Raw genomic sequence first — 72089 nt, 5'->3', positions numbered from 1 at the left:
ATTGTCGTGAGACATTACCAAGGATGTAGTCTGTTCTTCCTGACCCAGGGAGGTGTGCGGGACTGCATTGACAGAGCACATCACCTGTTCTATCAACCAGAGTGGCATTCAGCAGCAGTGGTTAGGAAAATACAAGGTCAAAAGCCTGAAGTATACGTCTGTTGACAAGCTCTTTTAGTTTCATTTCCTGTGCAACCATGATTTTACAGAATAAACACAGAATACGGTTAGCTACTGTTTTCAAATTTGGTCACGAAGTTCCAGCCATATGAAGTTATTTCTGAATATATCTTTATAGCTATGCTTTATAGATTTACTTGTTTTTCTGAAGTGGAGTGTTGACAAGGTACACAAGTGTTGATCCTGTGGCATTAAAACATGGAACTAAATGGGAAATAAACAAAATGCATGTGGAAAATAGAATGCTTTGTGCATATTGACAACACATATTATCATTATCATAAAGGTTTATTTATGTAATTATGATTAATAGATGGTGTTTAAAAAGATGATCTTTTGTGATGCTCTGTTGAAAGTCTGTACAGCTGAAAAGCTTGCCATGGTTAAGTTAAAAATAAGTCAAGTAAAACATGATAAAAAAAAAATATATATAAGGGGACATTGATTTGTCCAAGAAGCAGTGTGTGGGAGCTGGTTATTTATGGCAGTCAATAAAATAAACCGATTGTCTGGCAGGCTGAGCTTGAACACCAAGCATCCAGCTAAAAGCCGTGGCCTGGACTAAAGTCCATCTACATTTCCGAATGCTGCCTTCTGAATCATACCTCCAGTGGACACTGTTGTGATGGTGCCAGCATGCACAGCTAACTGCCAGCTAAGTAAATCAGCTGTTCTTTGCTTGGTTCGTTTGGTCATACGAATTTATTTCATTCCCTCTTTATCTGAACAGTAAGGCTAATTGACACAAAAACGAACAAAAACTACCACACTCAAAATTAAAATCAGCATTCCATAAATGAGAGAGGGTAGCTAGGGGAGCACCACATACACACAGCCTCAATATCCAAGGCCTCTCTCTAAAAGTGCCATTGGCTGTGCCTTTGTATCAGGCCTAATGGGTGTAAAGTGCTGCTGTCCTAGGCAGTAAAGCCTCTCAGGTCATGGGAGACAGCAGAAATTGGCCAATTTGGCCAAAAAATGTGGGCCATATTCTCTATTCCTGCACACCTGCTCCTGCATCAGAATGATATCATTCATTGAAATACAACAGTAAGTTATCATTGCAAGCTATCATATTCCTAGCCATTACCCCTTCCATTTCACCATCTATTTTTGGCCATTATTACTATAAAATATTAAACTCTTCCTGAATGGAGAAAGCAGCTATTTTAATTTTCATTAATTTGACTTTAAATGATATTAATCATAAATGATGCAAAAAAGCACAGGGTAGAGTAAATGTGTTTTTTGTCCCATATGGCACCCCGTAAAGCATTGACTGTTTATATGTGGCTGGCTTTGTATGACACAGACTTGAGACGAAGATTGTGAGTGAACATTTGAAAATGAGCCTCATTTTATTGGTATTTTTAACAAAAATGAAGAATCCTTGTCAGAGTTTTTGTTATAATAAAAAAGAGAAATATCCTTTATGACTTTGGATTACTTGGGTTGCAACTAATTAACAGTTATGCCTGAATAACTTTGAACATGTTGAAAGAAGTGAAATCTTGTGAAGGAACGTGTCAAACTAGACTCCCTCTCTCTCTTATTGTTCCTGTTGCGACTTGCAGAGAAGTCTGCCACTGAATTTTTTCACGTGAACAGAAGCAAGATCGTTAGAAGTTCAGAAGATCAAAGAAACTGCGTAATAATTGTACAGAATTTCAGAGCTGGATTCAGCTTAGCCTTGACCTATTTAACACTGATACAAATGTAATTGTGACACATTTTAACACGTAAAACAGGACTAAATATTTTAGAATGAATGCCCTGGACATGTTGTTCTACCACTTCTTGCCTCTCTTCAGATGCTTGAGTGAATAGCTTACTTACAAAATGCTTACATTGTAAATAGAAAGTATAACTGTGAACACACTGTCATAAACAATTTGGTCTTGCTACTGTACTGTTTTCCAGCACTTTCCACGGCTGTGGTTTCTCTGACTGCTCTGAACCTTTGAAAGACTCAGTCAAATTCACAGCATGCTGCTTTGACCTGGTTTGATATGACAGGTTTTAAAGTGCATCACACAAGTTACATTCAAACGAATCACTGTTATTATTTTTCAATGTGGCAATAACAGTGCAATAATAGCACAGCAAAAAGAAAGGCTCGATCTTGGCGCTATCTTGACTATACATACTCATGGCAAGCACAAAGCAGGCTCCAAAGATTCCTATTTCAGTGGGTCAGTGAGCAGCCTATGGTGTAATCTGCAGAGATAGTGTACCCACTGATCTCATGTGGAAACTGAATGGGTGAATCTTGGAAAACTTAGAGGCAGTTAATTACGTTTCTCAAGAGACACACTTATCTGTGACAAAGTGCAGTTTTCAAATTCAAGCGAAGTACAGTGCCTTGATGAAGGGGGAAGAAAATAAGGTGCCAGGCACATCTGCCTGACGTTCCAGGCCTTTGAAAAGTCATCCTCAATATTTATCATCACCATTACATATTTTAGAACAATGCCTGGAATTTCCAATTTTTTTATCTTTTAAATAGTTTGTTACAATAGAATGTTTTTGTGACATTTCAGAATTATTTTAGATTATTGTTTTAAGATACTGAAATCAGGCAGCTGGTATTTATCAGTGACACAGCTTTTCTTTTGCTGGTCAAAGTCTGTTCATCTGTATGGTTTCAAGAGCTTCAGTGCACTCTTTGCCTGTGCATCTATTATATCGCAAAAACTGAAAAAACAGAAACTTCACCTGATAGACAAAACATTTTCACAATAATCCTGTAGCACTGTTTCAACATTGTTACAACACTAAGGAAATGTTGTGCAAAACCCTTATGCACCATAAGTATATATGTTTAACTCAGTCACTGGCCATACACTCCGATTTCATTCTAGCTGGGAGAAAAGGTGTGTCCTCTTGGTTCTGTCTCAGTGCTGAATCCTTGCGTGTGTTTGCTGAGGGGTTGTGGTTGAGGCTTCTACTCTCTCTATACCGCCTAAACCTTGTGGTCTAGGAAAACACATCTTGAAAATATGACAAAAGGAAATGCAATGGTGTGAATGTAAGCGCTGAGCTCTCTCAGTGTTTCATTTCTTTTCTGCTTTAAGGAAAAAGGCATATCTCAAAGTGGTTTGCTTTTTTTTTTTTTTTTGACAGAACCGCTGTATTTCTGGTCAGAAGCGCAGGGCAATTTTAAATAGTTTTACTGCAACTGGTGATAAAATGTTCACAAAACACACCAAATAACTGTTTGGGGCCTGGCAGACATACAAGTTTTGTTTTCAATTCTCAGGCTAGATTTTAACACTTCAAGCGGATGGAATTGGAACATATGGAATGAAATGATATAGTTACACAATACAATAACAGCAAATAATTTTGTGTCAGTAATACAGTGCCATGTTTATACTTGTCAATTTTATTCTCCTGTTCAATTCTATTTTACTTCATTTGCAGGCTCATTTTGTGATAGAATACTCAACATGGCCAAAGCATCTTAAGTGGAAAGGGTTTTTTTGTGTTCCATTTTTGTGGAATGGAGAAACACACTTTTCTTTTAAACGATCAGAGCATCAAGGAAAAACAGTTACATGTCTTTACCATATTACCATGAGAAACACAAAAGGGGAAAAGTCTCTCAAAATTAATTTGATAACCCAGATTATTTGTTCTTCCATAGCTGGATTTTTGCGAAGGTTCTTCCTTGACAATGTCCCTGACCATTATAAAGGGCTCCATACCAAAATGGTAGTGACCAGGTAAACGTGCACACAGCTATTCATGACAGTACAAATGCAAGGAACAGCAGAGATTTCCATCCCTCAAAACTACACAGCTGTGAGAAAGAGGGCAGTTTACCAATTTTCTCAGACAAAGTGGAAGAAACAACCTTCATTTTACTCACAGTGCCTCAGGCACGCAGTAGCTAGTTGGAAGAGTAACTCTTGTGTTTTCTCTTCACTTTATTTACAAGTGTACAAGGCTTAACATTGTGGTATGGAAACCTTATCGCATGATTCATTTAAATGGAATGAACAGTTTCACTGGTCAGATGTAAAATTCATTCCTACAGGATACAACAGTAGCAGAAGACATTTTGCAGTGCAACAAAAGCTTCAGAAATACATTTGAGCTCAGTGCACAGACTGTCAGTAAAGTTGTGTTTGCTGGTGCTATGAAATACAAACACACTGATGGGCATTTCCCCTTAGCAAACGTAAATGTTTTGTGAGCCACATCTATCAGCTTAACATCAGACCTTCTTGGCCAGTCCTCACATACCCATGCCTCTTGTGTTACTCTGATGTAGGTCTCTTGACATTTCAATGCCTATCAAGCTGTAAGAAGCATAGAAGGTCAGCGACCCTAGTGTGACTCTTGGTTGGACATGCCGTTGGCTTTTGTGAAAACTGAGGACAGTTTTTGACCAGTATACACGAGGTACACTGTATGAGCATGCTGAGGTACATGTGCGTGTGTGTGTGTGTGTGTGTGTGTGTTTGTGTGTGTGTTTGTGGGGAGGGGGTTGGTGGCTGATTAGAGAACAATGGTAGTGTGCTCTTTTCTATTAATAGGTGCATGCATTCGGCTGCTCCCTGGCTTGTGGTAGCGAAGAAAATGAGGAGGGCTAAGTTCAGACCAGAGGCATGCAAGTGCTGAAACTTTCAAATGCAGTGTGGCTGAAACGTGACCCTATGCTTTTGAAGACAGGATGGGCGGATTCTTTGAGCACTCGCACTTCTGTGCAAGGTTCAGCTTTGGGTTAGCAGCGCAAGTTGGTTGAGATGGTGGTGGTGGTGGTGGTGGTGGTGGTGGTGTGGGGGATTCTTGAGCAGGTGATATAATTTGAAAAGGTGAAACAATACATTTCCTACATCCATGTTCAGTGTTTGCATTCACCTTTTGCAGTCACGCACATTCTCTGGTGACAAACAGCCATTTTCACTTTTCTTGGTTTGTTCAGTTGTTACGGGACAAACCTTGTGTCTTTGGTCACCTTCCGTTTAACATTATTCCATTTAACATTATTGTGCTCATTGCTCTTACTTCTACACTGGAATCCATTTGCAGTCTCTTTGGGAGAAAGCAGGAAAAGCAAAATGTCCACAGATATTGGTGTAAAAAAGATGAGTGAATTACTGGTCTCAGATTTTAACCCATGGTTACGCATGGTTCCTCACAGCTTTTGAGCACTGCCATCCAACATTAAGTGCATTGTAGGTGTTGTGCCACTTGTTTTCTGACAAAAAGGATGGCGTGGAGATTCTGTGTAACAAGTTGTGGGGAAAAAGGAATATTTTATGAGGAATGTTTAATTAATTAATGGAGGTAATAATGGTCCATGCCAGACATCTCTCACCATATAAATTTTAAAAAAACTGTGCATTAAAAATTGTGGATTATTTGGTATTCATAAAGGAAGTAGGTATACGTAGTTTTTAAGAAGAAGTAGTAACAATCAGTATAGTTTTACTATCATCAAAGCACTTCGCTTTCCACCTGAACAAGGGTAGAGTCTTCTGTTCTCAGTTTTCAAAATAATTTCCAAGTTAGGAAAAATGTGCATGCACTCACAGGCACATGTGCATGCATACATACATACGCAAATACACAGATACACACACAGACATGCACACAAGCATGCGTGCACACACACACACGCACACACACACACACACACACACACAATTCAAAAACAGTTGAAACAGAAGTAAAGAAGCACACAGTCATACTCTGTGTGGGAGGTGTTTGGCTGAGGGCGCAGGCAGAATTGAGTCCCCCCCACCCCCGAAACCCCCCACACACACATTCACAAATGTACAGAGGTCATGTGATTTAAAAAAATCAGTCACCTCTAATGGCATCAGAACTAGGCTTGAAACTATTTTGCCAAAACACCCACTGTTTGAGAACACCACACTTTGATTTGTTGCAAACAAGCTGTAGAGAATTGGAAAAAGACAAAAAAAGACGACTGAAGTCTTTATATGAAATTTGCAGAATCTTAAACTGAGAAAAAAATTCAAAGCAAAAATGTGTAATACTTTATCATTTAGCCGCAAACACCTATACCTTGTTCCTCCTTCCTGTGCTGATTTCATACGTGCTTGCCACTTCAAAGAGACAATTCTTTACCCAATAAGCCAGTGCAAAAATCATCAGAACAGAGTTCAACAGATAATTCCTTTGAATATGTGCTAATATACCATGGATTGTTATTAAAAAAGTAAAAAGACATTTAAAACTTCATCCTGTTTTGAGGGCACGGGGTTGTGATATGACACGACCACACAGTACTGGGCTTCATGCATGAAGAAAAACATGCACAAAGCAAACCTGCTCTGTCTTTTCACTACTTTTGGGATATTGCAGTCCTGATTTTCAAAAAACAAACAATTTCCTTTGATGAGCTGAATACTTGTACGAATTTTGCAGTTTGGAACAGTGTATATGCCTAGTGGGAACTGTAGTTCAATATAAAAAGTATATGTCAAGGGTTAGCAGACAGATAGCATGCCACAATTGTGAAACCAGGCAAATTTGTCATGCCTTTCTTTGCACCTTAATATCAGATTGTCAGAAGGCAATCGGCTAGAATTTTAACGCCATATGCAGCCAGGCCTCTGACACTCTGAGAGGTATTATTAATGTAAACTGACCTGAGTTGTGGTGATTCTGAATGCATTTGTCAGAGCTTGTAAGAGAACATCATACTGCCATCACTGGTTGTGCTATATTCTCAGCTGTAAACCAAATCATGTTTGGAACCAGCCATGTGCTGTTCTGAGCATAACATAACTTCCCTAAATCAATTTCCTCAAAGTAGGCTTCCTGTTATACATTTATCTTGCACAAACTACATTAATGAAAAAAGTAGAAACACACAAAATTCACATCCAATATTTCACTACTTACTAGTTACATCAGTCAAGTTATTGGACAGGCTATTCAGCAATTTTCTCAATCTATGTCTATTGCTTCTGAATATTTGACTACAACTAGATGATTATACTGAAATAATAGATTTAAATGACACATTCTCCTTTGATACGACATTCTTCATGCACTAATCTGTCACTGGATATAAGTGGTATTTTATTGCGTGGGGTTGTTTCATAAGTAAAGAAGTATAGGTTAATGGACATGCGTGATGTAATTTCATAACCTCAGGCTGAGGGTTGAAAGAATATACATTGCATTGAGCTTTTGGGCCGGCTTGCAGCACAATCTATTAGCCTGCCTGAGCCTTCATGACCATACCTAGTGAGGTCACTGATTTTTTGTTGGCATAGCACCGATTCTTTGTGATGAAACCTGTGCTCTGCCACACCAAAATGTGTGATAGGATGAATTAACCATGTAAAGACATCATAACATTATGCCAGCTGTTATAGCTCTCATGATCGTGCAAGATGAAGAAGCAAAGTAAACCACAGCAGTTTGGTTAAAATAAATTTGAATAAATTTGATAATTCACGCTGGACAAAGGCCTCTTTGTTATTAGTGACTGTAAGGTTGTTGCGGTTTTGTATTAACAGGACAGCGCTGCATAACACCCCAAGTAACTGAAGCGAGAAACCAAGGTCCCCAAGTTACCAGTGAGCTCATTCATTTCCTACATTCAGCATTCTGATGGTGCTGGAAAGGAATAGATAACGTGTCTGAATCCAAGATTCAGAACCCACTAGCTTACCCATGTCGACTGTTTTCTACCTTCTCTTCTCTCCTCAATCCTCCCTGTCCCCCCACCCCCTCTGATCTTTCTGTAGATGAGTTTGGAGATCACTTCAACCAGAAGATTACTGACATTCGAAACTCTCTCCAGTCACCACAGCCCTCATATCTCTCCTATTCCTCTTTTCCCTCCTTCCCACTCTCCTCCCCTCTTGTCTCTAAATTCTCTCCACTTTCAGATGTTGATGTCTGTCAACTCTTGACATCACACCGACCTGCCACCCGTGCCCTGTATCCCATTCCCTCACCTCTCCTGCAGATCATCATTCCCATTCTAACCAACTATCCTCATTTCTTTCCCAGAACAATCTTCTTGACCCCTTCAGGGGTGGTCATTCCACAGAGACTGCCCTTTTCTCCATCACAGAAGCTCTTCAATCAGCCAGAGGATCCCCCCCCCCCCACCTCATTATATATGCTACGCAGATCCTAGTTCAGGCCCTGATCCTCTCATGTCTGGACTACTGTAACTCCCTTTTTTGCTTGCCTTCCTGCCTGTATCAAACCCTTGCAACCTCTCTAAACATAGTGAAGTCACAGCCCTCCTCACCACACTTCACTGGCTTCCTGTTATCACTCATATCAAGTTCAAAACCTTGGTGCTGGCATACAGGACAGTGGATGGGACAGCCCCTACAATCATACCTACAGTCAGTCTTCAAACAATATGTACCACCCAGATGAATAGGCTCTGCAACCATGGGACAACTGACTGTCCCATCTCAACAGGGTCGCTCCTCTCAGACTTGCCTGTCTGTACTGGTTCCCCACTGGCGGAATGAACTTCGCGCGGGGGTCAAGACAGCAGCATCCCTGGCCATCTTCTAACGCAGACTGAAGAACCACCACTTTAGACTGCATCTCGGCTTCTTCTCAGTCCCCACCCCCTAACACCTGCTACTGTATTACTGCCTATTTATTTTACGTGTAGTATCGCAATGTGTAATGAATTCTGTGATCTAGTGACTGTGATGTATGGTAGTGTGTGTACTTGGCTTCCATTAGTTTCTAGCCTGTTAGAACAAAATTCTATCCCAAATTTATAAAAATCTACCAAAATCTTCATAAACATCAATTAATACCTTATTTATTGGGGGAGAAAAAAGAATATGCTGAATTAGCTGCAAACTTGTAACCACTTGCCACAAAAGGAGTTGATAAGTATACTGACACATACACAAGTTGCCTCATACACACCCATACGCACACAAACACACACACACACACACACACACACACACAATGCCCTATACATGCCCATACACACACATATTCATGTTCATGTTTGTAAGGCTATCTTCTTTTCTTTTGTTGAATTTGTATTATGCCTTTTTTGTTTTTGAGCATGCTTCGGCAATGCAAGAACAAACTTCTCATCCCAATAAAGCACTTTGAATTGATTTGAAAATTGAGAGAGAGAGATAGAGATAGAGTGAGGAAGAGAGAGAAAGAGAAAGAAAGAATGAGAGAGCCAGAGAGAAACAAGAACAAAGGAGAGTGATTATTTTCTAAATTATTTAATACATGTTGATGGTACATTTATGACACACTAATTCCTGAAACCATATTCATATTAAAGGAGGCAAAATCCAATGGAGGTCAGTTTATTCGGTGCATGGGTCCAGCATCTAATGTCGTTTCCCTTGGCCAATAACATCGCTCCTGCACAGCTTGGCCTCAAGGAGTGTTTATGTCAACCAATGCCGTGGTAACAACACTACATGTGTGCCAGCCCATAGTGTCAAAGAAGTGCTCTGTTTGGTTCATGCTGGGTTGAAATGGTGACCAGTCCACCACATGCATTACTCCATACCAGAAAAGTCTGAGAGACATGGCTGCATGTAATCCTGTGTAAAACACGGTGCACTGTGCAGGACCATCTCTGCGGTGTCGTGCAGTAAAGGAGCCATGAATAAAGCATAACTGTTATCTTCATTCATGTGCAACCCATATGATTACATCTCTGGTCCAGCTACATAATGCATGATGATGATACCTTTCCACACGCTACATTCTTCGCTTGCCAGCATGCCCTAGCCTGACTATACTGTGACTGAACATAATATTGCACAAATGTGCATTTGCTTAGTATCTACTGGAATGTGTGTTCCCAGGCACAATGTGTCACATTAGCTGCCCATTGATTTGGAGCTGGGTTGAATGTATTGTAACTACAGAGGAGATTTTTGACCTGCAAAATGTCTGGTGACCCTGGATATTGATGATCCTTCCCTTTCTGCCATAATTAGTGGATATACAGAAAGTGCAGAAATGCTAGGCCCTATATTACAATCATGTCCATATTTGTATCTCAGCAAACCATTGTACCATATATTTGCGTGGTTTAAATTTGCCATATGCTCAAAGGTGAGACTTGGGAGAGACTGGGAAGACTTGTTTCAGTTAATAGTGCGCACCAGATATGGATGATTTAACAAGAGCCTGCCCTCCATCTAGTTTTGCTGAACAGGCAAGAGAAACAGGCATAGGGCAGCGAGTATGACAGATAGATGTGACTGTGGACCCACCCATTACAGCTGATAAAAGCTGCGATTAGAAACTATGCGAGTCTGTGTTTTGTTCCATGTTTTCATGCACAAAACAAGACAGAAATGAAAGAATCGTTCCAGTGAGACTGCCCTCTACTCAAAGTGTATGTATGTGTGTGTGTGTGTGTGTGTGTGCGTGTGCGGTGCGCGTGTGTCTGTGTGTGTATGTGTGTGTGTGCTTGTGTGCATGTCTGTGTGTGCATGTATCTGTGGTGTTTTCCACCTTCTTAAAAACTCCCACCTTGACTGGCCAGTTGAGCATCTTGTACCATGAGAGGGAGCTGGTGCTTGTCATTCATGCAGCAAGACCTGGAACAGGACAGGACTGGTTTGGAGCAGTGCTGCTGGGACCAAGGTACTTTGATTATCATTTTGGTGATGTCATTCTCAACTTAGTGTAGCTATTGGAGAGGCCAAGAACATACCCCTAGCATTGTGTGTCTTATGCAATGACACCAAAAGAATATGAAAGGCTAGACAGCTAGCATGAGAAGCATTTTACGTTCTCAAACTTCCCCTTCACCTCAGTATTGTCATCTTTCAAGTGAAATGCCTGTGTCGAACTAGTGAACAAGTACTTTGACACATGTTAGGCTTGAGAAGGGCACATATCAGCTGACCATTACTGTCTGTAATGACCAGCACCTCATGGTCAAAGCCGCAGCAGGATACAGAAATCAACCAGGCAAGGCTTCTCAGTGCAAGTTGCAGTTTATTTTTTCACAGTATTTACAAAAACAAAAAATTACAGCTTTATACAATATCTTTTTTTAACTTTTCTTTTTGAAGTCCTCAAACTGACCAGTGGTATTACAAAATAGTTCTATTGTTAATCCTCCACAGTATTACTTCAGCTCTTTGACAGCTTTGGCAAGTCATCATGTATTCCCTGTGGGGGTTTTGAGGTGCCCAAGAAAGGAGCCATATTCACAAAGCTTTGTCCCCTGAGTTATTTAATAAGATGATTTATTATAGGATATTCATGAGCCTGCTGCAGCCTGAGAGAAACAGCAGGCAGCTCTAGAGTGGCTTTGTCAATCTCACTGATTGATCAGCTTTTGGAAAGTACAGTTAGTAATAGAAACACAAGCAAGTGATCTTTAAATAACTCCTGAGTAAACTCTTTGTGAATCATGGCTGGAGTTTCATACTGTTTGTGCACTGTGGAGTTGGTGGTTGCTGATGATGCACTAACAACACATTACTATATATGCATATATATGTATATTATATATATATATATTACATACATTACACTGTGTATATATGTGTGTATGAATGAATTGTTGTCTATTCAGCTGCTGGTCTACTGATTTTGGTCATTTACATTAAAGTTCCTTGAAGAGTATCTCTACCTTTTACCTCAGTCCTTTACCATACCACCATTTGAAGATGAGGTACTAAATTTGTACTAGGCTTGAAAAAGCCAACATTTACCATTACCACAAAGATCTAAACCAGGGTCTGTCTTTGGTTGACCACAAGGTAAATGCTAGCATAGACAAGTTATCCAGTTATAGCATTAGTCAGCATAAAAAACTGCCTTCAATCTCTCATCACATATTTTCATAAGCTCAGTTTGAGGGCTCTGACACAGCCATATACAAAACTGCTCTCATTATCTTCATATGACTGTGATGGAGGATGTTCATCTTGATAGTTCCTGTGACTTCATTGGTTTGACATATTTCCTGTCATATTCTGAAACCATGACTGTTAAGCACCAGCTGATAACTACTTCTTCAGTTCTAGCATCTGTTCATTACACAAGTAAATAGTTAACAGTGTGACTGTTATTCCTGCTCCAAAGGTGAACTTTTATTCATCATTCTAGCAACATTAAGTCTCAGGAAATCAACTGCTTTGGACTGTAGATAAACCGGTGGGTAATAGGACACAAGCAACACATCCAAGCATATCTTTTTCATTTCTTTCTAGTCCTGTTGTAGTCTGACACCCTTGAGTGATACTTCGTTTCTGTGCATAACATGATACAAATGCTGAGGTTTTCATTGCACAGATGTCCACCATAATTTTCTTTTCTACAGAATGCTTTGTTTTTGCAGTAGAAGCAGTGGAAAAGTCACAGATGCATAATGGGAGCTCATTTATTCTCATGAGATGACACCTTTTCCCTGTGACCAAAAAAGGATGTAGTCTAGGTCAAAAATAGTCATAAACACATACCCTAATGAGCAATGATGGTGAACTGAAGTTTTGTTTTTTCATTCAGTATTTTCTTTCTGGAGAGCTAAAAGCCAAGATATTATCTACTTCTAATTCAAAATGAAGTCAAAAGAGGCATAAGTTAGAGCACAGCTGTGAACAAGCCACCGGATCACTATATGCTCGTGTGCTCACTCACTGACCATACAAAATCGTCACTTGTGTTACCCCTTCTCCTAGGTTCTTGTACATAGCATGTACCAGATGCTTCTGGTGGCCAACCAAAGATTGACACTGCAGATCAAGCAGCAACTGCCGAAAGCACATCCAAATATGTTTCTCCCAAAAATACACTTTCATCGTCAGCATTGTTGGCAGTGATGGCCACTCCGAGTCCGAGCAACACTCTGCAGTTCTGCAGGTTTTAGAAATAGATGAATAATTCCTCCTCCAGTGAGTGATTCTAATTCAGCGGCCTGAGGCCAACAAGCAAAACTGGTGAGGACCACTGGAGCCCACCACTGCCCTGTACAGAGCTGTAAAAATCTTGCTGGGCTTTAATCCACATCTCTGTACATCGTATCTGTCCAGCAGGGACTGGGCATCAAAGCAATGAATTCAAAAGCTGACTGTGTCCCTTCTCCAACCTTTACATGTGTGTCTGGAGCAAGGAAACATTCAAAGACCACACACACGCACACATTCACACACAGCGCTTATTTGCTATTGGTCATTGACCCCCTAGAAACAAGAAAGGGCATGCCCTTCTCAAAAAAGATGCAAGAATGAATAAATATCAACACTAGCCCACCAGACAGTGGTGTCTGTAAGACCTATGCACACTCTGAAATAAAGGCTCTCTTCATGTGGTAAAATCATCAGGAAGACTTACTCCCAGAAAGCAGCTTCTTTTAAATTACACAAAATAAAGGCCTTTTGTATTTTCCGTGTTTAACAATGCCTTTGTTGTTTCATTTTCCCATAATACATCATCATTTTGGACATTACACACTTTGAACTGAGTTAAATTAAAAGTCAGTAACAATATAAATGTTTTTTTTTTAGGAAAGGAGGGGTTCATTTCTTGAGAAGATTCAAAGAGAAATAACTAAAAGAACTCCTAAATATGCTGTCAGTGTTAGTACTTAGAATGTTGTTTAAAGAAATGTTAGATTGTGTGGTTGATATAAAGTGCTAAACAGCCAACAATGGTCAGACCTGGTCAGATCATCGTGTTGAAGCATGCAGAACGGCAGACTCTGTTCTTCCTTTCTGGCTGCAGTGCCTACACACAGTCAGTTTGTTATTCAATCAACCCAGCTGTCTGTGAAACAGTACCCCCATCACTGTTCTGTAATATACACTGGATATAGGGGTCATTGTATCAATCACAAGTGGCACTAAAGCCACTTTGAGGCTCAGGGCATATGGGTAATATCACCATAGACAGGATGCAAGAAGAGCAACTGAAAATAATTGCTGTGAACAACACTCACAGCAGCATTACAGGGTTGATGCAAGTAGCTTGCTTACATAAATAAATAAAAGTCTGTGTTGCCAGGGTCAGATTTGTTGGTTACAGACAGCTAGCAAAACAAACCTAGTTTTTGTAGTCATATATACAACTACCTGTAATATACTCAATCTTTACAATAAGCAAGCAAGCAGGTCAGCTGTTTTTCATTAATTATGTATATTTCATTTACTACAATTAACAAAATCATGTTTGCAAACAAGCTACCAATTTTTTGCAATCTAGCTAGCTGGCAAAATGTTTTTCTCAATATGTCATTTCAAGATTTTTGGAGGGTTTCATGCCATTTTGCTATTAATAATAATAGTTTAAGGGATTGTACGACTCATGACAATCCTTACACAGTTACTTTTGTGGGCAAGAATGGATGCCATCAATAGTTTTGAGCCTCAAACGACAGTGACCTGTGGCATCAATTTTAGATGCCAACCCTTGATGCAGTATATACATAAAAACCAGTGGATCTACCCCAAAATTTGCCATGGAGAGCATCACATTATAGGGCACATCGGCTATGCAAGAGTCTGTGGTACCTGCAGTGAAACTCCTGGTGTACTCTGCAAGTTACGAGATATCACCAGTTTTCAGGAAAGGCCGGGGGGGGGGGGGGGGGGGGGGGGCATGGGGGTTGGGGGGCTGGGTATGTTGGTATTTTATGCATTTTTAAATCAATTTACTTTCTCCTCACAGAAAGAAATTGGGATCCTGTGTGATTCAGCAGCTCCTATGCTGACAGCAATGGTTCAAAGCAGAATGAGATACTGTCACCACAGAATAAATGAAGGTGTGCAGGACATCTATTGGAATAGAGAGAGTGCAGGTCACCCTTAAAGTTCCCAGATGGAAATAGCCCTAATCGTTCATCAGTTAAAACACTGTGACACAGGTCAACGATGATCTTACTTGGTTGCAGGCCAATGAGGTGGCTCATTGACCATATAGTGTCATCTGTCATAATCTGAGTCTCACTCTTCTTCTCTAACTCGTCCATAATGGCACATACTCACTAATCACACAATTTTCTTTTTAGGTTCCATAAGCATTGGCCATAATGAGACTTGCTTGTCCCACTGCAGCTGTCAAATCTTGCTGTTCTCCAGGTGTGTGTCAATGTGTTTTATCAAAGCATCGTCAGGGTATCCAATGGGGAAGATAAGCTGACACAATGGGCAGCTCCTGATGTCATTCTCCTCCGTCTCCATCCACAGCTGAAAACAATTAAAAACCCCAGGGGTAATTAAACATACGGGTTGTTTTCCACACAGTGGAACACAGTCATTTAAAAAGGGTATCTTGGACTGTTTAGTGTCCATATGTAAGCATCTACATGAAAAACTACTGTTACCTTCCAAGTATGTCAGGTCATTTTTCATACAATACTGTTTGTTAATGTATATGATTTATCTAAGAACTCACAAATATACATAATGATTGTAATTTATGAGTTATTACTGATGAAGTGTTTGTCATTTAAAAATTGAATGGGGGACACTAATAACAGAAACACTTTACAGTTGAATCAGCATTAGGCCATATCCTGGTTAATTATCATTAAACTGAAAAAGCAGCAGAATTGCTCCGTTACTTTTGCTTGCCCAGTTCTTAACTTGCCTGATTTGGCCTGCCAAGTACTCACATTGATAGACGGCCAGGACTGAGCATGGTCGGCATGCATGTAGCCAGGTGGGTGGCAGCTGAGAGTGCTGGGCCCGGCTGGGGCGGGGAAGGCAGAACAGGAGGCTGGGCCCCGAATTATGGAGGCGGCAGCAGCGGCGGCAGAGGCCCCCAGTGTGTGTGGGGGGCTTGTGGGGTGGGGGCAGACCCACTCCTCCTCGTCCTCCGAGGACTGTGGCGGCTGTGGCGGGGGCAGGGGACTGGGGGTGGGTGGTACTGGCTCGAAGCACAGGTGGGGCACCTCTGTGAGGGGGAAGGGCAGCTCCCGGGTGTGCCGCGGGCTCCCGGCCAGGCTGCCCCCACCACCGCCACCTCCACCCTGCACACCAGGTGCTGCCTCCCCATGCTGCTGTTTGAGGTAGCCCTCCACGTAGGGCCGTGGCTTGGGCAGGGTAGAGACAGGGTCCAGTGTGAAGCGGGGTGGCCTCTGGTATGCAGACGGGTCAGCCACCTCTGAGTAACTGCGGCGGCCCTGGAAGCTTGCCCGCAAGTGGTGGCTGGGAGGCCGGCAAGAGTAGGAAGCTGGCCCATCACTGATCTCAGGCAGGGGCGAACGGCGGTGCATGTCTGGGGAGAGTCGCTGCAGCACCGGAGAGCGACGCTGGGGGACTGGAGAGTGCCTCTGGGGAATGGGTGAGTGGCGTTGGGGGACGGGCGAGTGGCGCTGATGGGGGATCGGAGAATGGTGCTGAACTGAGGAAACATGGACCAGTGGCACAGATTGGTACACATTCAAACCATAGAATGAAGCACTCTGTGGTACAAGGTAGTAGAATGAGGTACAAGTTGCTATGAGGTAGAGACTAGTCATGTCTGGGCCGGGGGCCCTCAGTGTCTCTGATTTCACCAACTTTATCATCTTTATAAGTTGACATTTGATTTGAACAATTATGACTGCATGTCTTCAGTCTCTTTGAAGCACAAATGCAATCATTTACAGATTAACAGTAAACATTCTTGCTGTGTGCCCACCAAGAGTGCAGCTGTTAAACCCTTTAACCTTAACCTTTAACTGTACAATATATCACTGCAATTACAGATTTGTGTGAAGGAATATTTGAGATTCACAGTAAATGCTGGGATAACTGTGCACTCTACTGAGTAACACAGTTCTGATAACTTCAGCAAAAAAGGCTTTTGTAGTTTATGTGAGCTGTAGTTCATTTCCTGAGTACTGCACACACAATCTGACTTCTCTTGTGATATATGATAAAAATGAATTGAATTGTTCACTTGCTGTCCATTCACATTCAGTTTGATGTGCTCTTTCCACCCCTACCCATAGGTAGTTGCAAACTAAATGTAAAAGTCTGTCAAATTTTGATTAGAGGGCATTTTTTTTTGCTCTCCTTTGTTCTTATCAAATTTTACAAGCCCTCTTCTGAAAAACTGCATCAATAAAAATATGTTCAAGAGGGCTGCCTTCTTTCATGCCCCAGGGACAATGATCATATAGATAGAGCATACAGTATGTTGTGCTTCCTGCAATCAGAAGATAGCGATCAGTAATTTAGAGAAAAAAGACTTCTGCATCAACCAATCAGCTGTGCACCTCTGTCTCTGGTTCTGCATTTTGCAGTCTTTCCAATATCAAAGGGGAAACATTGTTTGCGGTTGTGTGGTCGAGTGCGTAAGTGTTAAGAGATAGGGGTTAGGTTGTTTATGCTACCTTCAAGCAGAAAATGTGAGTACATGAAAAAAATCACACAAAAGATACAAACTTACAAAAGATACAACTTAAGTTGCAATGTCATGAAATCTCTAAATGTTTGTTTGTTTTTTCTTTGGTTCTTGTTCTACATTTACATTTTTTTCTTCCTGCATTTTTGAAGGATTTAGAGCATGCTCAGCTGCAGGTTCAAATTTTTTGTTTCAGTATTTTTTCAGATTTTTTGCCTGAGACTGTGGGTTTGCTGGTGTTTAGGGTCGCTGCTGTTGCTGTCGCTGCTTTGTCCATGCATGCGAATGGTGGTGTTTTCCCATGGCAGACCACCCAATGGCGCCTGACCCACTGACACACCCCAACTCCCATGTGCTCGGTCTTTATTTTTGCACACGCACACGACTTGTATCAGGGTGACTCTGTCCGCAAGAGTGTGGTAGTGAACGTCCAGCCCAGTGCATCTGCACCCTTTTAAACAACATCAGCATATCCACATATTACAAAAATATGTAAATCTGATTGATCCATAAAATGAGACTGATGTGTCTAGGCCTGTGAGTGAGAAACGTGTGTAGCTGTATGTGTTTTTGCACTGCACTGCCTTTTGTGTGCATTGAAAAACAAACTTGGGATGAGAAAGCTGCACCCAGAGGATCCCACAGCAGTGACGTCCCTGAGGAAAGCGTTCAGTAAACACTGAACTACACAAGCAAATACCATGCCAAACATAACAAATGGAAGTGCTCCTGGAAAAGGCAGCCTGTTAATTAGATGGAGGGTTGGTCAGCGTGTTGGCATGATGGTGTGACAGTGCATGTGCGGGGCTGACCTGGGCTGGTCTGCTCCTGGGACACCTTTCTCAGGATCTCTGTCTGCTTGGCGCTCAGGGCCTGCAGCCGACATAGCTCCTCGGTGAGCTCAGTGTAAGCCAGTGCCAGGTTCACCCTGAGGAAAGGTCACACACAGCAACCGTTGCTGTACATTACTGCAATCATAATGTTGTAATGCCATAATGGATAGAACAGAAAATCCATTAAGTTCACTTGCATTACGTACACTTAAAAAAAAGTCTAAATTGAGTGATCAGGCAAAATTGTTGAACCCAAGCACAGGAGCTTTGATTGGATACATCAATCACATACAAAATAAACATTAATAAATATCTGACATGAAGAAATTGAATTTTATTTTTTTAATATGGAAAATATAAATATGAAAAATGACCTACAACTGCTCTGTTCTCAGCAAGCCCAATAAATAATAGGAAATGTAAAAATCTTTAATTTGACAGTAAGATTATGCCAACATCATATTGAGATCAGATGTCAAAAATGGCAAACTCATTGCAATAGCTTTGGGCCACCATGGGCTTTGTGCAGTTGGAAACAATATCAAGGTAAGAGAGTAATGGAAGGTTTTGGAAGGATTACACTCCATCAGCAGAAAGGTAGAGGTAAAGGAGGTAAAAGTCACCAAGGGGCTGTCACAGAGATCACTCAAAATTTGACAGCGGATGTTTGTTGAAAAAGGAAGTGGCTAAAGATGGTTCAAGAGGGCCACTATCCTGTGCATTGTAAATTCTACAAACGTGTACAGAGAGGTTGTTGATTATCAAAATACAAACCCACACAAATACAGAAACACTTACAGCAAATAAGTTGCATTGATTTAGATTGGATGTGGCACACTTACAGATTAAATGGTTTTTCCAATTCCTACTTGTTACCTTGAGATTGTATGTGTTCATATACAAATATCTAACACATTCATTCATACTAATGGAGTGAAAGGTGTATGAATAAATAAAATTACTCTGGTTCAAACATCCTTTGCATGCACTATTACTGCAATATGAAAGTTGATTGGTTGCTTGTTATACATAAATGAATACCCTAGTATTAATTAGTACAAGAGGGCATAGGTTGAAAATAAAGGTAAATACCACACTGACACTTTAAAGTTCTTTTTCTTGTACTCAGAGTATCGAAATCACTTGCTAGGATTTGCAGTATGTATACACTTAAAGGCTTCAGGTAGAATTATGTGCCTAGCTGGGCTCAATGGCCTGTTCTTGTCATTAAGCTTCTTATGTTCGATTCTTTTTATGTACATGTTATTTACATGTTCACCCTGAAAATACATTGTGCTCTTAAAAAGAGAAATCCAACCTGGACCATTTTTAAGCAGGTCTCATCTATTTTAAGCAGCACGGAGCATTCCGAGAATACTAACCCTTTGATCTGAAAATACATCTCCTGAACACATTCTTTGAGATTCCAGTTCTGGTAAAATACCAGTGATTCGGTTTGATGTGAATGAGGCACAAAGTGTGAATACCGCTATGACGCTCATGACACTCTCACATACGGCACTCCGATGCATGACAACGACATGCGCACCACTCAGATTTGCCATGGAGCAAAAAAACTGCCGAGAATGACGGCACAGGCCAGGTAAATCTGAGCATGAGAAGCACCTCTGGCATCACTAGAAACTGAGTGGGAACTGAGTCCATGACATTTGCTACAATCCCTGCTACTCAAATGATGAAATAAAATAAGAAAAATGGTTTAATGTTGCTTTTTCCCAAAGAATGCACTGTATGCATTGTATTTATCATTGATTACTCCCTCCAAAACAACCATTCTTCGTGAAACGCTTCATGAAATGAATGTCTACGGAGCGAGACAGCTGAGTGTTAACATGCCCGCCACGTTCTTTGGTTGCCACCCACAGCATTTCATTGTTCCCAGTTGGCTACAGCCAATCTTTGACCAGGATGTTGTTGATGATCTTTAAAGTTCTCCTGCAAAAATATACATTGGCTCAGTGTAACTCCTGATTAACAAGGAAATCTCATAGACCACCTGGGACCTTCTTACACTTTCACATAACTATCAATCTTCATTTTGGGCAGGTTGTACAGTACTTCTAATTTGATTTATCTAATCATCTCATGAATGCTAACTAGGGGCAAAGACCAGATACAATTTGGTTGACATGGAACTGCTATAGCTTCACATACTAAGAGAAAGCTCTGCCTAGTCTCTCACCCCTGTGTGATGTGTGATTATTGAAGAGGTTAATCTCTAGAATGTTTGCTAACGTGGGTTACTTTTTATTCTGTACAAGGATTAATAAAATGTGCACTGATATTCATACGTGCATTTAGCACTGATGGTGCAGGTTGTAATATGACCTGACTACAACCACACACATGTAAAAGAGCCAGGTTAAAGCCTGATATTGCTGCAGTTCTTTTGGTGTTATGACAGTCCCACTTTTCAACAAACAAGTCGTTTCATAGCAATTACAAAATCTGGAAGGGGCTTTTTGGAAACTGGGAATTGTAGTTTGACAAGTAATTTATGACATGCATCTTGACTTCAACACATAGATTTAACCAATCTGAAAGCAAAGATATTTCTCAAACCTTTTTTGGGTTTGTGCTGTCTCCTTCCATGACCCAAAGTTAATTGTGAAGAAACATGGCAGACCCATAAAAATTACTGTATTCATTTTGATTACAGTAATGATAATCCACACAATTCATGATATTGAATTGTTACTTTTGTTCAGGTCAGTGTCAAACCCACATTTAAGGCAAACCCTGGGGAAGAGGGTAAATCATAAATGCCACAATAGGTAGGCCACGATTAAAATGGACTCAAAGTTATGCAGAAAAAATGTAGCAAAGACTTTTCAGAAACTTTTGTTAGATCAATTTAGTATTGGAAAATGTTAAACAGATAATTCATTGATGTTACATTTAAGTAACAGGAAGAGATGTACAAAAACAATATAGGATGCTGGATTTTTAACAGTTTGACATCCCTCAAAGCTAATCTCATCAAATTGTCGTGGTATATATGAAAGAGTACCAACCCTCAATATGGAATGCATCCACCTTTGGTCAATGATGTGAATGGTGCACCCCTGAGCTGTTGCAGAATTTCAATGGCAGTATTTTGGCAGCATTGCTGGTGTGGATTAAAGATTATGAACTTTATCATTTAACTTCTAAATCTTAATGGCTATGTTATCCCATAGCTTTATTGACCAATCCAGTCATACTTTTGTACTACCTGCATGTTTTCAAATGATGAGCAACCCCTTTTAACTTTACAAAGGAGCTTTGTGTTAATCCTTCTTTTATTATAATAATATTTTCACATTTCTGCTTCAGAGAAATTTGGGCTGGATGTGTTTCAAGACAATGACAGTCAGAACAAGTGACTCCTTTGATTAATCATCTCTTAAAAACAGTGTGAGAAAAGAAGTCATCAGCATAAAATTTCACAAAAACAGACATGGTTATGTCAAAATGAGCCTGATTTCAGGTGGAATGACCCAGTATGTAATAGCAGTATCTCTCAAAAGAGCATGCTCTGAGTAAGTAATCATCAGTCCATTACGTAATGAAAATGTCTGATGAAGTGAAATTGCCAGTCATATGCACCCTCTTTTTAAATTTGATCAGCCAAACGGAAGCATGTTTTGAATGCTACTTAAACCCATTTTCACCCGGGAGGACAAAAGTTTCTATACCTTTTAAATACATAAAAACACTAACTTAAAAACAAGACTGGTGCTTGGGAGCACCTTGCAGATTAGGACTCTTTGGTCCAATTGCATCTTAAACCAGGGCTGCCAAAGGTCACAATGAAAACAGAACAACTAAACAAAATGTTACTATTCATTTAGTACAAAATACAGCAAGAAATGTGTGGTGTTTTTCTTAGTTCAGACGACATTATAGACTTGTATTACTACTTTGAATTTGATTAAATAATTTTATATGCATTTGATTCAAATTAACTGCATGAGTTGACCTTTTAACAAAGGTCATGACAGCTGTACTAAATGTAGGATATAACTACAGTCTAACATCCTGTTGATGTAGTGGTTCTGATGTTCTCCATGGTGTAACAGCTGAGACTTGTGAGAAAACAATCTGTCTAATACATCATGTCAAGCATATGAAGCATCACATTTGTGCCCTCCAGCTCGCTCAAGTTTAACACTTTCTCCTTTACGTTTATGGACCTCCATCTTGACACTTGGCCATCTGCTGAGTCCAAATTGAAGCTCACCTTCAAAATGGAGTCAAAACACTCAGATGGAGTCTGAAGGCAAGCTCAGCAATTAACAACATTCGGGTGACTGATGGACGGATGTAAGGGTACCGTCAGCCATGAAAAAGTTTCAAATCAGAGCAAACACAACTTGACATTTAAGAAGAACAAAAAATGAAACTGCCTTTGAAGCTACAAATCAGGACACTTTATTCTCATTTTCATGTCCTTAAATGCTTTTTTTCAGAAATACACAGACATGATGTTCATCTATTTAAAGCACCCTAAAGGTGGGAGGCCCGCTCAGATGGGAATGGAAGAGTGTTCGCTATACCATGGCAACAGCGCAGTTATTTCAAAAGAGCCACATCTGCAATCTTGTTTGCTGAGGCCAGGCCACCACCGCATGCTGCATAAGCATGTTGTGCAGTGTAGTTACAGCAAGCGATGTCAGATTGCACATTTTGAAATCTCCCCCCTTCTCTTACTCTCTTAAAAACAAAAGGGCATCTCTGAGAAAAGCCACGCCTAAAAATAAACGCACCAAAAAGACTCAGTTGAAAAGAACACGGTGTGTAGATGACTCTGTTTGGCTGTTTCATACGTGCCCCCTAGAAGAGTAGAATGTTAGTAGAATGTAGAATGTAGAATGAACTAATCCTTTATGTGCAAATTAAGGCAATCAGAGGGCAAGTATGAGGGCAAGTATGAGAAGGGGAATCATATAGGAATAACACCTTTTTAGCTTTGATTCGTTGAGAGCCTGCTCAACCTCTCTAAGTAAGATGCACAGATTTTAACACAGACTTATTAAAAGCAAACCCACTTTTACAGAGTTTACAGAGGCCCATAGTGTCTATTTGTAATTTTAATGTTCTCATAACCTTAGTCATCTGGCAACAGGTAAAGACTTTTTAATTGTACAAAATGGTTGGCAAGCATTCACTTGAATAAAAATGAATGTCTCCATTGCACTTAGTTAGACGCCCTGCAGCACACAGGCATTAAGTTGTATCTTTATTTAGGTGAATATTTTTCAATGATGCTGTAATCATTCATCTGGAATATATATCAACTGGATGCAAGTATATATCTGAAAATGTGATAGCAGTTGGTTTACATTAAAAGAGGGACATGTACAAGGTATTGTATAGTGGACCTAAAGGGATTGCAAGCATGCAGATGTGCTTTTTAACTATGAATGCAAATGAAAAGGGGTCTTTAAATCTTTAAATTACTGTCATTTGGTTTGGTTCCTGATTGGATGTAATCATCCTGGGTTTCTTGACCAAGCTGCTGTGGTCGAATGGACAGTAACATAACCCTCTTGCATTTTACTTGACCAGACTGATCACTTATCTGATCACTCTTTATGGCAAGAAGGAGGAGAAAATGAGAGAGAGAAAAGGAAAGAGAGAGAGGTGGGTGGAAAAGATGTACCCTGATAATCTCTGGCAAGAGGCCTTATCTGATTTCTTCAACCAGTTTCACAAAACACAGATATATTTATTATAACTTGACTCAAATCGGTTGCATTTGTGAGGTTAGAAGTGCAACACACAGATAAGACATCAGTCTACACCACACAGCCGTTGGTATTTACATCACCAATGTTAGGTCTCCTTGAAAGGCTGCTTAGTCCGGGGGAAAAATTGCTGTAGATACATTCATGAATATGGGTGCATTGTGAATGATGATGGTGTGTGAGCACTGAATAATTAGGTAGAACTGGTGTTCAAAGGTGATACAAAACATAGCCTTTCAGTGAAGAAGAATTCAAATCTGCAAGGCTATGTAGAACAATAAAAAAAGGTCCACACTTTTAAAGGGATGCTAAGTGGATATATCACTTCAGATACACTGACATCTAACTTTGACTCAAAACTGACTCAAAAATGCACTGACAAAAAAAACTGTACCTCATTTCGAAGTGAATGCATGGCCACGGTAACCCTTTGTAAGAGACATGAATCCACGACTTAAAAACTTGTTATTACTTAAAGCATACATGAGGAGATCATTTAATGATGCAGTGCCTGCATTTAATAATTATGCATTGTACAATATATTAGTAAATTGACTGAAGGAATTTTCACCCTTTCTTTTCCAGAAATCTGTATCTCATCATCACAGGAGCTGAGTGCTCGTTTTTTTCACACTCTGGACTGTGGTCTTTTCACACATGTCAGAGTGTTCATATAGAATCTATTTCAATGGCACAAGTGAATTTTTGAAGTGTTTATGGAACTACAGAAAAAAGAAAAAGTGTGGGTCAGCTTGCTGCTGACATTGTTCAATAACTTTTTTTTTTTCTGAAGCAAAAGTGCAAGTGCAGTCATCTACAGGAAGAAACCAATGAATGTAGTTGGCCCTAAATGAATAAATGTACACAGAGCACATCTCATGCTGATAGAAGCCAAGAAAGACAGAAGCTTTCACTCTGTGTATGTGTTCATTATGTATTTTTCAAATTATGTGGGCCGTATTTGGATATGGTAGGGTAACAGCTAGTCAACTCAAATTAAAAGTGCTTTATTAACAGTGACTAATTCCTGCCATAGACGTTTCAACCATAAAATGTACAGGTATTTTTATGAAGAAATAAGTGAAAATGGAATAGTATTTTAAACCAATACTAACACCTATTGTTGGCCTCCTTTGTTCCTACTGAAAAGCCAGCGAATCAATCCCAATAATGATAACGGCTTTATCTCAGGGTACCAAGGCACAAAGACACTATCTTTCACCTTGCCAGCTACAGCTGTGACACATTCTGAAACAGTACAGAACAGCATCACTCTGTCAATACTGCTATCGGCTTCTGGACTTTTGGGCTTCAGTGTGTTGTATGCTTGCTTGGCTATGAGTCACCAACCGCCTACTCCTCACTTCCCCTTCCAGCAGTGAAAGAGAGGATACTTAACCACAAGGGTGGCATGGCTGATGTAAGTTTCTTTCTTCAAAAAATGCTTGTTAAATAACATAACGGTCTCCCTCTCGCATTGGCCTGCTCTTAGCACACACAAATATGGAGGTAGACATCTTTGCTTTTAATTCAAAGCCCATGATGATCCTTAAGGGTTTTAGGGCCAGTTCTTCTGATTGTTGGCAAAACAGCACATGTCACTTCTTTTCAAAATTCAGAATAAAAATGCATTCATCTTGTTTGTGAGTCAGAATTCAAAAACTCAGAATAACATTACCACATTTCAGATGAATAGAAAATGAATTAGGATACAATGAAACATGAGCCTCAGTCACTAAGGAATGTACACAATGTTCTCTATTACACATTTAAATTAAATGCCACAGGATTATCATTTTAAAATGCAGTGACCTAGATGTATTCTGCCCTGATTCTTCTTATTAAATAGCACTACCTAGCAAAGCAAGAGCAACCACTTACTAAGTACAAGTGCAAATAGAGACAGTACAGTAAACAGTTATATAATTCACCACCATTAACATATTTCACAATTATGAAATCCACAGGGATTATAATTTTCAATTTTGAACATTATCAGTGAATGTAATGCTGCTGTGTCCTCAAACATATTTTTTTTTTTGTGTTGTCTTCTTGTAATTTCCCCCAAAGCCAAATAATATTCCACACATACATAACTGCTAAAATTAATAACCAGCAATTATTTTTCATTGAAGGTCTATTCTGAGCAGGTCATTTATAATAGTGAACAACAGCATGCAGGTAAGAGAATCTCATGTTGAGAAATGTATATGATTTAGAATGTTGTCCTCCGTGTGGTTTGGAATCCTGAACTCATAATTTTGCTTACCATTAATTTTGGAACTTGTTTTGGGGTTTAGGGTGCTCTGAAAACAAACATAAAAGTTAATACATTTCTGGACTTTTGTGAAAAAGATTGAAATACAATCCACATCAAGCAGTGTTTGTAAGCCAAAGAGCTGGTGAAGTGGTATAGTTTACATCTCAGTCTGAATGTAGAGCTTGAAACCTAAATTAGGGGAAATGTACACCTGTGGAAGTTTGTCTGAAGAGGGTTAAAGAGTGGCACGGTTCATTCTTCTACTACATATTTACAGTTGCTGAAATTTAAAACAACGCAACAGTCTTAAATGCATTATATATATCATATTTTGGAAATTTCACATACATATTAATACATGAAAAGATACAGAAAAGAACATTGTTCAGCTAATTTCAGACAACTTCAGACAGCAACTTTTGTCTCCTGCATTCTATGTGTGAAAACTTTCTCCAATTGCTGTAATATCTGTCTAGACATCCCTCAAGGTACATAATTAAACCAGTTCAGATGGTATTTTGTTACATATATGACCATGGGATCAGACCCACCTGGTTGTAACCAAAAGCAATGGTTGAATGTAGCAAGTACCATGGTTCTGCTAACATTGTGTCCATGCAGCAGTGAATACCATTTCATAGTTGTGCATAACAGAGATGTGAAAGAGAAACTAAACTATTTTACATGCATCTGATTAGTAAAATGTACATTACAGTAGTTTAACCATTTTGAATGTTTGTTAATTGATACTAAGCCTCAAATTACAGTGAAAAGTAGATATTTTAGCCAGGAGTGTTTTAAATTATTATGGAAATTTGTCTCTGGTTTGCCTAATCGGTGACCTTGTAGGACATCAGTTGCACAAACCTAGATAGTTAGTCACTAACTTACAACTAAGTCTCAAATAAATTGTTTTAAACCTAGTGAGCACATTTAATATTACCACCTGTGTGGTCATTTTTATCAGTTTGACATTATTTTTATTTAGAATTTTTAATGTGTTTTCAATAAAGTTATAAACTGAAAATCCAAAAATGTGAAAATTATTCCAATGGAATAATTGGAACAATTGAATTTTAGGCATTAATAATTATTTGCTGTCGTTCAAAATGGCTCTGTTCACTTGTGTTCATGTCATGCTCCAACAGAAGACAGCTCTACCCTGTACTATATGTAATGTCTTTCAGAATGCCATTTTGGATTGGATAGATTATTGCTAATGAAACAGAATTTTGGACCACTGGCACATTGGTTATGAGAGTGTGGACAAGGCAGCCACTTCCCCTCCAGTGCACTCCCCACCTTCTCAATGGAGCTATCACAGTAGGAACTCACACAGGTGTTTGATGACCTCATATAACCTTTCCCCTTTGAAATGGTCACACTGGTCAAAATAAACAAGTGGACACAGGAAGCAATCAAAGGACACATACTCCTGTCCCTTTGACTCAACAATAGCCTCTTACAGTAAAATGTCATTTCTGTGTTCCTTCAGTGCAGATGGGCAGAGACATGCCAAGCCAAAAGCAATAGCATCTAGGAAAAGGTAAAAATGTTTCAGATATTCAAATATATTTTAAATAATGAAAATAAGTGGTTTATGTACCAATATACTTTGTTTAGACAGAAAATGTACTGAAATGCATATATGTATGTATGTGTATGTTTATAAAGGTTTTGCAATAGTGAATCCAAGTAAAGCTAGTGGCCCTACAAGTGGCCCTACAAATATTACCATTAAATGTATTATCATCAATTTGTTAACAAAACACTTTGTTAACAAGCTTTACAACTAATGCACAGAGAGGCTCAGTTACAGTTTTCATATCTATAATTGTAACAATACTCTTAATATCTATTTTGGATAAATTCACATGCCAAGGGAGAAAAAAAAAACAACTTGCAACTAATCCAGTTCCCCACACAAACAAATTTGCATTACAAGCATATCTCACTCTCTGAATGCTGAGGCGTATAGCATTCCCTAGTTCCCTCCACAGCCTAATCTCTTGTCTGTGGACAGCAGGTCTGCTCAGAGGAGCATTACAAAAAGACTACTGTACTTACAGGAGCTGAAGTGGCTATTGCAAGCGAAGGTGCCTGTGTGTTTGCTGCTCCTTGGTAACGGCAGGTGTATGAACCTGCCACTGATCATGGAGGAGACCTTATAATCCCACTCTGTCTGTCTGTGCACATGTGTGCGAGTGTGTATGAGTGTATACGCTGCACCTCAAAGGCATGCCAGGAGGCACAAATCGTCTCCAATAGACTCTTGGTTTTTATTGACCGTTGTCTGGTCTTGTGCAACTGTCAACTCTTCCTTCTCACACTCCTTTTTGCACCGCTCACAACATCTTCACTATAATCTGAAGTTCCCCTAAAGGTGGCGTGTAGAAAGACAGCAGGTCTCACTGGCTACGCTCTGCACCAAAGCGTATGTGTGAACACCTCTTTCTGAATGTGTTACAAACAGCGGCCGCCTTTCCTGCCGAGAAGGCAACCAGTTCCTGCTGGCTTATTCAGCATCTGACTTAGTTGCAGCCATGCAGGTCAGCCTGTGTTTCCATGTGTGCATCCGTACATGCATGCATGCATGTATGCATGTGTGTATTGTATGTGTGCATGCATGTGGGTGTGCATGTGCGTGTGTGTCAGAGAGAGGGAGAGAAGCAATGGATGCTTAAGGGTCTATGCATGTGCGTTCATGTGGGTGGGAGAAAGAGTGTCAGGTCTGTGTGCTTGAAATGCCCCTCTCGCAGTGCTAAAAGCCTGAGGAAGTGTGAAATGTTGGCAGGTCTGTTCGCCATCCAAATTGTGCTTAAAAACACTGCGCAGAAGCAGCACCGTAACACCATCCCCCCACCCCCGCAACTAACCCTGAGTGGGTTCCAAAGCAGGTGAATTTTAACATCTTTCATAGTGAGGATACTTATCATTTCAGACGCACAATGAAATTTAACAGATCACTTTATAACACTGGACACATTATGGAGTTAATTGTATTGAGTAAATTTTAAACTGTTGGAGCTTTTTAACATTACAAACTATAAAGTGTCACAACCGCTGTCACGGTGCTAATCCTGCGATAGCCGTGATTGCTAGAGCTGTCCAGGTATAATAAAGACATTTTTTTGTAATTCTTATCATAATAGTTGTTGACAGGTGGGGGCGGAGCCCATTTGGACTGCTGGGCGCCCCCGTCTTGCGGGGGCTACGGGGGTATACTTTAAGGCCATGCGCAGAAGACTTCTGATCTCGAGCATGCCTTTGAGTGTGCATTCATGCCATTTTGAGGGGCCCATATCATCTGTTTTAGTATACTTGAAATGGCTTTTGTTTTCTCTCTGAGAGAACAGTAGAAAATGAGTAGTTTCAGAGGATGAAAAGCTAGTGTCAGTGCAGCCCATATTCTCTTTTCAGTCAAAGAAAAAAAACATGCATACAGTAAGTGGGTAGCAGTGTGGGGTAGCGGTTAGCATGCTCAACACCAAACCAAATGGCTGCAACTTGTGTATTCAGTAACCCTCATGGCGAGCACTTCATTAAACTCTGCAGCACAGACTGCAGAAAAAAAGTCTATCTACAGTCTATGTTTACAAGATGATAGAAGCACAGGTAAATTCTGACTGTGACAAAGCAGTTGCTGACTTGTGGCAGCATACCAACTGGCCCTGGCACTGTGAGCGCCACTTCCACCTATGAGAATGCAGCTGCCTCAATCGCGGCCTCTGGCTGAGGCTGAGTGAGAGAATGGACCTCTGGGCCTGAAATCTGGTCTGTGTGGAGGCTGCCACTGCTGCAGTGGTGAGCTGTCACCTGTCCCAAACATCTGGTGCCCCAATAGCAAAGGCACAGTGACTCTCTGAACAAGTGGCACGTATGAGATAGGCAGTCTCTGAGGATGAGGAAAAGTGGAGAACGATACTCTGATAAAAGTGCAGAATGGCAATCTGAGTCATGCAAATGACCAGCATGCTCTCAAAGCTCCCTTAATTGTGCCAGCGTTTGAGAGTAATGTAATACCAAAAAGGTGCTTAACAGGGTATTTTAAAGAGCCTGGTTAACCATGATGATACAGGTAAAAATCATACATTCTCATGGAGGGATTGTTTTCCCTTTATTTTGGCTACCAAAGCTTTGTTAAAAAAATACCCCAAGGTGACTTGAAACAACACAAACAGACACGTTAAGCCTGCATTGAGATTCCTGTGGCTTTGGGAGGTTGCAACAATGCAGCATCTTGGCTGAGACTGTAAAAGCTGTTCTATGTCACTCAATGGAGTTTGTCCCCTGCTGTGCCTGTGAAGCTGAAACATGCTTTTGGTATGAAATACACAAACAACTGGCAGAATGGAAACCTCTACTAAGCCAGTAATAGTTTTTATTTTATATGGTATACTATGGTAATACTAACTGAAATATCTGGCAGGATGATATTTCCAACAAATGTGATTGAAACAAGACCTCTTCATTGCCTCTTCTGATTAATCCCAACAGGTTATTTTCATAAATGACTTGACTGCTTATTTTAAAAGGCACTGCTTCCAAGAATCACCAACTCAGACAGAAAATCCAAACATAAGACAGAATGGGGGAGGGGAGGGTTTGGGGGGTGGTGCCAGAGATGAGTCATACTTGGGAAATCTGGTGGCTGCAGGCTGGTCCTCTGAATTTCTGAGGCACTTGCCACTGGCACCCCCCTTCCCTTTTTATGTGAATTTCAGTTTGCTTAAAACGAAAGTATGACAGATTGTCAGTCAGTGGCCTATCCAGACTGACACCGATACTAACCCTCCCCTTGGGGAGAGCTGCATGATGTCTGATAGCGGGAGGTGTTTGATATTGAACGACTGCTGCTCACCCCACCCCGAAGTGACAGGAGACCAGTTCCCTTGAGAACCAAAGCCACGTCCTGTCCCACGGGGCTTCCTGTTCTCACAAGGGTGTTCTCCACAGATGCAACCCAAACTCCACAATATGATTTTTGCGTCTAGCCACATGGTTGTGCTCACATTGTACCAACAATCTTGAACTCTTGGGTCAATGTGCAGCAACGTGTGTCAGTCAAAGAATGGACTGAATGTTGTTAATTGTTATTGTGTGTTACTTGTTAAAATGTTACATGTTCAAGTGCCCTTTGCCTTTATTTCAATTCAAACCTATCAATAGCAGATCACATTTCATCATTTGCATCTAAATATGTTTATTGTTAATTGTTTACCTCCTCATCACGTCCTGTCCTGTGTCCTGCCCAAGTCCTGTGTGCATGGAGGCTAGCCATCAGTTAATGGACCTCATCTGCACATTCAATACAGGTGTGTGCTAGACACTTTTGTGAGCAGCTTTTGGTGCTGGTGTCCAAGGCTGTGTTTGTTTGTTTTTTTTTCTTTTTTAATTTATATATATATATACTCTTTCTGTTCTGTTGTATTGTGTTGGCCATCTTCCTAACAGATGACATTGGTGTAGTTATTACCTATATTGTTCAATTTAATGAATTGAACAATGTTATCAATTTGTTTTAATAGTTCTGCGATGATATGGCCTTGATTCCTCAATCAGATCAGTTCATTACAAGTTCATTACAAGTTTCACATTGGTCTTGCACATAGTCACGGTTACACTGGTCACTCACTGTTCATCTCCAGCCTTTTTTATCCACTCCACGTCACACTGCTCACAGGCACCAGACATCTCCTGTAAAAACATATCAGGGCACAAAGGGTTAACTCTGACAGCAGGGGCTTCTGACAGTTCTCAGAAGTTAACTGGGAAATGCCATACAAATACAGCTTCTTATGCAGTGACTTCATGATAGTATCATGAGACATAGCAGTTAGAGCACTGGACTGTGCATGGGCGGTCATGGGTTGAAATTCCAGGTGGCCTACGTCTGTTTTACCCTTGGGCAACCCTGCTGCAATTTCTGTAGTAAAAAGTCAAATCAGCTTTTAGAAATGGGATTCAGAATGTGTGAAATGGAGAATTATAAGTTGCCCAGGACAAGGGTTGCTGCCAGGAAAATGAAAGCTTTTAAAGTAATGTTTCATGGTGTCCCTTTGGACTGAAAATAGGGTATATAATTGTATTCTAGAAGACTGAGAAAGACTCACATTAGAATGTAATCAAAGCTGTCATCAAGTTAAAAGCAAAAATATTCAATCAGATGGAAAGAGACTGAATATGTGCTCTCATTCTAGAAGTGTAGCTGTCTGTCATTTGTGAGTGTGTGCGCGTGCGTGTGCGTGCGCACATGTATCTCTGACCTGCTGTCTCTGTGCTTCCTGCAGCTGCCTGAGCTCGTCCTGCAGCCGCTCACACTCTGCTTTCAGCTCCTCCTCTCGCTGGCATGCCCCTTGGGCCTCGTGCCGTGCCCCCTCCAGTTCCGCCTCTAGCCTCTGCAGTTTCAGGTCAGAGAGCGCATCGAGGCTGCGCGAGCTCTGAAGGGTCAAAGCCGGGCAGTCCAACACTGCGGACAAAGGCAGATATCAGCCGCAGACTTCCATGCCAAATTCTGACACCGCTTTCAGCCAGTGAGACATACAAACATACCCCAAGTAGTCTTGACTGGAACCTTTCAGAAGGCCTGCATTCATGCAAAAAACATGGAGGGTGTCTTCATAATGGAATTCATTTTCAAAAAAAACAAAGAAGTTTTCAAGCATTTCAAGTAATATAGTTTTCAGTAATGTGATAACATTGCACTTGATATACAACATTGCACATCAGATCATGGCAAGTTTTACAGTTCAAAAAAATATTCAAGTTACACTTATGGTTACTTCTCTATAGAGTACAAATAGAGGTGAAGTGCCTTTGTTTCACAAAATGACCTCAGAGGTCAGAGACAACAGGGAGACAGGGCTGCTGTGTCCTCTGGGCTTGTTCCAGGAGTGTCCCTCTGCCACCGCCACCTGGCAGACATCAAGGAAAGGTTTTAGCGCCTGACTGTGAGCGGCAACTGCCGTGCTGGCCATGGTCCAATCTGCTTTTGATGGGAAAGCACTGTTGCAAGAGACCCCCTCAGGGAGCTGGTGGGCCCAGAGATGGGCAGTGATGGGCAGTCCCTGGTATTTCACAGACCCTGAACATCCCTGGTCTAGTATGACATCATGTATGTGGATGACGTGATTGGCCAAACCTGTGATTCAGTCCAATCAGGTCACATCAAGGACTTTTAACTCCCTCTGAAACCCAGGGTCCTCATCCACCAGTAAGATTCAGAGTTGATTCATAGTGCTTCCTTGTTCCAATGTGTCCATTTAATCTGCGAGGGATAACTCAGACTAGAGCCCTAGCTCAAGGACAAAAAGGCAATGACCAACCCCCGGACCAGGCCCATCAACCATCTGTTCATGAATCTAGTGCTCCTGCCATCACCTCAAAGGCCTGCCCCTGTGTAGCCATGTCCCAGCTTCCCTAAGAGTTTCTTTAGCATGCTACGTCACAGCTAAAAAAAAAAAAAACATGTGACCTTCACAAGGTGGACATCCATCTACCAGTAATGGTCCTGAAATCCTTCACAATTTTATGTTTTGATGATGCAACGCATGACAATGCAATAAATGAGTCCTTGTGAAAGAAATGAGCCCTGATCCCAGCCAGGGTGAACAGGCCCTGGAAAGAGGGTGTTAAAATGTGCATAGGCTTGAGATACACACAGAAAAGCACCGTCCTCGAGCATATGCATCTCTACAGTCAAGTTGCCTCTGTATGCACACGTACACAAACAAATTTGATATACAAGAAACCGCAGAAATGTGCTTTTGTAAAGCACTTCTCATTTTTGGCCACTCTGAATACTGGGTGCAGCTGAAGTGCCACTCCTGAGTTTGTCTTTAATTTGCAGCAGCAGTTCTAATGGGAAAAGCAAGTTGTACGGGGTCTAATTACATTGGATATACTGCTTCAAGGCCCCTATTGTGATACATTAATGCAGCCAAAGCTGCTTAATGTCTTATCATAAAACATCAAAACATGGCTTTAATTCATGTGTAAACAAAGTAAAAGAATGCTAATCTAGTTTTTTGGGAATGCACTTCTGTTGATGAGGAAAAAAAACCCTAATATTTCTGTCTCAAGGTGATGCACATGACTGTGAGAATGGGTGGACTGTATAAAATGTAGCTGAAAGCTGATCCACTGCATTTAGGCCTAAGTTATGTGAAGTTTGCACAGGTGCTTTGCCAGGCCTGTGGTGTAGATCAGTGCTGCCACCTGGTGGTTACCCACCACAGCAATTTTGACATCCTTGTGGGGAATCTAGTTATTTGTACCTTAAGGCAAGTTAACTAGTCAGGAAGTCCTGCTACAGCTGGATTTGTGACATGTGATTGGTGCAGGGAAGTTGTGAGGACACCAGCCACATGGTTAGGGTGACTGTAGACACCCTTCTGTTGTAAGACATGCTCTACCTGAATTGTTCTAGTAAAACTATGTACACCAGCAACGTTTGATATGTAGGTGAGAAAAGGAAAAGGGTGTCTGTTCAACAAATGAACAATTTAATAAAGTCAATGATATGCAGGTCCTTTAGGAAATCTAGTCACCCATTCTATGTCCTGTGTCAGTGCATTCTCAAATTAAAATACGAACTGAAAGCCTGATTCCGCTTGATTCTTTGAGGCTGGCTTTCTGAGTCTACTCTGAGAGGAGAAGGACACCCACGCGTGGATGTGAGCCAGCTGACAAAAACTGAACAGAAGCGTGGATGACACAAAGGCCACTTCTTTGAGGTCATCCACTCCTGTGCTGGGATCAGAAGGCAGGAAGAGAGAGCCACTGGCTTGTGAGGCAAAGCGCTGTTTACTGTGCCGTGATGCATCATCTGGCCTTCATACAGAGAGCTGGCGGGAGTGGGCGGCATGTAACGCCGTGGCAGAATGGGACAGAGCTGTGCAGCAAAGGACATGACTCTGTGTGTGTGTGCATGTGCGCGTGTTGGAGAACAGGGGAAGGTGCGAATGTGTGCGTGTGAGTGTGTGTGTGCATGTGGGGGTGAGTAACAACGCAGGTGTAAACCACCTGCCCTAACAGCTTGTGCAGCATTTATTGCACTGTGGGGGTTGAAGTGGAATACCCGTTGTGTTATGGACCAGCTTGATGGGCAGGGGGGCACAGAACAGGGAAAAGGGCGGTGATTGAGGAGGAGGAACAGAGGAACAGATAGGATGATGCAGGGGATGGCCAGCAGGATCATAACGGAGAGAGAGCAATGGAGGTGTAGGGTACTCCCCCATGAAAGAGGGGCTGGAGAGGGACGCTGTAGAGAGGGGAGGTAGGGAGAGAGAGTGATGTAGAAAGAGAGTGAGTCACAGAGCAGCTGGAGAAGAGACAGAGACAGAAGAGAGAAGCGGGAAACAGGGGCACAAAAAGAGATGAGGAATAGGGCATCAGGATGGAAAGAGAGATCGGCTGACAGCGGTGGGAGAAAGAAACATGGTGATGGGTGGGGGACGGACAATTTTAAGGGGGTTAGTATGGTGAGTATGAAATAAGAGAGAGCAAAAGCTATCAGGAAAAGAGGGGAAGGAGAGAGAGAGGCAGAGAAGGGGACAGGGAGACGAACCAGGGACTGCATGGAGGAAAAACAGGCAGGAAGAACAGCAACAGGACGAGAGGAAGGGAGAGCGAAAAAGAGAGAGAGAAAGAGGTGGGTGGAAATGACAGTACCAAACCTCAATCTGAGGCCTTATCTGATCTTTCCATGACCAATTTCACAAAACACAGTTGAGTTTATTATAACTTGACTCAAATCAGTTGCATTTGTGAGGTTGGAAGAGCATCACACAGATAAGACATCAGTCTACACCACACAGCCGTTGGTATTTTACATCACCAATGTAAATAGGTCTCCTTTAAGGACTAATGCTCAGTCTGTGAGAAACATTACTGTACACATGTTAATGAATGATAAAGGTGATGGTATATGCACTGAATAATTAGGTAGCACCAGTGTTCAAATGGGATACATAACATAGCCTTTCAGTCAAGAAGAATGAAATCAGCAGGGCAATGTAAAGGAATAACAAAAGGTCCAGTTTTCAGGGGCTGCTGTAGGTATATCACTTCAGATACACTAGCATCTAACTTTTATTCAAACTTTTAAACTGCATTGACATAAAAAATACCTCATTTTGAAGTGACTGGCAGCTATGGTAAGCCTTGGTCATAGATATGAATCTATGACTCACAGCCTCGTTATTTCTTAAAACACACATTTAATGAGATCATTTAATAATGCAGTGCCTGCATTTTTAAATCCTGTATTGTTGTACATACAGTGGCTTCAGAAAGTACTCAGACCCCTTAACCTTTTGCACACTTTGTTGTGCTATAGACTTAAAATGGATTAGATGTATACTTTTGGCTGTCAATCCACACACAATAATCCATAATGACACAGCAAAAACAAAAGCAAAAAAATACATTTTTGCAAATTTATTAAAAATCAAAAACTGATACGCGTTCAGACCCTTTGCTATGGCATTCTAAATTGAGCTCAGGTGCATCCTATTTGTTTTGATTATCCTTGAGATGTCTCTACAATTTGATTGGAGTCCACCAGTGGCAAAATTAAATGACTGGACATGATTTAGAAAGGCATACACCTGTGTGTATAATGTTCCACAATTGACAGTGCATGTGAGACCATAAACCAGTCCATGAAGTCCAAGGAGCTATCTGTAGAACTCTGCAATCAAATTACAGTATGTTGAGCCATAGATCTGGACAAAGGTGAAAAAAAACTAAAGCTTTGAATGTTTCCAGGAGAAAACCTGTGAAATAGAAGAACTTTACAACCACCTGGACCTTTCCTACAGCTGACCGCCCGGCCTAGGCAAGAAGGGCCTTGGTCAGAGGGGTGACCAAGAACCCAACAGTCACTCTAACAGAGCTTCAGAGGTCCTCTGCAGAGATGGGAGAACCGGCCAGAAGGACAACCATCTCAGAAGCACTCTGTCAATCAGGCCTTCATGGTAGTGTGGCTAGATGGAAGCCACTCCTGACTAAAAGGCATATGACAGCCCACCAGGAGTTTGCCAAATGGCACTTAAAGGAGTCTGAGGACATGAGGAAAAAGATTCTCTGGTCTGATGAGACAAAAATTGAACTCATTGAGCTGAACTCCAAGCACTGTGTCCGCTGAAAACCAGGTATTGCTCATCACCTGCTGATACCATCCCTACGGTGAACCATGGTGGTGGTCTCAGTAGCAGGGACAAACAGACTGGTCAGAATTGAGTAAAGAATTGAAGTCCAGCCTTGAACCCCATAGAACATCTGTGGAGAGACCTGGAGATGGCAGTTCACAGACACTCCCCATTCAATCTGACTGAGTTTGAGAAGATCTGCCAGGAAAAATGGGAGAAACTGCCCAAATCCAGGTGTACAAAGCTTGTAGAGACTTACCCAAGAAGGCTTGAAGCTGTGATTGCTGCCAAAGGTGCTTCTACAAAGTACTGAATGAAGGGTCTGAATGCTTATATAAACAAGATCTGTTTTTGGTTTTTAATAAATTTGCAAAAATTTCTAAATGTTTTTGCTTTGTCATTATGGATTATTGTGTGTAGATAGTCAAAAGAATGCATTTAATCCATTTTAGATTAAGTCTATAACCTCACAAACTGTGCAAAAAGTGAAGGAGTCTGAATACTCTCTATAGTCTCTGTATATTGACTAAATGTCCAACCTTTCTTTTTCAGAAAGCTGTATATCATCATCCTTTGAGCTGACAGCTCGTCTTTTTTCCACACCACGGACTGTGGTCTTTTCGCACATGCCAGAGTGTTCATATAGAATCTATTTCAATTTCACAAGTGGATTTGGAAGGATTTACAGAAGTACAGAGAAAAAACACGTTAGCTTGTAGTTGACAGTTAAATATTTTTTTCCTGAGACAGAGATATACAGAGAAATACAGACAGCCTAACAGTGATAGTAAAGAAAAAAATACAACCATAAAATATAAAGTTGACTCAAACAACAAAGTCATACACACAACTTATTGGCATGGGGGCACACATATAAACAATGAAACACAATGTAACTAGCTCATGAATAGGGACAACCCTCTAGCAGAGAATTTTGTAAGTGTAAAAGCTCCCCATATACAGTACAAATATATATATATACTGTATAGAGAATGTATTTTAGAGAAATTATTTTTAGTTCATTCAGTATATTTAAAACATGTAACTTATTGCCATTTTGATATATTGCAATGTATTTCTGCTTTCCATTAATATATTTTAATTGCATTTGAAATATATTCTTAGATGGAACAACATATTTTTCAATATATTACGCATTGTTACACATGTCTGTATGGGTCCCAGAGAGAGGGCAACTAGTATTAATCAGGTACAGAATGTGTATCAGTGATGGCAGTCTTGCCATTAAAACAGGCTGCAGGCAAAAGAGAACAGGCCGTGCCTCTGCTGTGACTTGGGAGAGATTAACCCTGCGCTCACACCAGCAGCGACAACAAGCGACAAAGCGGCCGGAAGTCATTTCCAATGGTTGCTGGGCGACGCTGAGCGACATGGCGCGGCAAGTCGCCTGGCAACAAAATCACTGTGACTTGGCGACAAAAAAAGTTAAGCAAAGTTCAATTCTATGCAAATGAGCAGCGACAGAGTCGAGCGATGGCCAATCAGAGGGCAGATGTGTTCCTCTGATATTCTTTCGCTGTAAAACATTTGTAGCCCACTTCCTCAAAACTACGTTAGCAACGCCCACAAGCTGGCTGCAAGCGACAATGACACAGCGACTTGGTGACATACGGCGACCCTGTGAGTGCAGGGTAAGGCAGAGGAACATTTGCTTCTCTTCTGCTCAAAAATACCTCCCTGTTAGGAACACCTTCTTCCTGAAGTGCTCCAAACTCACCCATTGCTTTTTCTTCTACCCAAGATAATGAAAGCAGAAAACCTCTTAGGGCAAGGTGCTGACACTGTGGAGGTGGCAGCTCAATTTGTCCATTTCTCGCATAACACAAGGCAGATAAATAATTATCAGAACACATTCATTTCTTGAGCTCTTTTTGGGATAGGGGGTGGAGGGCTACTTTTTAAAATATGGCTCTGCTTTGTTCATGTTGTATTGTTTTATTGTTCCTTGTAAATCTTTTATGTCTTTTATAGCTTTTATTGCTTTTGCAAACTCATCATGCATATGAAGCACTGTTTTAATTTGAATATGAGACGGGGCAAAGAAAAAGGGAGCAAGGAGGGAGAGAGACAGAGACAGAGAAAGAAAGAGGCTTGTATTGTATTTTATGCTGGCATGTATAATATTTATCTATGTATGTATATGTGCTTATTATATATTTAGATTTATAGATATATATTATATTTACACATTGTCATATTATACGTACTATAACATTTTTCATGCCAATAAGGAAAATTTGGATTGAACTGAATTGAGAGAGGAGGACGCTGCTGTAAGACTTCCAGGGAAGGCAGGTGAACTCACTGTGGGAGACCTCTGGACTGGCATGCAGCTGCAGGTACTGCATGTCCTTGCTGTGCAGCTGTGTGTTCAGCTTCTGCAGGGAGCTGTCCCTCTGCCGCAGTGCCGCCTCCAGGCTCCGGATTCGCTCCACGTGCTTCTCCACCAGTGTGGTCTGGGAGGACAGACACACGACCACTTTCTCAATAGGGACAGACCAGCCTGAATATTCAAACCCCATCCATGCTGAATGCACGCAAGAGCCAGGCGAAAACATGTCATAAAAGTGATGAGTTAAGAAACTGTCTACTATGCTCTGCGTATATATTGTATGTTTGTATGTTTATGTAGTATGTGCAGAACACCATTTGGATAGAGAGACAGGATACTTTAAGCAGGTCAAGGAAGTCAAAATATTGTTCCACAAAGGTAGTAATTGAACTTAAATGTATGTTCAAAATCATTGAACATCATTTGAAAAACACCAAAAATCAAACACAAGCATTCAACAAACACCCCAACCTTGAACACCTTTCCTGATATTTCCCCATGTACTTTTCCTGACTGATTCCCGATTTCATGCACAAATATGTCTAGGCCCTTAAGTTCATCTTCAAGATCTGCCTTTGTGCATCCACAAAACCAGGCCATGGATCTGGTGTTTGGTTGCATGCAATGTACATATCTGTGAGCAGCAGTGCTCAAAATGGGGCCCAGGCAGCACAGAACTGTGGCCCATCTGACATGCTGCACTGGGAAAAGAGGCCACCTCATTGCTGCATTCAATGAGTAGAAATAACCTTGCATGGAAGAGAAAAAGCAACCACCCTTACTCAAGGTACATTCCCTTTGATATTTAAGCAGCAGGAGATATAGGTGTGGGATATCAGTAAATATATCCAGCTGTATAAATGGATAACATTGTAAAACAACTGTAACCTATGTAAGTCGCTTTGGATAAAAGCGTCTGCTAAATGAATAAATGTAAATGTAAATGGATATTATGGGCTGCACATGCAGCCAGCTTTGATGGACGGGTTGCTATCCCCTGGATTAGGTACGTATCCTTTGTCTATTCTAAGAACAATCCATTCTGAGAGCAAGTGGCAAAATCAAATTAAGTATTTTTATGAAGCCATGACATGAATTCCTTGAATAATGAATGCTGACCTTGTAATATTCAGGTTCAGTTCACCTGTGTCAATTACACAGTGTACACATTATTGTACTGATTTTGGTGAAGCTGGTGGAGATCATCCAGGAGGGGGCTCTGTGTCTCACCATCTTGTCCAGGTCCCTCTGGAGGTTGCTCTTTTCCATATGTATCTTCTCATAGGCCTGGATCACATCTTCCAGCTGCTCCTCACGCTCCTTACTCTTCTGGAGCTGAGAGAGAAAGAGAGCAGTAGAGTTGTGGAGAACAAAATTATTGGATTAAAAAAGCGAAAAACATCTTTAGAGTAATAATACAGAAAATAATGACAGCAAATTGTTATGTTAATTTTTTTTTTGGACAGCTAAGAATAATTTGTACTGAAAACACAGTGTTTGGTTGGAAGTTACAAACAAACATGTCACTGAAATCAAGAGTAAGACCATTTTCAGAGAATCTATTGCATAAACTGTCACAATGGTTGTTGGTTGTGGTTTTAGCTGGTCTTGGCTGCAGTAAACTCTGAAACATGCCAGAGGTCCAGGTGATCTGGCAAAGTAACTTAATCTGTGTTAACCTGCATGCCATGTGATTGCGTAATCCATCGAATCTATACCACAACAGAATCTGGACCGCATACAAGACCTGCTGAATGCAGACACTTGTCTCGATGTGGCATGTGATTTTATGCCAGGCACTGAGAGAAACAAAAATCCTCAGAGAAGCCAAAAGGGGTCTCTTCTGGCAGAGTGAGGTGCTCTGTGAAGGTCATGAAAAGGCAAGGAAAGGCTGGCCCAAAACACAAATCGATAGTGAGTGATATCCAAGGAGCTTGTCCAAGGAGCAGGTGAAACGTCACTTAAGCACTCTGCCAACAATGCACCCTTTGCAAGTGCCAGTAAAATCTGCCCACATTCGATTTTCAGAGCCACAGAGAGCTATGGAGAGAAGAGGATACAGGCCACTGTGCAGGTGGAGGTGGAATAAGAGGAATGAGGGGAAAGGATACCGGAGACATCCAAGCTGAAGGCTTGAAAGTCAAAAAGGTGAAGGAGCGGGAGAGAGAGGAGGGATGGAAGCCTGCTGACAGATGGAGAGCAGAGGGAGGAGTGGGAGAGACAGAAACAGATGACAAAGCAGGGTAACAGCACACGCAATGACTGATCAAAGTAGGATGGTGTGTGGCCATGGTAACATGTTCTAATCCATAATCCTTAATATATGGCATACTGACAACATTATGACTAAGAAGAGTAATGCTGGATTGCTTGGAAGTCAGAGCAACCTGTTACTATGAGGCATTATGCAGTATGGAGAATTCTTCTCTGTGAGCAACAGTCCAGGGCCGGAAAACGTAGCTGCCACTGCCAGTGGTGACAGAAGTCTGAAGTAGATCTCTGTCCATGCCTCAGCCTGTGTCCATGTGGCCTGTAGGCTGGCTGTTGACTGTTTTCCTTCACCTTTTGCCCCTTGCTTTATTCTGTCTTTCCTGCTTGTGTCCCTCATTTGTTCTTTTTCTCCTCAGTCAACACTTGTCCTGCTCTCCTCCCCACAGCTTCCTCCCTCCCTCCCTCTGTTTTTGTCATCCCTCCCTCCCTCCCTCTCACCTCATGTGTCAGGGTGTTGATTCTCTGCTGAAGGTTGCCATTCTCAGACTGCAGCAGGGCCGTTTCCTTGGGCTCAAAAGAGCAGTAGGAGTTCCTGTCCTCCCCAAATTCACTTATCATGGGGAACTGTGGAAAAACATAACAGGAATTCAAGGTGACAGGGAGAGGACTTGGTTAGGCTGGACTACGGTCTTGCCTTTGGACAAACAGACTGCCACTATTCCAATTCATCTCCAAACGACACAATGTGCTTCTTTTCTCTTCCCACACTGCCTTATTTATCCATTAACCAAGGCCCCTGTAGAATTGGGATTAATCCAGTGAATCAATTACAGCCCAAATACACAGGTGTCCTGCTCAATATGTGAGAGGGAGTGCATTACACCCCGTTCTGCCAAAAGGTGCTATGATGAATGACACCCATAATTGTTAAGCTTGTTATGCTAGATCTGATTTTCCTTCAGGTGGATCAAGTGTAAGGGGCGCTTTCACTTCTTGCTGCACTACAATCTAATGCACACCATCCCAACTGTAAAACCTGATTTTCCAGTTACAAAATTTACAGAATTTGAAAACCGTGACATTATATCCTCAAGGCTATCAGAATAACAGTTACTAAAATAACTGAGGGTTTTATTTGAATTCTGTTTCGTCCTGGCCTGCTTATCCATTCTGGTGTTTAAAGAAGATGCTAATTCTGTATGCTGAGAAGTGGTGAGGAGTGAACCGGCGTTCATAGCAGCATTCCTCTTGCGTCATGCTCAGCTCCGTATGCTTCCCCCAAGCTGATCACAGCTGCGAGTTTGAGGACAGGGCTGTTAGTTAGCATAAACACATCTGTGGGGGCGGAACAGAGTCCAAGTGCTTTAATGTCAGGCAATCTGGAAGCTCTCAGCTGATGGTGCCTCACGCTCTTTCGTCCAGCATGCAAAGGCCCTTCAGGCTATATGACCTGCAAACCTGCCAGCAAGTAATTGGGGGCCAGGGCATAAAGTGGGAAACCCTGTCACACACCTGTTCAAGCCCCCATCATGCACAAGCTGTGTACTGCAAAGTACGTTGAACACGCTAACATGTGAGAAACATACCCATACAAAGTGCTTTGCCACATTGTGACAGGCAAAAATACATACACTGCAAATGTGAAGGACATTAAGAAACACTAATTTAGCCAAGGGAAACTATATGGTTTCTGTTTCACACTCGCACACACACAGACACATACACTCTCTCTCTCACACACACACACACACACACACAAACACAAATCACGGAACCAACAACAATTTATGACTCAGGCAAACAGATTCTTCAACTCTCATGAGTCTGTGCATACTGTGTTTGCCATTTTGATATGCATCCATCATAACATGCAGATTTCACACATATCTTGTGATTTAACACACTGAAGCACTGTCAAATAACTGTTGAGTGAATGACTATACAGCTTTCTGGCAGGAACATATGAGACTGCAACTCCCAGCACACCTTGGTTGGGATGGTTGGGACTGTTTCAACAATACCTACACAACTGAGCTGAGCCACCCTGATACCTTCCCCCAACATAATTCTGTGTTTACGCATGCCATATGGATAATTTATCTTTATTATATGCATCACATTATCTTTTATTCTTTAAGTAATCAAGTACATTAGACATGGGATCACAAGTAAAATAAAAATTGTGATAATTTCAGAAAAAATTATCAAAAAAAAAAAATTTCAAGAAAAACAATCTGCACCTTAAGGTCCATGAGCCATGTTCTTCACAAAGCCTTTAAAATGCATGTGAAATGGTAACAATGCATTTTACAGACACCTCTGGACACCCCCCCCCCCCCAAAACATCCCCTCAGCCCTCACCTTTCCCTGTACCCCAGACGGACCCCTCCTCTAACCTTGATCTCATAAATCTTCAGCTTCCGCTTAATGCTGCTGTTCTCCCGCTCCAGGCCGGCAAGGCGGGTCTTGATGTCGTGGTAGGCGGTGATGAGGGCAAAGTGGGAGGCAGAATACATATCATCTGGGAGGGGGGCGCTCGGCCAGCCCACCCCACATCCATCCTCCTTCAGCCCATCGCCCCCGCCAAGCAGACCCAGCTCACCTCCAAAGACAGACTCCATCACTCGACCTCAACCTGTGGGGACAGGGGTGGGGAGGTGGGTCAGGCTGTGCCAGGATGCAAAGTACTTGTGCACACAGCAAGAATGTGCATTTGAACACCCTCAAAAGCAGTACACACAAACACACTCTTCAGAAAGCCATACGTCAATGAAAGGTGATGTCATGGCATATTTTTTTGCACCAAAATATGTATTCACCATTGACAATACTTCACTGGCAAAAAACCCAGGAAAAAGGGATACTAATTGTTCTCATATTTTATTTACTTTCCCACTCCCTAGATACTGTTCCTGAGAAATGTAGCTTCTGGTTTAGATTCCCTTGCCTTTAATTTGCTGTCTGAGGTTGTCTAGAAAGTAAACTAAAGTAGTAATAAAGTAATAATGATTTCTTTACTTGAGAGAGGGAGCGCTGGAACTCATCTGACAGGATATTATGCCGTGTTTTCACTGGTCCAGATTTAACTACAGTAACTGCACTGTGGCCAAAGTATTTGTTGTCTTTATATCACCTGCAGGTGTACCTTGGCCAGTCCCTCTTGTATCGCTTTGAGATATGGTATTCACAACTGGGAGTATGCACACACAACCCACCAATGGCAGCTCTGCTGTGTTTCAACAATCAACCAGAGATGTCAGATGGTCCATTTAGCTGTGCTAACGGTGCTTTTGCTAACGGTGTCTCTGCCTGGCTTCTTTGTCTTGTTTGAAAGAGGCAAGATTGCAGCAAACATAGTTTTTATTGGTCAAGTAAACATCTTTCTTATTTATAATGCTATAATAATCCTACAACTGCTGGTGTTCTGTGATATTGCAGCAAGACAGAAATGGTTGTTGCAGGCCCTAAAGAATTAAACGGTTTTTTGTGTACCTACTAAGCTTGACAAGTATATTGTTGTTATATTCATTTGTATCTTCTAATACAGTCATCCTCCAACACAACAGCATTTCTGTAAATTTAGGTTATTTGCTCATTATCTTGGCCTGCCACTAACTTGGAAATGAATGCCAGCTAGCTGTACAGGTTTAATTACTTCTTTCATTGATGCACATTATCTCACACATTTTAAGCCCTACAAATGCAAAATGGAAAATTAGTGTAGTTCAAGCATGGAAAAAAAGGAAATGACACAACTAGTCAATATTTTACACACACAAATCTAATGGAAAAGATAAAACCTTGAATAGAACGCAATTTTAAATTCATATTTTATCCTGATAATAGCTGTTACCACTCTTTCTACAATTATTGAGGAAATGCAGCAAGCACATTCTGTAATCACACATTGGTTCTTAAGGCATAAATCCTGCTGTGCTCTGGGACACATCTATAAGGTCTGACTTTTTCACAGGTTCAAAAATTTTAACCAGAATCACATTCAGTGTCAGGTTTCACAATGCGAGTTGATGAGAACTGCTGGCAACCAATGAAAAACGGCCATTGAGCAGCACAATTTTCCATCATCTGTTTCCAGCGGGAAGAGGGCAGATGCTGAGAAAGGGGGTTGGGACAAAAGGCCTGTGAGCGGGCCGCCTGAGACTAAAACACCCGCCCAGGATGTGGCTCTGGGCTTCACGTGATGGTGGGACCTTGCACTCTCTGCTGCTGCTCCTCTGGCTTCATAAGTCTGGCACGCCTCACCGAATTGCAGCGGACTTCCCAGATTGAACAGCATAGGTCGTTGCTGCAACGTCACAGGAACGCTGTGCAACGGCTGGCTGGAGTTATAAATGTATAAATGGGCCCTACAGGGACTCTACAGACTCTGCCAGCGTGGAAGGTGTAAAATATTCAGCAGCACAAAGGCCAGTCAGGGCAGTGAGGTAAACTGCTTTTCCACAGCCACCCTTTATCACTCTGCAATGGTTTACAGCAAGCTGGGCTCTTTTCTTTGCCGAGGTTGATATTGTATTGCTCTGCGTTTTCAAACAACCGATCTTCCTGTTTATTTGGTTGGCTTTCACTGTGGTACACTATGTCACTGTCCACTGAACACTGTTCACAGTGGAAAACACCATACCAATGTCACAACATTGCTGAAGACCATACAAAAACACAGAGGTTTGAGCCTAAAGAAGTGTAAAATAAAATTTTATAAATCCTGCCAAATAAGCTATGCGTGTTGACCCTCTGCCTTCATGAGCCCGGTTGAAATGGAATGGCAGAATCTTCCACTGCAGCTTGACGTGACAGACTGTTCCGATGTGTACTGTTCTCAACAACCCACAGGTCCCTGTATTCATTCCCATTGCTTGTGTTTATACAAAGAGCCCTGAACAATCTCTGAATGTTCTTCTTTTAGACTGGCCTTCAGGATATTACAGAAATACACCCACACACAGATACACATTATATTATACACACACTCACAGGCATATGAGTGTGCAAATACACACACACACAGCATGTGAAACTGAACTTTATAATTAAGTGCTGAAAGGTGGTGGTGGTGGGGGGGGGGAGGTAATTGCTTGTCCACTGCTGAAATTTACAGTTTCAGCCTGTCCCACTGTCATCAGACTGAACCATGAACATAGCATAACATAACTCATTCTCCTTCAAGGAGTCATCTGTTCAGAAATGTGCAGTCATAAGTCTTTCAGTACAGGGCATGTTGGGAAGAAGCCAAAATGACCCACCCCCTCTGGTATATGGAGGAATCAGTAGAGGGATAAAGAGTTTCAATTCTGTCTGAGCTCAGCACTCTGACAAGGGAGGGACAAATCCCTTGCGGGCTTTAAATGCCTGGGACCCTTTTTTCATAGACCTTTATATCATCTGGATCGTATGTCCAATTCTATGAGTCAGCCCATCCATGGGATCTGTGCAGAACAAACATCTGTGAATACAGCGGCAGCTTTGGTCTGTAGCAGCAGCTCGGTGGCAGCCCCCGGGTATAACCGGAGCTCACCTGGAGTGCCCCGGCCCGCACCGCACCGCACTGCTGATGCGACCCGCACCACTGCTGTCAGTGGTTTGGTTAAAACTGGTGGCCATTTGTCATGAGGGGCCCAAAGTAGCGCCAGTACTGCCAAAAGAGAGCTCTTATTTCATTTAATTGTAAATATTACAAAGTGTGGTCCACTTTAGGGGTGTCTGAAATCGTATTACAAGATTCTTGCAGGCATGAATATGAGAAATACATTGTAATATTTACAATTACAGATAAGAAGGATATATAAATGTTTCAACCCCCCCGAATTGTTGTATTTACCTCTTTTGGGGGGGTCCAAGTCTTAATTAGGGGGGTCAGACCTCCCCGATCAACCCCCGTAATTCGAACCTTGGATGTAGCCCTGTGAAACACTTATAACTGTCAGAGAAGCATAGCACAAAGCACTTTTGCATCATCCTGTCTTTTCAATATACGAATTCCAAGGATGGAAAGTGCTAAGCTCAAATTGAATCACTGAATTCTTCATTGGTCATTACACAAAGCAGAACATGATGTACTGAAAGGTATGGACAAGAGTGAGAATGCAATAACACTCTGTGTAAGAATGTGATAATGAGACAAAAAGTGATGAAGCTAAGCTAAACCTAACTCCACAACACAACATCCAACACTTGCAATGCTGTTGTGAGGCAAAACCACATATTCATGATTGTATATATTCTTCACATGAAGAAGAATGATAATTTATCATAAAAATGAGGAATGATGTAAGCATCTGTATGACAAATTAATGTTCTTATCATTTCAGATAACTGTATTTTGTTTGGATGCAAATACATGTAGCTCAAATGCTATCATTAAAATATTGCTAGGTCAATCATTTGCATTGACAATACCTTATGGTATAAATACAGACACTGAATTAGGTTTGGGGCTTGAGGGTATAATCTGTTTAAACCAGTGAAAGCACTGTGATGCATTATTCTAATATTCAAAAACCTGAATTCCTTTCATCCATTTCATGAAAAAGAAATGGTACAGTTTGTGCCTGTTCTAGATTGCCTGCTCTATTCACCATGACTTTTTTATAATCAAGTTGTTTTTTTAATGTAGACTGTCTGTTCCCTGTCATGAAAAGAAGGAGATGGAGGAGGCTTGCACCCTTCAGAATCCCATTGGAAACTGGCCTCTGTGATTCAGACATGACACAGACAGACAGACAGACCTACTGGGAATTGTCACTGTAAAGTGAGAGGTCACTGTCCCCTATCCGCTTGTCTCCTGGCCACATGATTGCACCTGCTAGCCCTGCAGGGGAAGCTGCAGAGAGTGAGACGGGATGAGCTTGGTTCTGGAGCCCACACTGGGAGCCCATTAACAGTCCCATTAGGGGAGTATGTCAGTGATGCCAAGGGCAGGCAGCGAGGTTCTTTTAATACCATGTGTGCCCACTGTCTGAGCAAACAAGCCCAGCTGCCACACAGATTCTCATGCAAAGCTCCTGATTGGGGCTGGCTGTTACTATGGATGCACATTCCCCCTACCACCCATCCACTTCCCAACGGGGCTAGACATTGCTGAAATTACTCAGGCCATTCCTGGTTTTGGGGCCAGGTAAACTCCACCTCATGCAGTAAAACTGACTCAGATACTGGACTGCTGTTAATGCACCAAACTGATGAACAGTACTGACTTTCCTTTTCATTTTGGGATAATCCTCTGTAAAACAGAAACTGCACAGCCCTTACATGGGACAATGCAAACCTAAATGCAGATCTAATGAACAAGGTTAATTCTAGTATGTTGGCCACTGTCATTGTGCCATCCCCTTAATTTTTGCTGATCAGCTAAATGTAAACACCCCTTGAATAAAGTCCTGGGCATGCAGTCACTGTGCACCATTAGATGCAGAGGCACCCTGACCTTGTGACTGAAACCTCTCAGCTCTGGGAATTAAACCTCTCTGTTGCTCCCCCGGGAAAGTCACTGAAAGTCAGAGATGGAGACAGCGACTCACTGACCCAACAGTGCACTTGGGGGGGGGATCTTTGCCAAATCAGCCAGGGTGACACCAGGCAACACTTTGAAGTGCTGGCATCAAGAGGTGCAGTGCTGGGAGAACATCTAACAACTTTTGTCTGCCTGCAACAGAGTACAGCTAAAGATCCAATCCGAGAGCAACCCAAGAGAGCAAGTCAGGTGCTTTTATGCCCTGGATTGCCCGCAGTGTTCTGTTTTGGACAGGTGATGAGGCCAGTAATGTGCCAGATTCCAGGTGGGACTGCTTTGATAAAAATTCCCTTAATCGTCATCCTTGACTTCTAAGAGATTTCAAGGCTTCAACCTTGATCCTTTTGCTCTCCCATCTCATGGCTTTGTGACAGATTCAGTTTTCATCTCCTTGGGAAGTGCAGTGAAAGGTTTTGCCATCTGTTATCCTCCAGATTTCATGGAGATGCTCAACGTCACGTGCCCACAGCCCTGATAACACAGAAGGAAAGGAGACGTGACCGCTGGACCCTGGAGACAAACAGAAGTTTGTTACAAATTGCTAGTCACTGGCTGAGAGGGTGGGGGGATCAAGGAGCCATTCAGAGCAGATCATTTCCTTCAACACTGCTGACATGTTGCACCAATGTGCTGATGCTGGAGCTTTTGCAAGAGCATGTTGGCATGAGAACCATTTACTGTGGGAGACAGTAGCATCTCTTGATGCATGGTGGTGGGGGGCAGGGGGCTGGGATTTGCTGGGATGCAGAGTGCTCAGCATTGCCCCCTGATGGGTACTCACCCTATCCTCTGACTCTGATCTTACCCCACATGCCCACCGAGACTGTGACTGAGAGCAACACTATGAGCTGAATATGAGAGCTTACATAACCAAGCAATAGACATACTGACAGCTCTTTTAATGCAGCACGCCAGAATTTGTATCACTTATTTATGGCTTGCAAGTAAAAGGAAAGCAGTGATGTGAACTCTAGGGCATTTTCAGGGACAGATGGGACAGCAGTTTGATGGAGAAAGGTGTGATGGAGCATGTTGCTAGGTGGCGAAAGAGGGAAGGGGAGGGGCTGATGTGAAGACCAGGCTGCAGACAGGCTAATACATCTTTCCTTAGAGAGCATACTAAGACGGGGGGAGTGGTGAAAGACTTCTGGGTGGGCGGGCACCAGAACAAAGGCAAAAGAGGTGGTAACATGCAACTGCAAAGGAGTAACTGGAGCACTTCAGCCAAACCTTCTCAGTGTGCATTTAGGCTCACACATTAGGATACTAAGCACTTAGTTCTGAAATTTGATGTTGTCAGGCCCTTTGATTTTCTGTTAGCTGCAAAACTGATTTGGGTGCAATTTCTAATCCTTCAGCCTCCCTGGCCACATTCATGTGTGGGTGCAGCGTACTGCATTGGGTCAAGGCCATTCAATACTGTGGTTTCCGTTTCAGTGCATTTCAGCCGGTATATACTAATATCAACTGCTTTTCACTCTGCCCCTACATGCCAGCTGTTAAGACAGCAAGTGGTGCACTTTTTGAGGTGCATACTAACAGTTGTCCATGTGGATCAAGCTTGACAAGGAATATGGGAGCTTGAAAATTTGTGCTTCCATTGCACTAATTCTGATTAATTTTCACTCACAGACTAGTAAGTCACAGGTAATGTTCAAGGTGCAATTAAACAACGGTATAACAGGCTCCTCTGAAATGTGTTTAAAATTGCTAATCTTATGATTTGAGGGTTGACTTGAGGTAAACAGCTGCATCGATACTTTGATGAATGACCAAGAGCATGTGAGAATGCACACAAACTGCAAGCTCAGATGTCTGCCTTCAGCACATCCCTAATGCAGGTGTAAAATAGGCAACTCCCCAATGCAAACACAGCACCACTACGGAACACACCATATCAATTACAGTACAGTACAGCTCAGGAAATGCTCACATGCATTTTATAGTTTTCTAGCTAGTGTTTAGCCACATTGAGCACCACATTGGACAGTGTGCCCAGAAAGAGCAGTCCCAGTCCAAGCCAGAGGGTACCTGGAGGTAATGTACATGCTACAAACAGCCCAGCTATAGGGAGATGCAGTTGAACCCAGGCCAGTGTAAATGCTCTGTTATTTCACAGGGGTGCGATGTGAACCACTGCAGCATTTCTTGAGACAGAAAAGGGACAGGTAAGAGGGTCCAGGTGCATAGCCAGGATGTCCTGAGCATGTACCCCTGCTCCGCCACTCAGGGGGTTAATCTTTGTGGAGTGGGTGATTCACAATCCATTGTGCCATGGGAGGTGGGAAGTTGTGCTCATGCATTTTCCTTCCCGGAGCTGCATCATACTCTGACTACACTGACAACCTCCCCAAACACACACACATCTCTCAGTTCCAGCTCCGTTGGTGACTGTGCATGTTCATTTCTGTTAATTTGCTTCTGTTTTGCAGAAGCACAGCACAGCCAAAGGGGGGCATAAGTGCCATTCAAAAGTGTTCCTTCTCCTTCAGTCATGCGACCATCTTCTCACACTCTCTCTTTCCTCACATAAATGCACCTTCGTCAATGAGTGACGCAGGCATGTCATACAGAGGGTCTAAACGAGATGCCATGCACGTGTGCGAATTCAAAGACAACACCACCCCCATCCATTTTCACACAAATGAACATGGTGGCCCCCACCTCCCACCCCGTCACAAGCACCTGATGACTCAACACCAAATGCACCCAAGATGCTCTTCAAAAAGCATGGTGAGTGTAATAATCTCTGTGAATTCACCTCGGCAGCTGCAACAGAACATTGTGCACAGCCCACACATTTGGACAAGCACACCCAGAGATGGCAAATACAAAATATAGACAGGGAAGGGGGCGATCAGTAACGGACGGCAGCTATGTTGGAGTGGTGACAAGGTGGAGGGCTGAATGGTTTGATTCCGAGGAAGCAGTAATACGAAGCAGCTAACCCCTGGGGTGAATTATTCAAAGTCCATATGTTGATGTCACATGGCTAATTCATATATTAATGCTGCAGAGCCCTAAATATCAGAAGTGACGCATTGTTTCTCTGCGGCTGGCCCTGACACACAGTGCACTCGCTTGTGTTCAGCAGCAGAGACGTGACCAAAGCTAAGGGCTTCCGAACGCAATAACTCCAGTACTTCTGCTGTCATTGCTTAGAGTTCATGGAGACCAGTCACCTGCACACTCAGTGGGAATGGACTGGAGTAGCCATATACATATTTTGTGTATGTGTAATATGTATGTGTATTTGTGTGTTATCCCTTGTTGACGTCTTCGCTTACAGGAGATGGTGAAGAACTGTGCATGTTTGTACAGGAAGACGTGTGTGTGTGTGCTCCATATCACTTCAGTCATCGCATGAGAGTGCATGTATGAGCACATGCAACTCTTCTTTTACTATATATGTATGTATCATAGTCAATGTGTTGGTTTTCCACAGAAAACAATGGAGACAGAACACCATGGAGCGTGGGGGGGGGGGGGGGGGGGGGCAGTTAGGGGAGGGGAGTGAGGGATAATATGTGGAGGGGTGGGCTTGAAAGAGAGACAGGGGGAAAAGGGGGGGGGGGGGGAGGGCAGGCACACCAGACAACTCTGCCATGGACAAACCCAGAACCCTCCAAAGACAATTAGAGCTTGCAGACATGCACATGCATCAAAGCCCACGCACACGTTTAGAGGTGGAGAGACACACAGTTGCCAGTGAAGACGGAGGATAGAGGCAAGTTGTCAGGCCCCGGAAGCAATTCTCAGGGATACAGGGGGCAGAAGAGGAGGTTCAGGGAGTGTGAAAGAAAAAACAAGAAGCAGTAGAGGCAAAACCCTTGTAAAAGTGCTTATTTTGTCACAGAGAAGACACAGAACCCCACTGAAATGCTTGTCCAGATCAGTAACAGATGGAGAATGCATGCAGAAATGCAAACACGGACACACAGACACACACCTTTATCTATACACACACTTGTTCACATGGACTGAAATCTCTCTCGCTCTCTCTCTCTTTCCACAAAAACACACATTGCCTCCTTCTTACACTGCCCACACAAACTTGCACATGATCACACACTGCTTTCTCGGAGGTCCCTCTCAGAGGCAGTTCAGTGCTGGCTGCAAAAGAGCCACGCTGTGGCTGTGTAATCTGTGCTGTCGCTCCCACAGAGCAAACTACACCAGGACAAATCTGCCAGAGATGTTTTACCCTTACAAGGGAAAATGTACAGAGCAAGAGGAAAACTAATTATCTCTTAACCCCCATCTGAGGTCACCTTGAGTTGTTGGCATACCATGAGGCAGTATTTGCTCCTGTTGTACCTACTACCATATCCCAGTTACACCGATTCTACAACAGTAAGCAGCGCTCTCAGAATGACAGCAATTTTATTATGCATGCCCATGCTTATTTTGCTAAGTCATTGAACATATTGTCACCAATGGATAGACAAACCAGTCCCAAGCTAGCAAGCTGGCTGTAAAGACAGTCTGACCTTCATTTGTGCATCTCTACTGCATGCTGCAAACCAGCCATCATGTGCTACCCAGTGTCTGCAGCAGTTCCGCCAGCCTACATGCCAACAGCTCCTCTCTCAATTAGCTACATCCAGAGGCCAGACCTGCCTCCTCCTACTGCCTCACTGACCTGAGACCCATTACTATTACAAATACTGCTACAAAATCCCCTCTTGCTGCCTATGTGACACGCCAAACAACAGTACACCACAACACTCAAACCAATGACATCAATAAAATGTGTGTATAGTAGACATTCATGTTCTATATTATTTCACTACCCTAGCTTCATAATTATGTTAATGTGTACTACATTCCAATAATTATCATAGGTTACACAAGGCAAAACAGAAAAAAAACATTCTCTTGATTAATGTTTTTTAAGTTGTGTTTGGAATATTGAGTCTCATGGTATGGCTCCATACCACACACAACACTGGCTTATGCACTCCTTCAGGGGCTTCACACAATTAAGCCAATTCTCTTTCCTGAATCGATGGCTCTTTGGCCCTGTTTGCACAGGGGTTTTTTTTTCAAACATATTTTGAAACATGCATACATTACCCCTGCCACATTAGCACACTATCTACTTTTCAATAATCCTACCACCCAAAACAAATATAACCTTTCCAAATTGTATTAATGTGAACACAGCACCACACAAAATGAAGGCGGTTTAATTTCATCCAGTATTTAATATTTACCTAGAATACATCAGGTCTGTACTGTCGATTCCCTGTCTGGTTGACTCAATGTTCACCTACTGTGTTCACCGGCAAAAAATAAAGTCAGGTTAAAATGATAACACTGTACATGTCTTGAGCCAGCATGACTGTGGGCCCCCAGCCTAGTTAAACCCTTGTGTCTACACATTAATACCTCAGCTTCCGCTGGTTGTTGTGTTCCACATGCTTATCAGTGTGGTTTTGGGGGAGATGCAGAAGGCACAGATTAATTGACCTTGTTTTTAAGACAGTTTGTGATTGAGTGTATTACTGACAATAAGCTTTGTCCAGACTCTCTCCAGTTCACCTCCACTGCTCTTCTTCCGCCCAGGTTCAAGCTCTGAACACTGCACTGACGCTAAAGAAAGCATAGCTGACTGGATCTGGTTTAATGGATTTGTTAAATGTATTTGTATATGTAAAATTATCACTTACACATCTCCCAGTTCTAAGGAGAGCCTGTGAATGAAAAGAAATAAAACTTAAATCATCACCTGGACCTGCCTTGAATGACATTAAGGGAAGGTACAATACCTCCTTCAAAAGTAGCAAACTTATCATTAGTCATTTATTTATCATTAGAAAAACATGACTAACAACTCAGCTAGCTACTGGAGCAGAGTGAGATATGAATCTTTCTGAATTAATGGTATTCTTTACAGTTTTTGCAAATGAATCACATTACCTAGCTGGCTAGTAACATTCAAGGAAGAATTTTTAAAACCGATGCTGAAATGCATATGGAAAAGAAACCCAAACATACGCTACATTAATGAAGAGCATCACCTCCATTGCAAAATGAGTAATGTTAAGCTGGCTAACCAGCATGTTACATCTGTAACATTATACCCTGAAAAAAACACATACAAACAATATGGAGTATTTAAATATAACAGAGTGGTTTATTAAATTAATTTGTTAATCTACTAACTAATACATTTTTTGATCAAATGACAGCTGTTAGAACATCATACACTAATACAGCCTCATTGGAGCAAGTTCTTATTGGAGCAACTTGTGTTGCCCCCCCCCCAAGACTTCTGAACCAAGACAATAACTTGTGTCTTTCTGTGTCCAGTGCTCTGACTTCAACACCTTGTCCCAACTTATCCCCTCACATCCACATAATGTCCCTGTGGCAATGTAACAACATGATAACATGGCTACACCACACTGCAAAAACATTTTTCACCAATGTAAAATGTTAGCTGGGACATGCAAGACATGTCTCCATATTATCCTATTTGTGGGCTTTTTCCATTTACAGCTTCCCTCAGCCAGTGATGATCATTTTTACCATTACTGAGCAATGAATCATTCTGAGACACACACAGTCCTTCAGCATTTTTAAAACATGACTATCTTTTGTGGCTGCACATAGTTTTCGTGTCATTAACACAAATTCGTTAACACAAAGTGGGTGACAGGCTGATAACTGAAGTAATATTCCATAAATAATCAATGGCAGCACTAAACATAGTGTTAGGCGTGTTTACAGCACTAGCCATTAAACTAATGACTGTGCAGCTACAGAGTTCTGATTCAGTAGCACCGTTTGATGCAGCTGCATTGTGAAGACAATCTCTTAGCAGCACTGGTTATTTTTAGGGGCACCTGGGGGAATTTGGCAGTCTGCCACCGGATGAGAGGCGAGTGGGTAACCTGGTTTTCCTGGGCCGACATACTGGGAGCTCCAAAGGGAACTGTGTGGTCCCCGAGAAAGAGCAAAGACAGAGACCCTGATACACACACACACCCACACTCATACACACACACACACTCATACCATCTGCACACCCAGATTCACTCACTCCCTCTTTGTGTTCCAAGCAAACACACATACATTCACCCCCACACTTATGGCTTATGTACCTTTTTTCTCTTCTCTCTTATACAAATGCTCACAAACACGCAGGCACACAAATTCACATTCTCCCTTTGCTGATTACCCTACATTACGCCTCCACCAGATAGATTCTCAGAGGCTTTGAGTGGGCAGTAAGACCCGTCATATCACAGAGCAGTTACATCACTCTCAGATGATCAACCATTTAACCAGGTCTTCTCCACAGCTATGAAGAACCTCAGACATAAGTAGCACCCCTTTCCTGGATTCAAGGGAGAGGAGAGAATGCTTTCATTACACTGCTGTGCTGCTTGCTAATATTACTCCAAGGTCACTGTAAAGTATCAGTAAGGCAAAATGTCTGATTTTTGGGTGTTGGCAGTTATGAAACACAGGCCATTTGAAAGGAGACTTCACGTGGTCCAAACCCATTACACCAACACACTATGACTGACATAAAAAGTCTCGATGACCTAAGTTACAGCCATTCACACTGAGCATAATTTCCGGCAGGTGGCTGCAGCTCCGGAACTGCTTGGAGCTGAGTCCTCCCTCCATCATTCAAGTAGACAGAATGTTGGAATTGACAGGTCTCCTGTTGTGTTAGAGAGGACCTGCAATCTCAGCAGGGAACTGCAGCGGCCAGAACTGTGGTCCTGTTACCTGCAAAGTGCCGGTGATGTGCACTTTGAACTCCATGCCACTCCGTTTAAGCAAGGTCAGGGCTATAAATAAGGTACAAGAGACGTCCAATGTTTGACACCATGTCTTTCTTTTTTGGAACATTGTAACTGCAACATGGTGATCTGTTTAGTTTTTCACCTCAGGTAATAGGATAAATGCATAACAGAAGGATTTAAAATCACAATCTGACAGCCTGGCAGGCTAAAAAAATGACAGTGTGAGATGGGACTTGTGAAACTGACAGATTTCTCATTAAACTCTGGCTGATGGGTGGTGCATACTGTAACATGCTGATTTGTCCTACATGTACACATGACTTGGTGTAAGTTAAAAAAAAAAAAAAACTTTCAAACCAGGGTTCTGGGAATGACCTCATGCTCTCTATAACTGACAAATCATCATTTTAATAGGTTCTGGTAAAAGTCTTACTATGTAACTATGTACGTGCCTGTAACTGTATAATTGTCCTGTAAAAGGACATTTATAAGGATATTTATCCTTTCCACTGTAGATGGGATTAAACTCTAGAACCTTCTTTAAAGTCATATAGTAAACAAAAACAAGGGATGATTTGTAACACGAAAGGTGAACACAACGCCCACTCCAAAATTATACACAGGATACACTGCATGCACTTAGGATGCTTTTACCTTCACGACTTGTTTTGGAACAAGAAATGTGCAGCCTCTGTCTCATTACACAACTGCCTGAAAAGTCCTGAAACCAGAAATAGATCAAAAGAAAGACTCTGCTCCCAATATTGGGTAACCTAGGGTTGAAGCCAAGGGAAAAAAGAGAACAAATCCAGGAAAAAAGTTAGCTTCCCATTGCCTTTACCAACTGTGTTAAACATCTCAAGGCAATATAGCTTGACATTCATTTTCTACTAATGCCCTGCATGACCTGCAAAGCTGCTTATGAATATTCAACAGCACGAGAATGTGCCTGTTAGCACTAGAGATCTAGCAGTGCACCAGGGTTCCTGCTCCTCACCAGCTAAATTTGTCAGAGTGTAAGTGGCTTACATAAATGTACACTTACATTAATTTTGTATGGGCGGAAAAAAATAGCAGGGGAAGAACAGAAGAAAACACAAAATTAGTGTCCCATCTTGTGATTAGTCATGAAACCCATTTGCTGCTGGTATTTTCAAGAGGGCACTCCAGCTGCTGTTGCAAGCAGGTTATGAATTCACATTTCAGCCAATTTTAGAAACCAGAATATTGACCCATATCATGAGCTTCTAGAGAACTGTGAAGAGGACACCCTGGTAATAAGCCTGGAAAATTTTTCATAGCAGCTTCTCAATGTGATAGTGATGATTTTGAGATGGTAGTAGTGAAGTGGGGCAGTGAGTGGCATATCAGTTAGTGCAACAGCCTCCAGACCTGATTAACATAGGTTTGAAACCAAGAACACAAATGTTGTACTCTTGTGGGAGTATATCGACTCATTTGTGCTGGGTATATCCACATGTAGAAATGAGCTGCAGAACACACAAGATGCAGCTCTGTAAACTGCACGATAAAGATGTCTGAGAAATATGAAAGGTAAAGTAAAAAAATGTCAAGGCAATGTATTTAACAAAATATAGCTGAAGACTCCTTTTTGGTCTACTTGGGAGCTGTTACAAAGTCTGAGAGGCTAGAACGCACCCCACACATTGATTCAATTCTCCTCCATTACTTCGGGAGCACTCCCCTGAAGATTTCGCACACACACAAGTGCACACCTCTGATGTGCTAGCTTGTTAGCAACAACATACCCACGCTTGACATTGTTGTACTTACCAACTGTCTGAACAAGTCCTTCCCCTAAAAAGATACTGCTTAGGGTTGGGATACATATGTGCAGTAGGTGCCACCATCTTGTCCCAAAGGACAATATTTCAGCGGATTTTACAGTTTTCTCTCGAGTGCAAAGGACACTTTTCTTGTCTCTTAATGCATCTTATTTCAGACTTGTCACGTGACATGTTTACACCAATCAGAGGAATATAGTGCTAGCAAGGAAGAAAGCTGCACGTAAACCCTCTCTGAACTGCAAATGTAAGCCTCTTAACTGAATCAAATGAAACAGACACGTGCTCCTATGTTTTAGGTCAAAGGACCACATGGATCAGTATTCCCCTACTATTTCTTAACTAAAAACAATAACAACATCCAGCCTTATCTTTTCCATGTAGCATGGTATATTATCCCAGTGGCTCCTTATTAGCAGTCAAAGGAGCCAAAAAGCACATTGATCTTTTGTTCAGTTATACATGCTGTGGCCACAATAACTAAGAGAATACTGTCTCCATGAACCCATCAAAAACTCATCAAAGCCCTTGCAAAAACCACATTTGCTAGAAACAGGGAGCAGCTTGAAAAACACTCCCATAGGAATGTGGAATCTGATTTGTTATTAGCTGGAAGGGTGAAAGTTCTGATTCATTCTCATGGGTCAATCTCTAAAATTGGATCTTACTGACAGTTCTTCTGGGTTTGGACAACAGCACTGCAAATCAAGTGCACAGTAATCAAGTCCAAGTGACCCCATTTGTAAGTACTGTAGGTGTAATAGGAAGAGTGTCATAGCACAAACGATTTCAAAGCCTCTTCAGCTTCATACTGACTTCAGATAAGACAGGGGCCTACATTTCTGTAGCTCAGGGGTTAACAGTGCTGGCAGTGTGGTATCACCAGTCAGCAGATTTACATTAACTATCTAGTTTAATGCATGTCATGATTAAGCACTGAACCACTGCTAAGGCCTTTCTATGATTCTCAAAAAATAGCCAGCAGAAAACCTAAAAAGGCTTGCGTTTCTCTAATAGTGATGGCAGAAAAAGTATCCATATATGAATGCATTATGTTGTGTATTCAACACTGACAACTTCACGACTTCATACCGGTACAATTTAATTATGTAACAATTAAGCTAAAGCTAAGACCACCAAAATGACACTGAAGCTGACAATATCAAGGAGACACAATACCTTATAGTATAAAGGTACTGAAGCTTGATTGTGCACTGCACTGCATATTTCTCTGCACTGTCACCAGCTGCTGAAAGAGATCCTACTAGGTAACAGATCAATATTTAGTCAGAATATTAAATGGGAAGCCATATTTCAAAATGCAAGCTCGTTTATAAAGAATATACTTATTTGTTGCCATAATTACCATATTTCACAGACAATTTTAATGATTGAAATTTGTACTTTAAAGAACATTAATATATTATCCACTATTGCACTTGCCCTTTTAAATATCTACCTACTGTGCACTAAAAGCGTTTAACTATGTATGTTGTTTCTACTGGTTTCAACTACTAGTAATATATCCTCATGTCTCTTTTCTTACCTAAAATGCAGCTTCTCTCTTTGCAGGCAACTCTCTGGGCTTTGAAAACAAGACCTCCATGACCCTTTGATATTAGGTAAAATAATTACACTTCCAATATGTTATCTTTAGTATTATTATGCATATGTTGTAACTGCTCAGTTTGAAATGATACCTTTCAAAACCAAAGGAATAATTTCTCTAATAATTTAACTAAAACCTGGTGTGTGTGTGTGTGTGTGTCTGTGCGCGCGTGTGTGTGTGTGTGTGTGTGTGTGTGTGGGTGGGGAGGGGGGGGGGGGGGTGTTAATTATCTTGTAGCTCTCCAGACTGACTAAATTTTTTTTTTGTGCTGGCTGCCACTGGTGACAACTCAGAAATGTGTATCCATTTTAAAGTGACATGAGCATATGGAAGGGACATCTCAACATTCACAAATACACAGGAAAGAAGCTTCTTTGATTTACATTAGCATAAGGCATCACTGAGTAAAGAGCCCTGCAGCCATAACCAGATTGACAGAGAAAAAGAAGACCCCACCATGTTGTGAATACAACACTACACTGGAAGATCCAACTTGAAGGCCCCCACGTTTCTATTCATGATGGTACTGGCCATTGAGTTCTATTTTTTACAGACAGGATGGATGTGCCTCATTTTGGGCAACACTGACACAGCCCACCTTTAACCTCGCTAATCACACATATCACTTTTTTTATGGCTTGGTTCAGTAGAGCAGCAGTGGTGAAACGTCTCCCCGCCTGATGACTGTTGTAATAAAAATGAAAAAAAAGGCATTTATATCATAGTCTGCCTCATGGACATCTCGTGACAGACACCACTATCTGGATAGGGTCATGCCGTTAATGTTTGACCTTTTGCACTCTTCACATATAGATTACACAAAATACACAATGTAATCTTTTCACAGGTCAGCAATGCCCTGAGGCTAAATCATGAACGTCTCATTTAGGGCATAGCAGGCCAAACTGAAATAGTAAATAACTATGCTGTACTTCATATCTTCCTGCTGGCAGCTACAGGTATCACCAGGGATTGCACCAAAAACAATTGTATAGAAATGTAACTATAGTCCCATTTCAACACTACACTGATAATACTAACATTACCATAACATATTTATGTTTTGCCAGCCTCTTGCTCTCACTTCCAGCCAACATTGGAATTGCCATTTTATGACCAGCCAAATTCACAGCTACTGCATATTCTTTTGTGACAGTATAATCACAGCTTAATTTTGCTGTTACATGAATATGTTTTAAATCATAAAAACATGCAAAGGTTACAGCAAAGTAACACAAGCACTGAAGAAAAACTGTCTTCACTTTGAAAGGGGCATATGAAATTTTTAAGCTTTAAGCTTAATATTCCTGGCTGTGCTCACAACACAAGTAGTACAAGAGCCTATCATTTGGTTTAGTCTGAGCAAGCTGCAGACAAAGCCTAGCATGTTAACATTTTCAGTAGATGATGCTGCTCCTTATTTATCCATAATATTACCCAAGAGTGAGGAAAGCCATTCGCTCTAAAGAGCAACACTCTTTCTTTATGGTTCTTATATGCTGCCTGCAGTCAGGCACTATCCACTCTGGGGGATGGAGGCAGATAGGTGATTTAACTCACCACATCTATTTGGAGTGAAGGAAATGACAGCAATTAGATTTTTCAGCAACAAACCCATCTTTAGTAGGCACTGTGCAGTAGGTGATACTGCAAACCAGTATGACATTGGACCATAATGATACTGAAATTAAGACTGCCATCAACTTGATCCTAAATGTCTTTGAGGTGAAGTTTTACATATGTGTACCACTTTTTGCATTGTGGCTCCTAAACTTGTTTCTTCTTGGCAACTCTGCCACGAAAATAAGATTCACTCAACCAGCATCAAGCGGTTGGTTTTTAACATATTGTCTCCCAAAGCTGCCAGACTTTCTTTAGAAAAGATTCCCATTAGCTGCCCTTGGTTTGCATTTACCTACCAGCCAACAGAATTTTGGAGCGGAATTATTTTTTACAAGATTTATTTACAGATATTTAGGGGTTTGAATTTGTCAGATTATTATGTTTTTTGAGCATACACTGCATAAATGCTATCCATTTTAGAGTTATTAGCATTTAAAATTAGCATTTTCAGTTTATGTGAGCATCCTTTTTTCCTGTTTGTTGATGAACTGATAGATTAATATGAACTCCTTTTTTCTTTTTCAAGTTCCTGCACGTTTGGCCAGTCTAGACAATATTTGATTAGAGGCATTGAAAGTGTGCACCTGTATTATTTTTTTTTCTAACATATTACCTTGAGCATTAATAATTGTTTGACAGCTTGATACAATCCACACAGCAACTGAGCTCATAAGCGATTTTCATTTTGATGCACTTGTGGTTGTGATTGCAGGGATATGAAAGTTGTCTGCTCACATGCCAAGACAGTGGTGACTGTTTTATGATGAATACCTTCTTCTAGCTGGAGGTCCTTCGTTTATAATTAGGATAGTAATAAAGTTCAGAACATACCTAGCTAGTTAGGTATCCAGCTTTTATTAGTGAAATCATAGTAATTGTTAGCTAGCCAACTATATTGGATCAACTAACTAACTAGCAAGCTACAACAAACTTCTGGCCAGCTAATGATTAACAGTTGTCAGTATAAGTGACCAATGTATATGATAGCCACCATGATAAATTATAATCTTTAATCACTGTAATACTTAGTAACTGCAAAACATGTGTCATTCAATGATCCAAGATGTGTCACAACATCTTAGCCTGCTACCATCACCCTCTCCTGTCTGCCTGGTGCTTGCCATGAAATTGCTGAATTAAAAGAACAGATGGATGTCTTATCAATGCAGTAACTGGCCTTTGAGTAGAATCTTAGCAGAGTTTAAGCAATATTATTTATATAATATTATCAAATGAAAAAAAATAACATGTCTAGTTTTGCAAGATGTGTGCTTCAGTGATTGGCATATTCACAATCAGAAATAATAAGATATGATAAGATAACACTTTATTGATCCCCAGGTGGGGAAATTTTAATGAAGTTGGAGAAATTAACATGGGAAAAGTAAGCATATCGCTGTGACTAACCAGACATGAAAAAATAGCAAGTGTTTTGAGAATAAAAAAGACATAATTGAGGCAAGAAACATAATCAACTGCATAATAGCAGATTCTTTTATCTCACACACATTCACAAGCAATACCTTATATGGTATTACTCCCTGTCTTCCTTCACAGGCCTATTTAATGTGTGAGTGATGACGTCACGGCGTGCAGCTGCATTCTGGATTAGTTGTAGGGGTATGATGGCACAGGCAAGAAGACAAGTAAAGAGGTAGTAGTCCAGGTATGAAAGGAACAGGGCCTGAACTAGGAGCAGCATAGAATACATAGTGAGGTAAGGAGAATCCTTTGGATGTTGTACAAAAAGAATCTGCACACCCGACTCACCACTGCAACCTAAGGAGAGAAGGACAGCTGGCTATCAAGTATTATGCAAAGGCTTCTGACAGTGCTATTGGTGAAAAGGCTTGTAGAGTCTAGGCTGAGGGAGAGGTGTTGAAATGGGGAGGACCTGAATGGGATGTAAATCATCTCAGTCCTAGCCAGGTTAAGCTTTAGGTAGTGGTCCACCATCCACTGTGAAATATCCTTCAGGCAAGCTGAGATGCATGCAGAGACCTGTGTATCGGATGGCAGACAGGACAGGAAAAGTTGACTGTCGTAAGCATAGAAGTGGTTTGGAAAGCCGTGGGAGGAGACGACAGAGGCAAGAGATTTCATGTAAAGAGAGAAGGCAGAAAGTCATGAGGGACACCTGTAGGCAGGCTGTCGGGTCCAGACAACCCATCGTTCCAGGACACCCTGGAAAGATCGTCCACAGAGCTCGGACTGAGCCCAAAGAAGAGCAGTGTCAGTGATCCCAAACACAGCCAGGGTAAATAGAAGTAGAGTGTGATCCACTGTATCAAAGGCTGCAGAAAGGTCTAGAAAAATTAAGACTGAGGAGTGGGAGGAAGCTCTGGCTAATTGAAGACCCTCAGTAATAGAGGAGAGGGTCATCTCTGTGGAATGACCAGCCCTAAATCCAGACTGAAAAGGGTCCAGAAGGTTGTTCTGGGAGAGAATGGAGGATAGTTGGTTAGCCGCTGCATGTTCATATGTTTTGAAGAGAAAAGGAAGGAGAGAGACCGGTTGATAGTTCTGGACAGGAGATGGGTCCAGGGCCTCCTTGAAGGCTGCAAGCACACAGTTTGTGGATAGTGACAAGTTCATCAGACTGTAGGTGAATGGCAGAAGGCTGAGAATGAATGTCTGCAGGAGAGGTGAGGGAGAGCAATAGGAAGAGCTCTGCATGACCTGCAGTTGGTATGAAAAAGAAACAGTGAGCATGAGCTGAAAACCATTGGTGCAGAGGTCAGTTGTACAGTAAGAATTCTATTTGCTGTGAAGACAGTGCTGGCTGCCACACATTTGTTGGGTATTGTCTGCATTCATTTAGTCAAATCCTGCAACTGGGCAATAGCAATAGGCATCACCAATAGGCACTATAAAGCCACATCCAAAAACACAAAGAGAAAATGAATAGCTTAACACATTCAACATGGTGGAAAGTCAGTGCTTGACAGGGTTCTGTTCTGCCAAACGTATACAATGATTACCTATTAGCTTGTGGTTTCTTTTTTGCTTAATAGCCCCTAAGATGGAGGCACTGTCTCTGTCTACTTCCTCTGAAATCATGATAGTTATAACAATAAACAACTAGCTTTGAGCGAAACTGATCTTTGACTTCTTGGTATTCTAATCATCAAATGTTGCCAAATGATGTTGCCATCAAATGTAGCATGCTAAAGCCACATAATGTTACAACTCAAAACACAAGTAACAAGAGTGATTCTACCATTACGTAAACAGGGGGAATGCAAAATGCCCATTAAAATATTTCTTTAAATGCCATTTACAAAAAATACCCTTTAAAAAGAGCCAATAGTTCTTTACCTCTGACATTTCTGTTAGTTATGTTAGAAAAAACAGCTTATTTCTGCAATTTACCATACGTATTTAGATTAGCTTCAGTAGGCCTATGTTATTCTTGGCCTTAACAAATTTTGTTATATAGCATTGTGATGGCAATCACCATTGTTATCAAGAGAAACATTCTTTTCACTGTAATCGAAGTACATTTCTGAAATCTCAATATGATTTGGCAGTTTAAATGGAAGGCACAGAAGACATGGACACTACATATATACGATTGTAATTAGCCCTCCTACATCAACACAAGCAAGCATTTCCAACTGAATCTTACTTTGTTAATATTGAATTCAAGAGATGAAAATCCTCAAACCGGTAATTAGTCCTATTCTTCTAGAATGGCGACCACTATTTTTGCTATGTGTTCCATCCTTGTACAGTTGCACAAGGGGCACTGCTCTATAGAAAACAGTCTGCCCTTTAAGCAGTCATTCCACCTGGCCACAAATGTTCTCCATAGAACTAAACCTACTAAATCATTTAAAAAGCAGAAGTTATTTTCAAGCAGTTTTCCATTTATTGCTGTCCAATGTACCAGCCCAGCTTTCTCTCAGAACATTAATGGTGATGCTAGGAAGCATTGCCTGTGAAAGTCAGCAAATATATCAGTTCACTATGAGTAACATTAGAGTGCTCACCACTTTCAAGTGGGGATATGAAACAGGTTGTACGTAAGACAAAAAAAGGGAAGTGCACCTAAAATGCATTATTGCAGGGATTAGCTTTCTGAAAATAATAACATTGACATATTATTAAAATAAGAAAACCAATGGTTTAAAACCATTTTTATCATGTTCACATCAAATACATAGACATTTCATCAGATCAAAGGATTTTTTGATTAACAAGCAGCAAGCATCAAAGCTAGTACACATAATTAGTCTAATAACTAGGCAGACATTTTGTCACTTTGACTGGATTCATTCATTTCAAATCAAACAGCTGATAAATACAAAAAAAAAACAGTTTTTTATTCAGTGTAACATTATCCACAGCTAACATAATACATAGCTTCAATTATTGTTCATTATTATTGGTTACATTTGGTTTTTATCTCTCATTATTTTACATTATTATTAGCTTAATGAGCTATTTACAATGACATACTAGCTGGCAGTTATTGTTTAGAAGTCTAGAGTTGTTTACCTTCAGGACATTTTATTCAAATCAGTAGAAGATACTGGAAACAAAGACAGATGTTTACAGCAGATACAGATGCTTACTTCAATCTGTATCCCTTCAAGCTGTTAGAACTGTACCTCCACTGCACATAACTGAATATCATCTTAATCAACTTATAATGCCAAATGTGAGCTAAATGCAGTTCTGTCAAGACTAAAAGAAATTATCTCCAGAAAAGAGGTGTGGACCACATCAGTGATTATACTGAAATATAATTATACTGAAAGTATTTACTGAAGTAAATGCACATGACAGAAGAGAGCACTCTGCAAATTAGCCAGCAACCCACATAGTGTCATTATCTTTAAGTCTTAAGTCTTCAACTTAAGTTATTTTCTGATTCTATAAAACAAGGCTATATTTTTTTAATGTACAAAGAAACAATCGACGGCACTAAATGCAAAAACAGATATCTGTCCCATCGGCTTTTTGGCTAACTACCAATAGCAATTAGTTAACTAGCTCATTAAATTAGCCTGTAAATATTTTCGCAGCCTTCCATAACATAGCACCTGCCATACAAACCAAAATGTGAATTGTTAAACATAACATTCCACAGTCTGCTTTTTGCGTCATAGTTGCCAACAATGAAGCGTATGCATGAAACACAGGCAAGCTGCTGCTAGTCAACATCAAACTAGTATCTTCTTTTTTTTCCATTTTCTCCCCAATTTGGGATGGCCAATTCCCCAAATTCTGGAATGTCCAATTTGTCATCATCAATGTTTGGTCCCATTGCACAACCCCCACTGTCAATCCGGGAGAGCGTGGGCAAGCACGAGCCCTCCTCTGAGACACATGATGTCAGCCACTGCTTCTTTTCCCACTGCAGTCCACAAGCTAAGCTAACTGATAAGTCGGAAGAAGACATTGTGTATGCAGCTTTGGCACGTGGACCACAGGCACCTGACTGACCAGCAGGGGTCGCTGTTGCCAATGGGACCAAAGCCCCTGCCGACGTACCCACCTCTGTCCCCGGCAGAACAAAGCCAATGTGTTCCGCTTGTAACATCACTGTCGGCCAGTGACATGGTCGGGTTCTAACCCAGTCCGTACCTCTTATTCTACACTCAGAATGAGTGCTTTTACCGACTGAGCCACTCAGGAGGCCCCAAAACTAGTATCTTCAATATCTTTGACGTATGGTTCAGAGCCTAATTACATGTTTAGTAGTTGTGTTTGGAGAGGCAGCTATATATGGAATGAATGTTTTGCCAAGCGCTTGGCGAACAGCTAATTGATATTGGATAGTTCCACTGGATTACAATTCATAACTGTATTTCCCATTAACCAGAGAGACTGAGACTTTCTCTAATGAATGGAGAGACAAAGACAAGTTTCAGGCTACACACTCCCTCTCTGAAATCATCCCCAATGCTACCTCAGCCCTCTTATGGCACTGGGCAGGTGTTGTGTCAGTGCAACTCTGCCCTTAGGAGGGAAAAGGGGATTCCATTTCCTGGGAGTCATTGTCAGGTAGCATGTTCATACCAAAGTTCTGAAGCCACCTCCCACAAACTTGAGAGAGCCCATCATAGGCATGTCACTAAATAAAGGAGGCCACTGACAAAACAAGAGCAAGGACAACTTAAAGCAGTAGAACCTGACACTTCCTTTTCAAAAGCTAGTCTAAGTGTCCAGACTAGGCTGTGAAATGGGTAACTTTCACATTTGAGGAGCCAAGGTGAAAATCTCTTTTACAGAATTTAGCAATGATTGAAGAGTTGAGTGCTCTGTCCCCATTGTACTGTTTATACTAAGCTATCAGCTGTTTCCAAAAATAACCAAAGCAACTGAAAAAAATGTGGAGTGAAGTGTACTCATCAACACTACAATACTGGGTGCAAGACCACTTAGAACTGGGATTCAGGTCTTTGAAACTCTATCCAATCTCCACTCACTATTCAGTGATTCAGCAGCACTTCAGTTGTGAAGCCTTCACTGTCTGCAAGTACATCCAGGATATAACCACAAACCAGCATCCAGCCACTGGAGGTCAAGAAGCTTACAGTCCACTATCGACACTTTACTCCAGGTGTCTCCAGAGGACAACTGCTGTTAGTAGAGGACATTCGCAGAGATCTTGAAAAGGGTCATCTTTATTTAGTCAGGGGTATGAATAAACAAAGAGGGCACTATACATGCAGTATTATGCTAGGTATAACATTAACAAACCTCAGACTATATGTATTTGTATTAACATTATTACATGAAATTCCAGTACAGTCCATTTTGAACTAAAGCTGTGAATCCCTAAAGTGATATCAATCACATCAAACCCTCATCTTATGTGCAGTAAACATGTTAAACAGGATATATTTGTATGAAGGTATCTGTACAGCAAAACATCTTGAATTTAGGGAACTAATTTGCAGACCTTAACACAAATGCACAGAATAGCATTGCACTAATAACAAACTCTTTCTTACAGGAAAAAAAAATCTTGCATTAAAATCAGTTCATGCTCAGCCTGGAACAAAGTCTGCATTTTCCACATTGTCCCCTTTATGAAAGAGAGTGGTCAGTTTCTGGGTTAAGCCCCAGATTTCCACTATTTTTCTGCTAATGTTCCCTGCTGACGTTTGGACCTGATCAATGGGCAAAAAAAAAAAAAAAAAAACTGTTTCAGTTCCCGGTGAGGTCTGCACTCTGCAGCCCAGACGGCTATTGTTTATATTCTCCTTTGTAGGCACATATACCTCCGTGTTACAGCGCTATTGACAAGGCAAGGAAGCGATGGCTGAACTAAAGGAGTAGCAGTACGTACCAGTTATGCCTCTTTTACCCTTAAACGTAATGGTGGTCGTAAACATGTAAGAACCACTGCTACATTACATTACAAACGCATCGATGTCGATGAACTCGCAGTGTTAACATTACGTGAATACAAGACTTGCGCGTTTTTCGTATCCAAAATGCACAACCCTGAGATCTTATATCCATTTAGAAAAGCAATACAAAGCCTAACACACGCGCACGTATTTCGCTAAGTTTGACGATTTCTGTCGCGAGGCTTAGCAACTCCAGTGCGGTGATGCTGATGCTGATGCTGTCAAACGTTATGCGTCCCCTTTAAGGCGATGCTTCAGCTTCGTTCAACAACAGTGACCAAATATTACATGTACAAAACAAAGACTGTGTAACCTAATCCGTTAACTATGAGTAAAGATATATAATCCTCATCTCGAACATGGCCAACCTTTCGTGTATGCCCCTCAAGAACATCCATTCCTCTTTTCCATTTAATGTATTTATGTATTCACTAATGCTATCAGTACATCATGGCTGTATACAAAACGCGACGCTGTCCTTTCGTGAGACGTTTTCCTCTGTATTCCACACACAGACTCATGTAGATTATATAGCTTGCTCATTCAATTCCTATTACACCTTGAGAGAATATCAAAAAATATTAAAAGACTCCGGAATACTTACACTCCCCAGCTGAATGGTCCGTATATGCCATGCCTATGAAGCGGACAAATGTGCCCCAACGGTGCTCGTTCACTGTATGCCTGAAGACTGCTGATGTTGGTCGCTGCCCCCTCGCGCTAAGAGTGGAACAGTTTCCAGTTTCTAGCACTGACTGGAAGAGATCAGACGGTGCTGCGTTTAACTGGGCGTGGATTATAGAAGACTCTTGCTGTACGAAAGGGAACATCAACCTCTGTAAATAATTTAGTACATGTCTTTCAAACGACCATCTAGACGTGCTAATAAATGAAAACATTCACACCAGCAAATTCGGGTCATAAACGATGTACGTCTCAAGTTACATAAGAACCCGTCGCCAATACAAATTGTAGAAAAACTGCATGAGATGGTACCATCCAAATGTCATTAACTAAAAAAAAAAACAGTGTAGTCTCCCCAGATGCGTTTCTTATTCCCGTCCAAAATACAGTAGGCTGCTGTTGTTTGATGAGCTGCACATAATGGGTATGCTACGTTCAGTCTTAATATTCACGATATTATGTGACAATATGAATGCGCAAACGTAGTACTGGCTAATTATAACTCCTGGAAGTGTAGCCAATGCAGGATGACTCTATATACCTCCGAAAACCTATCATTAGATTAGACCAGAAGAGTATATAACGCCTGTCCATGATTCGAGTCAAAACGAGCCCATTGTGCCAACAAACATCAAAACGAAAGTGAAAGATGTTTCACAACCTTTGTTTACCATCGGAAGGTTACATTTCGGCATTCTCACCGTACTGCAAAAATGAGGAAAAACTGGTTTGATGATGAATATCTCATAAAAGCCCTTGCTCCTACATTTTTCTAAATTGCATGTAATATAGCGAACAGCTGAAGGTGAAAGCATTTGTACTGTATGTGCTGTATACATATAGTATACAATAGTTTACTGAAAAATACAAATACCTATTCATATTTTATCTGATAATTGTTATAATCCAAATTCATCTGTGGAACTATAGTACTATTACTCCAACAAAATGTGTTAGAGTATTGTAAAAATCCAAAAATGAAATACAAAATTATGAAACATTTAATTGTAATCAAAGTCTCCATTTTGTTAAACTAAAATAGAGGAACAGTCATTTCAAATTATAGCATAATCGGAGTAGCCTTCTACATAAACAGCCATTTATACAGTTGTTTATGTAACATTATGACTTCTAACATGAGATACAGTATTTGTGTGTCTGTATTGAATAAAAATGATTAGAAGGGTTTTGATGGCCTCTGGATAAGTTGATGCCTTCCTTCTTTTGGGCAATCATGTAGAGTTCAAATGCAGAAGAAAATGGCAGACATCCAAAGGTAGAACCTTATGTGTACAGTTGCAATTTACCCTGTAAATCTCAGCCCAACCTCTCAATACTGCAGAGTAATAATTTGTCGTGGAATTTTCTGAAGCTTTTCAGTGTGATGTAGCTGGTGATGCATTTGATGAAGTGTGCTATGTCTCTCATCCTATCAGCAGGATGCAGGCATGCCAAGTGAGATGTTATGCAGATTGATTGGAGCTCTCTGCTAGATGGGAAATAGCATGAGGATGTTTCCAGTAAAAAGGGGTGTCACGAGAGACCACAAGCTTTTCATTACCTTTTTGGCATGAAATGTCATTCAAAATAAGCTCTGAGACTAATTGTGCAAGTTTAATTAATTGCATTTGCTAAAATTGTTCTAAGCTGCCCCTTGGGATCAGAC

At 41.3% G+C, this 72089-nt stretch overlaps 1 protein-coding gene across 1 annotated transcript; it reads right to left on the bottom strand.

Moving 5' to 3' along the window:
- Positions 1 to 14752: 14752 nt before the first annotated feature.
- tbkbp1 (TBK1 binding protein 1) lies at positions 14753 to 70724 on the bottom strand. The gene is made up of 10 exons (XM_036550060.1): positions 70344 to 70724; positions 44441 to 44679; positions 42543 to 42668; positions 41064 to 41168; positions 39807 to 39957; positions 32594 to 32796; positions 31963 to 32024; positions 18297 to 18412; positions 15767 to 16497; positions 14753 to 15338 (listed from the first exon to the last, which is right to left on the bottom strand). Exons 2-10 carry the CDS (start codon positions 44663 to 44665, stop codon positions 15210 to 15212), a joined length of 1848 nt encoding a protein of 615 aa, XP_036405953.1. The 5' UTR covers positions 44666 to 44679; positions 70344 to 70724; the 3' UTR covers positions 14753 to 15209.
- Positions 70725 to 72089: the final 1365 nt, after the last annotated feature.

The sequence above is a fragment of the Megalops cyprinoides genome, chromosome 1 (assembly GCF_013368585.1).
Source record: "Megalops cyprinoides isolate fMegCyp1 chromosome 1, fMegCyp1.pri, whole genome shotgun sequence".
In the NCBI taxonomy this organism is placed as follows: domain Eukaryota; kingdom Metazoa; phylum Chordata; class Actinopteri; order Elopiformes; family Megalopidae; genus Megalops; species Megalops cyprinoides.
Note: the sequence above shows the minus strand (reverse complement) of the source record. Positions and strands in the feature narration are given on the sequence as shown.

What these genes read in the sequence shown, in the direction of transcription:
- tbkbp1 (XM_036550060.1), bottom strand. Translation starts at nt 44,665, where the DNA reads ATGGAGTCTGTCTTTGGAGGTGAGCTGGGTCTGCTTGGCGGGGGCGAT. An exon ending in TGAAGATTTATGAGATCAAG is followed by an intron (nt 42,669 to 44,440) that starts GTTAGAGGAGGG and finishes GTTTTTCCACAG; the next exon opens with TTCCCCATGATAAGTGAATT. An exon ending in AGAGGGACCTGGACAAGATG is followed by an intron (nt 39,958 to 41,063) that starts GTGAGACACAGA and finishes CTGTCCTCCCAG; the next exon opens with ACCACACTGGTGGAGAAGCA.